The following is a 72,089-nucleotide window of genomic DNA, read 5'->3' as shown; positions in this document are numbered from 1 at the left end:
AAATAACGAGGTGAACTGCCATTGAGATGACAGGGAAAATGCCCAACTAAACAAATACCATGCAATTTACTAGAGGTTCTGACAAAATGCTAATTTTCCCCAAGGGGAAATGCTTAGGGACGTTTGCTAGTGTAGAGTGTAGAGCAAAGTGGAATACAGCCAGACAACGTAGTCAACATAGGCTCATTGGAAAAATGTGCCTTTACCTACATTTTAGCAAAACTCCAAAAACATACCTACACAATTCACTGCAGTTTCCAGCTGAAATTATTGAAATTATATGAATATATTATTATATTATGTATTCCTTTTCACACAATTTATGATTACAGGGACATATTATTGATTTATTTTGACATGGTTCCTTGCACAATACTATGTTATGGCCTCAAAACACTTTTACCATTATGCATGATTTGTAAACTAATACATTTTGACATTTGCATCACATAAGCTGCTCCATATGCTTTTCTGACATAGTACACTTGCTCTGTAGCTCACCTTGTACAGCATAGCACTTGCGCTCCTGTGAAAAAATGAGTCACAATAAAAGAGCTCAATCACTTGTAGAATCAAGTTAAAATGGCATGGTTGCTTCAGCAAATTTGTTTTATATAAAAAGGGGGTGAGGCCTTGATGAGTTGCATTAGAAACGTGTTGAAACTGGCAGATATGGTAAGGAGGTGTGACATTTCCGAAACATTCCTGAAGCAGTTGACCAATCGCAACACACTGGTCCAGCTGACCAATCAGAGCACATTTGAAAGGAGAGGCTTCATAGAGACAGGAACTAAACAGAGCGTTACTGTCAGACTGGGAAGAGAGGTGCTGCAACAATGCAAAATATGTGAAAAATAACGTTTTTTGAACATTCAAGCATGAAAACAAATTCTAGTTGACCCAAAGAACAAAATCATGAATTTATAAAGGGCATAATATGGCCTCTTTAAGCTTTTATAGGCACTTCATGTCCGAACTGCTCCACATACAACAACCAATGTAATAAAATCTGAAGACTCAAGAGGTGAACTAATTATTTTTGTTTCATGTAGAGAACACATATGTTGCACATGCGCAGTCAACACAAAAGGAACGAATCACTCTCTGAGACAACTCGTTATTCCCAAATCATATTAAAGAATCTTTTAAAATGAACGAATCATTCATGATCTACCCGTCACTGATGCTGGTAGGTCACATGACAATGTAGTATGCATGTAGTAAGTCGGATTACATTCATACTATACACATTCATGCTATATAGAAAGTACATCAATTGTGGCAAAGTAAGTACTTATTCAAAATAAGTAACCTCTCAGATCATGCTATTTTGGACGCAGCCACAGACTTACACTGCTGCAAATTTACTACTGCGGCCTCAGAGGGACAGTACTTCAGCCATCAATCTCAGCTCTGTCAGAAAGCTTTCAAAGAGAACTAAACCTGAATGAGTGCAAAAACATCCATCAATCAAACACAGAAAGCACAACCGTTATAAATCTAAGCATTCAAATGCAGACAGGTTATCAGACAGAGGCACAACAGCTACATAAACTCATCAGATATGATTAGTTCCACACATTATTCCCAGCAATTTACTTTGCGCCTGATTATTCAGGCTGAATGATGACTACATTAACTCTTACAAGGGAAATCCTATTTGTTTATATCATGGTTTATCTAATCTACTGACCAAAATTGATTTCGTTAAAACGATTTAGCAGTATGATCGCAGTGATAGACCCACACAAGAGCCTGACAAAACTAAATAAGATCTATATTATAAAATTACTCTATAATTTAACTTGTGCTTGACTGACATAACATTTTACCCCCAATAATCCACTTAATTTCCCGTTCACCTCTGTGAGAGCGCTGACAGAGACGTAAGGCACAGAAATACTGTGAATAACATTCATTATGGTGTAACCAAGGCCAGAGGAGACCATCAGAGAACTTTTGTCTTTGCGTCTGTCCCTCACTCTCTCAATAATTACAGCTAACGCTCATGCAGTGCAGAAGCCTTCCGGTGTGTGCACATCGCTAACGAGGCTGCTATCCATATGAATAGCAATTAGCACAAATTACCTTATCTCTGCTTTTAGAGGGGAACTTGTATTAAACACACACACACACACAGATGCATGTGCTTGAAGAGCAGAGAGAGGTAGCCTACATTAATCCATTCTCTGTTTAACGAATCACCTGTCGTGCGTGTGCGAAGCCTGTGTGTGAATGAGGATGAGTGTCATGGAAGCAACTTTGAAACTCTAGTTTGCCCAGCTACAAGCTATTGACAATTAAAAGCAGGTAAACTACCATCAATAAAAATGATTAAAATCACTAAAGATGTTCAGTGTGTTTAGTTTTCATGGACTTATAGTTTATCTTTATTCATCTCATGTGTTCCTTTGTTCAGTTCCTGCCTCTTCTTGTTTGTCATGGTTTCTGTTAGTAACGGTACACAGCTGATACACATGAACTCATAATTACCTCGTTTGTATTCACTACTTAAGTTTCTCCTTCACCTTCATTCAGTGTCCCGGTCACGTCCACGTTAAGTGTGTGTGTTGCATCCTGTTTGCCTGTCATTTGGACCATTGTCATTAAAGCTTTTTGTTGGAATCTCCCTCTGTTTACCTGCAACTACCTGTGACAAAGATAAGAATAAGCCAATTAAAATAATAATTATAAATTAATTAAATAATTTTAGTGCTACACAATATTTTGCTACAAAAAAGACTCGTTTCAAAAACCTGCTATCAAGTGTTTTGCAAGCTGAAATATACGATTTCTCTTAAATATCAAATATATTAAATATTATTTCACATTCTAATGTTTTTTTGTTTGTATTTTTATAAAAAATTTTCATAGCTAGCCATATACCTCTTTAAAATATTTCAGATGTGAAAAATTGTTCAACTGTAAAACAACTACAAAAATGATGACATCATCAAAAATACAATAATAATCTGTCCTTTGTCCATGACTTATTTACATTAATAGATAACTGCCAATATATTAATATAAGGAAGAGGAAGTGCCATCATTTGCCACTAATTTAACATGCAATTTTTTTATTCAGTATTATTATTATTGTCATTATTATTATTTTTTCCAGCGATTTTTATTTTCAGGATATAAACATGTTATTACACATTATTTATGAGAAATTAAAGACATTTTCTTCTGTTTAAAATCGTATTGAATTACCTGAAAAATCACCGAATGGAACTGAAAGAACGACTCAAATATGTCTGTGTATCTTATTGTTCGAACCAGTTCATTTAGTCACTACATGATACGAGAGAGATGACAGTTTAGGAGAGGATGTCTGATTATTGCTTTTGTTTGTCTGGTTGTAGAGCTGCATGTGCAGTATATTGTGACATAAAAACCAGCGACGTTGTGTTTTGTCATGCTAAATTGCTACTTGTACAAAAAAGTTGCTTGTTACTGGAAAAGTTACACTGTTTTAAAGCAGCTCAGCTACTGTCACACTACTGAAAAAACATTTACGTTAATAGCACTGCAGCTGTTAGTTAGTTACTCTGTAACTCTATTAATAATGCAAGACAAATTCATATGGGCTCAAGTTTTCCTTGGCCATCCATGCTGAAGGAGACAGACAGTAGAAACTTCTAGTCTTCTCCCTCTCTCTTTTTTTCTTTCAGCCACACAAAGGCAGGGAAAGCAAGCATTCCTCTCCACATCCACACTTTCTTCTTAGACATTCTTGTTAGCCAATATCTCCAGCAGTGGATTTACATGAATCAGTTGTAGTGTGTTATTCTATATTCCTTTCATTCACATTTTACACCTGCATATAATTCCTTCACCAGCTCCTTCATTAGAGCGAGAGAGAGAGAGAATGAGAGAGAGGCAGAGTTGTCATTATAGACACAGTGATGTGTGTCTCGAGTACTTGTGTGTGTGTGTGTGTGTGTGTGTGTGTGAAGTGGAGTTAATTCTCAGAGACAGGGCCAACAACTGTCTCTTTCATGTGCCAAGTCAATCCTATTAACACAAGCCTGCATCTCTCTGCCTTTCTCTCTCTTTTCTGTTCTTCTTTCTGCTTTCATTCTGAGTGAACGAGGTTAAACACATGCCTGATATTGTTATGCTACACACATTAGTGAACATTTACAAAACAAATGTACTGTTTTATTTTCATTCCTCTCTAAGTAAAATTTCACGGTCCACGCCCTGGAAAATGAACACACAATCACATTAGGAGGGACTGTCTGGTGTTGCAGAAACCCCATTTTACCATTGTATTATTTGAATTACCTTGGCCATGGCATATAAATATGGTAATCATTCAGTATCATGGTGTAGTATTATCATACAATATTGACAATCAATGAATGAATATAGAATTAATATCAGCCAATCAGAGTTTGATTGAGAATGCCTTTTACATTCTAATTCAAATGCACAATTTGAATTCAAGGAAGTAGAATTAAAATGGAATCAGAATCCATCCTGCTTTACAGAGCTCAAGCTTTTAAAGCAGCAGACGACAAAACTGCACGCGTGCTTATAATAAACAATGATATGGTATGTTGGAGTGGACGCTAATATTGTTATCATCTTAAGTTATCTTTACAGTTAACATTCTTAGTGTGAATGGGCCTTAAGTGTAGTTTTGAAATAATAATTATATATATATATATATATATATATATATTGCATATTACAATACCACCGCACAGCTATAGGCAATCTTCCACATGATTGTACGGAGCCCGGGAAGTCACCTGTGGGAAAAAAAAAAACAATCCGTGGCGACGGTTTTGCAATCCGTCCACTCAGTTTATAAACCGTACTCACGAATTCTCAAACTGTTCCCTCGGTTTAACAAATCGTGCTCACGGGTTAATAAAACAATATAAAATATGATTCGTTAACAACGGTCTCCTGGTGTTCTTCTAAAATGAGGGCGAGCCACAAATCCGTGAGTACAGTTTACAAACCCGTGGGAACGGATTGTGAAAGCGTGGGCACGGTTTATGAATTTGTGGGTACAGATTGCAAAAACTGAAGGCACGGTTTACAAATCTGAGAGCGCGGATTAGAAACTCGTGGGTACGGTTTATTAACCCGTGAACACGATTTGTTAAACCGAGGGAACAGTTTGAGAATTCGTGAGTACGGTTTATAAACTGAGCGGACGGATTGCAAAACCGTCACCACGGATTGTTTTTTTTTTTCCCACAGGTGACTTCCCGGGCTCTGTATGATTGAGCTACCTCTAAATGTAATTTTTTTTGTCAACATTTTTGCATATTTCTAATTTTGAAGTTAAAAGGAACAGTTTAAGAGGTTAAAACACTAACATTTTGCAAAAAAAAAAATTGGACTTGATAAGGACCACCCTAATATATATATATATATATGTATATACAGTGCCCTCCACAATTAATGGCACCCCTGGTAAATATGATCAAAACTGGCTGTAAAAAATAAATCTGCATCGTTTATCCTTTTGATCTTTCATTCAAAAAATTTGCAAAATTCTAACCTTTCATTTAAGTAAAATAATTGAATGTGGGGGGGAAATCACATTATGAAATAAATGTTTTTCTCCAAAACACGTTGGCCACAATTATTGGCACCCTTTTATTAAATACTTTTTGCAATCTCCTTTTGACAAGATACCAGCTCTGAGTCTTCTCCTATAATGCCTGATGAGTTTGGAGAACACCTGACAAGAGATCAGAGACCATATATATATACACACACACAAATAAAATATTTAATCATGTTAAAATTGTGATGCTATATGTGACCATTGACCACAAAACCAGTCACATGGGTACATTTTATGAAATTGAGATTTATACATCATATGAAAGCTGGATAAATAAGCTTTCAATTGATGTGTGGTGTGTTAGAATATGACAATATTTAGCCGATATACAACTATTTGAAATTCTGGAATCTGAGGGTGCAAAAAATCGAAACATTGAGAAAATCGCCTTTAAAGTTGTCCATTTATGTTCGCGATTGTGCTGCATTCACAAAAATACATGTTTTATATATTTACAGTAGGAAATTTACAAAATATCTTCATGGAACATGATCTTTACATAATATCCTAATGATTTTTGGCATAAAAGAAAAATCGATAATTTTGACCCATACAATGTATTGTTGGCTATTGCCACAAATATACCCGTGCGACTTATGACTGGTTTTGTGATCCAGGGTAATAAAAAACTAAAATCTGTTTGATGATGACAATATTAAATTGAGTTTATATAAACGTGTAATTTGTTGAGTAAATGTCAGGGTATATAATGTATTCATTAATGTTTTGTACAAACAGTCCACAGCCTGGTTCCAGTTCAACATTCTGTGAGATGTGGTCAATTCATGAAGGAGCCAATTCTTGAGTTCAGAATTTAGCTTAACCCTGAACCCACAAGGACAAGGACACACATCTACCTCTCTCTGGATTTATCTTCTACTGGCCTTTCTTTCCTCTGCTGCACATGGTCACCTGTTCTGCTCTAAAACCCTCGCAGCTCAGAAAGTCTTTCAGAAAGACTCCACCAACCCCTCAAACCCCGCTCAGGTTCTCTTACACCTGCTTTCTTGACATTATAAATTACCTGTACATTAATAATTATGCCAAAGTGTGTGTTATGTCAAAGTTATTCACTCTTGTGTGTTACATATAGGTATACTGTACTCCATCTCAGACTCTACCACAGCACTTTAGCATACCGAAAGCAGAGCATATTGATGTCATGGTGATTCTAGGGAAAAAAGAGATGGCAATAGAAAAAGAGAGGATCTGACCTCAAACAGTTCTCTTGCTTTGAAAAAAACATGCCGCTTTTGTTAAAATGATGTGCATCTCTCAGTCTCCCTCTCTCTATCAACTGTGGTCAACTAGGTTATTATACTTTAATGTAGGAATATGCCAGTACAGCACTACAGCACAATCTACTCTCTCAGATTTATCACTCATCCACACTTAACCTCCGCATCAGCCCCAGCAACAGCGCATAGAGACGAGCGCACACACACACACACACACATACACACACACAAACACAGCACTGCTGCTTCTATCTCCACAGAGTTAATCCAGAGATGGATGTCAGTTTCTCCAGAACAGAGACAGCTCTGCATCTCCGTTTAAATGTAATGCCGTGCATCTGGAAAATAATCTGTGCTTGTGCAGAAATACAGTGCTATGCATAAGTTTAGACACCCATGCTAAAGTTGACTAAAAAGAGGAATAAAAAAATCATCTTTTGGAAATTGAACTTAATGCCTTAATTAAAAAAAATAGGAAAAATCCAACCTTTAAGGACACCAATTTTCTTTGTGAATGAATAATGTATCGGAAATAAATAAATGTTCTTCCTTAAAATACAGGGTGCATAAGTCTGGACACCCCTATGTTAAATTCCCATAGAGGCAGGCAGATTTTTATTTTTAAAGGCCAGTTACTTCATGGATCCAGGATACTATGCATCCTGATAAAGTTCCCTTGGCCTTTGGAATTAAAATAGCCCCACATCATCACATAGCCTTCACCATACCTAGAGATTGGCATGGAGTAGATGCAAATCAAACCAGCTATTAGGCTAACTGAAATAAAACCATGCCAATCTCTAGGTATGGTGAAGGCTATGTGATGATGTGGGGCTATTTTAGTTCCAAAGGCCAAGGGAACTTTATCAGGATGCATAGTATCCTGGAACCATGAAGTAACTGGCCTTTAAAAATAAAAATCTGCATGCCTCTATGGGAATTTAACATAGGGGTGTCCAAACTTATGCACCCTGTATTTTAAGGAAGAACATTTATTTATTTACGATACATTATTCATTCACAAAGAAAATTGGTGTCCTTAAAGGTTGGATTTTTCCTAATTTTTTTAATTAAGGCATTAAGTTCAATTTCCAAAAGATGATTTTTTATTCCTCTTTTTAGTCAACTTTAGCATGGGTGTCTAAACTTATGCATAGCACTGTATATGCAAAAGTGATTATTTGGATATGAAGAACCATTCATTTTGCAATGGTACTAACACAGCTATGTATTGTGTGATACAGATACAGATATGCATTTTATCAGTTCAATCATATAATATGTAAGGTAACACTTTAAAATAAGGCAACATTTATTAATCTAGGTTAATGTTAACAAATTGAACATTATTGTAAAGTATGCTCTCTCTCTATATAACATACATAATACAATATGTCATATATCTGCTTTTTATAAATTGGAAACTATGATTGAAAAACTCATATCAGTTGACCCATAGTGCCAACCAACACACTTATATATGCACAATTATATATAATTTTTCCTAACTCTGAGGAAATACTGTCGCTGCTCTGTTCAGTAAGACCTTACAAAGTACTTGAGCGGGTGACACAGATTGTCAAATGAGACGATTATATACTTTTTTTTTGTGTGTTAATTAAGCTATTAATTCAAATCTCAGTAAGACCCATATTATCATTTCTGAGCTTTGAAATACATTTAACCTCTTTTCTCGGCTCTCTGAATATCATTTGCTTCTTCTGACCTTGTGTTTTCCTGCTTTGTGAATGGTCCATTATTAAAGCGGATGTCCCACTGTAATTTGTGTTTTTTTAAATATCATATAATTAGTTGCAAATGATCATTAATAACATTATGAAAAAAAAAAATCATTCCCAAGGTCAGCCTTACGGGTATGTGGGCTGATGGAAGGAATTAAAAAGCTCTTTACAGACACACGCACACACACACACACACACACACACACACACACACACACACACACACACACACACACACACACACACACACACACACACACACACACACACACACACACACACACACACACACACACACACACACACACACACACACTCAAATGATGTGAACAGTTAGTGCTGTGAACAGAGTAATTATGGCCCAGTAAATTGGTGTCCAGAGAGAAGGTTTGATCTCAAATAGTCCCTGATGGACAATTGTGAGGCGAGTGATGCTGTTATAGTGTTATATTGCACCTGACCTAGCGCATAAAGAATGTTTTGATGTTTAAAATGAAAAACTCTTTCAAAGTTTTGACACCGCTATTCTTGCTTTCAGAAGCGATTTCATTAAATGCTTTCTGAAAAAAAAAAACCCATTTTGGTAGACACTGCAAAAATATTTTTGGAAAATATTGAGCTTGTCTGAGTTTTGGTCATTTTAATATTTTATGTATTTTCTGAACATTCTGTAGCACTTTAAAGTTCCTAAATTACCAGCAGAAGAGTAAAATAGCCCAAATGCAATCCCGTAAAACACTTCTTGAAAGAATGTTCCACATTCAAAACAAGTTAAGCTCTATCAATACCATCTGTGGCATGCTGTCGATTACCATAGACAATACATTCCATTAATGCACATTCATTTATGAAAGTCTATGGGGGAAAGATGATTTAAAAGCAGACATGTGCAGCTGTTTTTTGGTAACGCACACATTCATTCTTCTGTAAAAAAAACTGTGCAAGCTGCAAAGTTGTCTAAATCATAGTTTTACTGCTCTTATAACCCCCTTTCTGATATCCTTAAGCATAGCATGCTAAAATAGCAGGGTTTACATAGATTTACATGACGGGCATGGAAGAATTGAGTTTGCGCCGGCAAGGTTATCACATATCTGCATGTTCACACATTCATCCATTCATCCTGCTGCATTGCCTATGCCCCATAGACACCTATTGTAAATGCATATACTCAAATATACTCAAATATTTGTTGTATTTAAATTATTTAACACAGAACATTCCTTTAAATAGGGTAAAACGCATTATATTTTAATGCTCTTGAATGTAAAGCTTGATTCTCCACAGGAGTGCTGGGAGAAATTGGAAGAAATGCCTCAGTTAGAACCTCAGGAAAAATATTACTACCATAAAGTGATTCATAGTCTTTCTCAAAGGATTTTTTTAATTGAATGTCATGGGCTTGTGTTAAAAAATGGCTTACTATTACTAATCTAACATTAAAGTTTAAAAACTGCCATTTAAAACCCAGAAATGCACGGGGTAAACCAAGAGGCAAGACAAAAACTTTAAAACTCCTAAGTGTATTTGTGGAGGCTAATTTTACTGTATACATCTGTCTGTTATATATAGTTATAATGTGAAGCTATGAAGTCCAGCATGGCAGTTAAGGCCCAAATGACAGAACACTTCATAAATATCTCATCACCTCATTCCTCTACCATCTGTACAGCTGAAATACAACACACTATTATGCTTACATGAGGCTACGTGTGTACACATACATAAACAGTTGGGCTCTCTCTCTATATCTTTGTCTTCATCTCTTTCCCTCTCTTTAAATTCCCTTCAGACTTGATTAAGACCCATTCTTCCAAAGCTTGTAAACTTGACTAGGATTCCAGTGCTTTGCATACGTTAAGCCCGGCTCTGCTAGCGTTGGTATGACTTAGCGCATTAGCTTTGAAGCTGCTCTTATTGCTGCAGTAATACTCCATCTAAGGCTTGTTAATTCTGTTCGCTTGCCCCAGTAGACTGACTGACAGATGCACTGATTAGCGTAGCTTGATAGAAGGGAGTTGGGAAGGATATGCATGCCGGGTGTGAGAGGGCAATATGGGATGCAACGCTTCCAATGTTCTTATGAGATTTACACATTTAATCACTCGCCTGATAACTCAAAGTTACAGGATTTGCGTGATGGCAAACAGCAGAATGGTTCGGGTCGTGATACACTGCGACCGTCAAAGACAGTACAGACTTACCCATGGGAAAAATAAGTAGCTACACTAATAGACTTTAAAAGAATATACATAAATGTAAATACTTAAAGGTAGGGTAGGAAATTTTCGGAGCGGCTAGCAATAGCAAGTTAGCTTTGAAAGTATAAGATCCCACCCTCCCTTCAGAGCGTCTCCGAAGCCACGTCTTCTTTAAAACACATGAATGCACACAGCAGAGTTTGCAAAGTGTCACAAGAGACGGCGTTAAACTACCTCATGTCTCAAAGCACATAACATTACAATAATAATGAACCTCAACAACTTTAAGAGCACTGACCTGTACCACCTGACTGCTGCAGATTCATTTTGGCGTTGATAGTGTTGCCATTGAAACAAATAATTTCGAGTCACGAATGTCACAGGCTTCCATCTCTTCTAAATTACAGTAGTAATGGTGTATACGCAGCATTAGCGCGTTGTTTTGGTTCAGGAAGAACTGTAAAAGGCGGCTGCTGTTTCGGTAGCGGTGCTTGGTGACTGACGTCTGTATTACTCACTGCATGAAACGTGCTAAAGACGCGTGCAGGGTGCACGGACGTATGAAAATACATATTTTGACAGACAGGTAGGACATCGTACCATTGCATTGTTATTTAAAATTAGATCATTTATTATTGTTTAAATATAATATTAAATGCAATTAGTTTCACTTTTTTGACCCACTTAGAACTTAAGGACATCTTTACATGCAATTTCTTAATTACTTCTAAATATGGTTAAAGTGTGTTGATTTGCATTTGTAAGTACACATTTGTTAGGATGACGTTGTAATTTAGTACATTTAAAATATAATAACTTTAAATATGATATTAAATAACAAGTACCGCCAACACCTCAAAATAAGTGTACTTTTTAAAGCATGACAAATGATTATTAACAAATTATGATTATTAAAAAAACCTAATGACATAATGATTTAAAATGTACTTTAAAGTAAAACTTTTAATTTGGCATTATTAAAAAAGTGCACTTTTTAAAAGTGTACTTTAGTGACTAAAAATAGCCATTAAAGTGTCTCACACTTAAGTGGCCTTTTATTTCAATAATATTATATTATAAACATTAAGATCTGAAGGTACACTACAAGTTCAGTACAATTAAGCACAGTTCATTCACAAGGGAAAGTCACAGCTCTCTTTTCACAAGGGAAAGTAACAACCTTGAATCTGATAAAGAAAGTTTGTGCTAAAGCACAAGTATTATGACTATGTGAGTGCTGCAACTTTTAACTGAATGTGAACAGATGAGTTTGCTGAGGAAACTTTTGAGGCAAAAAAAAAAAAAAAAAAAAAAAAAACACGGAGAAGGGAATTGCTGAGGATTGGCGGAGACCCTAATTAGTCTAAAACAGTTCTGTGAGACACCAGGGAATTAATGTGGGCTTGAGGAAGGTATATTTTGAGCACAAGCACAAGGTCCTGTCAAAAAACTAGATGACTCCACCTCTAAAAGGAGCTAATGGAGGTGTGGGAGGTGAAAAGAACGGACTGGCAGCAAACATTGTGAGATGTGTATACATAGAATGGGATGGCTGGCCTCTGTGTAACCTCAAATTACCTTACATGTACCCCTTCACAGGTGATTTAATGTTAGCATTGCATAGTCGTGTAATCTTCGCTATCAATACATCTATTATGTCTAAGGCAAGAAGTTAACGAGTAAAGTAGCGAGACTCCATTATGTCCTCTTAATACACAAACAGCTCACAGACACATTTGGTAATCAAAAGCTAGATTCCGTTTTGACATGCAGCCTAATTGCCTCCAAACTTGGCACACATGCCCCGCTCCACAGTTAGCTGCTCTGTTAGCGTCTGGCTAACAGTGTCTGGCCGTCAGAGCTTCCCTGCAGGGCTCACTGCTCCCACCCTTCAGCGACCGCTAGTCTTGCACAGATGCCGCATTAATAGTGAATTGACAGGCAGTCTTTGGATGTGCGTGGACCACTAATGAAGCCGCTCGCAGCCATTGTAAAACTTCCCACAAATGTGCCACATGCACAAGCTCGAATCAGCGTGATCCATCACAGCTGCTTCGACACGGAGGGAAAAGGTGTAAATTTGGCCTGCCGTTCATTTGCGTGACTGTGATCTCTTTGTTTCCTCCGGGACTCGGCACATGGTGGAAAGCCCCTCTTCTCCTCTTTAGACCGCACTCGAAGCCCAGGGCACCTAGCGTCTTCATATCACTACAGGAAATAACCCCTTCTGCTGTTTGGCATTTCAGCGCGAGTTCCCATTGGGCAAAGTCGGCAGAACAGACTGGAGGCTAAAGAGACAGAAAGCGAGAGAGAGACAAGAAAGGGGGCTCCTGGCGATGAAAGAGTGGAGTGAAGGAATGGGGAGAAGATCAAAGCAGACTCCTCCATTGTGCTTCTCTGCATAAAGCAATCTCTTTATGAGCAGCCAAGAGAGGGGACACGATGGCCAATAAACACACACACATACAGCACACGCGTCACATTCACAATATGGAGGAACAGAAAAGCCGTACATGCAACGAAACGAAACGAAACATTTTTGGAATACCATAAATGATCTGGTTATCCCAGAGGAATTGTTAAGGATTTTTATGCATTGATAATTCTTCATGAACTTGAAAACTTTTTTAGAAAATTTTGAAACTTATATATTTCTAAGTTACAGGTGTACACAAGCCTTGTACTTGTACTAAATAAATAGAAAATATAAAAACCATACAATATAATAAGATAAATAAATAAATACTTGTTATTATTAAAATAAATAAATATTATTAACTTTTAAATATAATTAAAAAACCTAACTGAAATAAAATACAATTTAAATATTAGAAGAAAGAATAATAGAAACTATATCTGGGCAACTATCTGAAATAAAATAAGGCCCCATTTACACGAAGGGAAGACGCACATATTTCCCTGTGGTTTGGCCTCTCATTTACACGAAAACCCCGAGATTTCTGATAACGCTGGTTATGTGTTGCCGTGTCAACTGGGAGAAACAGTGTTTTAGGTTCTCAAACGTCACATTATGCGCCACTTAACGTCATGTGAGCGCCCTAGGAATTCGCTCGTGTTATTCGTTGTTGTCGATTCTGAGGATTCTGATTGGCTTGCATGGCTTTATCCTTCTCCCTACACTACCGCCCATTTGTTTGGCATAGTTATGATGGCGTATTTATGCGGGTTGATGTAAATGACAACTTTTTTGAAAACGATGTTGTGAGCACGATGTTATTATTGAAAACGGAGGGGGGGAAATATTTGTTTCTCTAAATACCCGGCTATGTGTAAATGTGGCCTAAGTTAAAGGCCAATTGTCAGCATTATTTTGTGTCGTGTTCATTTCATTTCTGTTGGTTTCATGTGCTTCAGTTCAGTCTTGATCTCCTGCTAGTTAGTCTCCTTGGTTACTAATTACGTTCAGCTGTCTGTCATTAAGTTCCCTGTGCATTTATACCCCCTGTTTCATTCAGTTCATATGCGAGTAGTTTGTGTGATTGTTCTCGCTGCCTTCCTTCATGTATTATCTATGTGTTTATTAAAAAAAGTTAGCATTTAGTCTTCCTCCTAAGAACTACCACATCAGTTGTGACACCAATGCATTCAATAGTTGCCTACGAACCTTTGGAGCTTATCCCCTAAAAACGACAAATGCAGATAAACTAAAATTCAAAAATTAAAATGATGGAAAATATAAAAAGATCCTAATTCACAATATTAATCAATACTAGAATAGCACATAAATAATACAAAAATAACATTGTACAAAACTTAAATTTGAATATTGAAACCTTTATGAATCATCCTCAACCATACTTTCATCCAATCAAACCAACTAGCAACTCATCTCATTTGTAAACTGCTTTGGATGAATGCATCTGCTAAATTATTAAATGTAAATGTAATCCATTACATACTGAAGAAGTGCATGCAGCATCTTCAATCTCCTTCATGACCTCTCAGAAGATTTGGAATGGAGCGACTAACAAAGACAAATATTGCAGAGCCTTAGATCATCGCAATCAATCAAGTGAGAGCTTTTCAGGCCTTCTAAAGCTCTCACATAAGATGTTCTTTTAGTTGTCAAGTGGAGACACCTGCCTCACCACAATACAAGATGTTCAGTCATTAAAGCTAGTCTTTAATGTTGGTTACTCTTGAAATGTATGACAGGTTAACCTGTATGATGTAGAATTCAGAAATATGTCGGAAAAGTTTGAATGTCTCAGGATGGTGCGTCGCTTCAGTGCGTTCGCTGAACATTTCCCTGCACAAATTATACATTTTTGACATCAGTCTTGTTTACATAATCAGAATGAAACAACGGGAAAGTAGCATTTTCTGTCAAACATTTTCTCCCCTTTGTTGACTGATGAACACATGCAGCTTTTGTCTTTAGTGCATAATCACAGAAGTTCAACAAAATGTGTGTGTGTGTGTGTGTGTGTGTGTTTGTTCTGTAATTTCCAGACAACTCCTGCTAAGTTAAACAAAAGAAAACCAATAAGCAGTTTCACGCTGTAGAGAAAACTAAGATGTCTAGCACTTCTACAGGGAGTAGCATGCAACATTTGGTAACAAATTAACTGTTCATCAGCAAAACCATAGTAAGTAAGAGTTTAGCGAGAAACACCGGTCTCACTGAGAGTGCTTTTGCAAAGCGCTTCTAAATGTGAACTGTTTGAGTTAAAGATATAATTACCGCTGGAGCGCTGCTGATCTTTGCTGTGAGGAACTAGCGATGTGAGCAATTAGTGTTAAGATTTAAGTCACTATCTTCACAGTGCCAAATATAGCATCTGCACGCACGCACGCACACACACACACACACACACACACACACACACACACACACACACACACACACACACACACACACACACACACACACACACACTTTATTCTAGGAGCTAATTACTTTCTCATTATTTGGCTTCTTTTCTGATACATTTATTCTCTCTTTCCGAGTAACACTTTCTCACAAAAAAAGTACTGTGGTGGTACCATGGCACAGTGGTGGCATTAGACATTTGACCAAAACTGCCTTTGAAAGGGACAAAAAAGCTTCAGATATTTAAATTGTGGCAACAAATGAATACAAATATTATTAAAGGTAAATAACAAATGTAATATAAATATAATTTTCTTTATAATTTATAATTCTTTATAATCTATAATTTAACGCTTGTTCAATTGCATTGAAGCAATGACGAAGATTAAAAAAAACACAATAATGTGGCGATACTTGCCTAGGGTAACTAACCTCAGGGAAAAAAGGAAAGACCCGTCAAGCAACGAAGGAAACCAATTAGAAGTTTTAATACCAAGTGGCAAGCTGATACAGAGGACTCTGAAGATGAGAGCTCTGAGGATATCTGAGCATTTGTTCAAAAGAAAAGACATTGTTATTTTCCAACATCCTACCATTTTTAGCAGACCCTGGCTTATCCTGGGACCACAGGTTTGTTTTGCTCCACGTGGTGTTTTATGTTCTTTGTACTGTATTGATCTGTCCACATAAAATACATTTTTGGTGAAAAGGATGAGGATGAAGATGAAGAGGAAGGGAGGAGATGGCTGGATTGCAGGATATTGTTTGAATAAGAAATGAATGAGAAATCCAAATTTTATTATAAATAATATAGCTATGGCATAGTTAATCTGGTTTATTTATTTATTTATTTTTCATTTTGGCTACACTGTAAAAAGTGAACAGTTGGATCAACTTAAAAAAATTACTTCAATTGGTAACACCTAAAGAATTTAAGTTTTCTCAACTTAAATTATCACGTTGATAATTTAAGTTGAGAAAACTTAAATTCTTTAGGTGTTACCAATTGAAGTAATTTTTTAAGTTGATCCAACTGTTCACTTTTTACAGTGTAGTATAAGTTCTGAATTGCCAGTAACGTAAAAAAAAAAAAAAAATTAGTAGCCAAATTGGCCGGTGAGTGAAAAAGTTATTTTCAAACCCTGGTGTTACATAACCATTGACCAAAAAAAACATGGTACTTCTCAGTCTGTTTGATTGCTGTTTGACCCCTAAAAATATTAAGGAGAATGGTATTGCGCCACATGAATTTCCCAAAGTCCAATGTCGAAAACCTTAAGTTCATAAATGCAACACAAAATCAAATGAAAAAAATGGATCTGCAAAAAAAAAAAAGTTCTCCAAAAACTGTTTACTTTCAAATTTCCAGAGGCCACAAAAAGGTGCAATAAAGTGCAAAAAAACTCTATATAAAAAAGCATTTATGTCACTCACCAAGTGACAAATATCCCAAGTCAACCCTGTTGTGTTGATGTTCTCTCTCTCTGTATGTGTAGATGGTTGGCATGTCAGTGTTGTCAGTCTGATGCCCTCTTGGAGGAGAGTAAGTGGCAGCACACACACTCACCCTGGGCACTTGGGCTGATGGCATTTCAGTGCGGCCCATGGGGAGCACACATACTGTATACACACACTGGCACGACCCTTAAACGCTGGTCTGTGTGCTTGTGATAACCGTCACTGCCACCGCTCTTCTGCCCACTGTGCCAGCCATTTTCCATCTCACACTATGACAAAGCTAACACACATACACACACTCAGACATGCAAATACACAAGCAAACACATTCCCAGACTCACACAAACCCCAAGTCTGCAGGATCTTCACATCTCTCTTGCTCTCAAAGATTACAAAGCTAAAATCTTCCATATAAAGTAAGTGCAAAACTAAAAGTGTTTTTACAGTACCCTTTACAAATTTGGGGATGATAAGATAGAAGTATTTTATGCTCACCAAGGCTGCTGTTTTATGATCAAAAATACAATAAAAACACAAATATTGTGAAATATTGTTACAATTTAACAACTGTTTTCTATTTGAATATATTTCCAAATGTAATTCATTCCTGATGCAAAGCTGAATTTTCAGCATCATTACTCCAGTCTTCAGTGTCACATGATCCTTCACAAATCATTCAAATTTGCTGATTAGATGCTCAAGAAATATTTCTTCTTATTATCAATATTGTAAACAGTTGTTCTTCTTAATAATTGTGGAAATTACCATACTTTTAAATGACTCTTTAATTAATAAAAAGTTCAAAAGACAGTGTACATTAGCAATATTTTGCTAAAGTCAAAATTCTGAGAATAAAATGATAAAATATTAAGATTAAAGTTATAATATTATGAGAACGACATCACAAGGAAAGTAACAAAGTAAAGTGAAGTTGACCCCTGGTTGCCATTTCAGATTGCACAAAAAAGGCAATTTCCTGAATCTCTGTTTGGTTCTTTCTGAACGAATAAATTTAATTTCCTACAACATCCGCAGGGTCCGGTCACTCATGATAACTGGGTGCTAATGTGCCAAAAGACAAAGCATTTCTCTGTTGGTAAATCCTGTCCTAAAGTATAATTGAACTAAATCATATTCCTATATTGTGATAATTTGTTGTCCACATTTTTTTTCACACAATACTACATCTTTACGCTTTTTATTTAATGACTTTATTTTCAGAGTTTTTTTCTCAAAATCTTTTTTTTTTTTTTTACTTTAACAAGATATCGTAATGTCTTTCAATAGGAAACCATTGTAATAATAAAATAAAAATGTGTATTTGTCAAACAATTTAATTGGGGTCTTTAAGATTTTAGATATTGAAATGTTATAGCTACATGTCCATAAATTAATTTAGTTGTCAAATCACGGTTATTCTACAAAACTATGTCACCATTATTTTTTGTATTTTTATTTATTTTTCCCTGGAAAGTTGTGAAATGATTAGAGCGATCAGAAATGACTACTGAACACATCTGACTAAGAAAGTACATATCACAGTAGTTAGCCACATGGGGTCAGATCAACATAACTCCCATTTAACATTACTGTGCGCACACACACACACACACCTCTTTTCTGTGATAGATTCCCCTGATGCTAAAATGTCTATAAATACAGCATGGAGATCCCTGGTGGTTTGAAGCCATTTCAGCAGGAAATAGGAAAACAGCAGAGACGCTCAAGATGAACTTTATTAAAATTCATAAACTGTGAATAACAGCTGCCTCACCCATCAGGGAGCACTGCCTGATATTTTTGGGCCCTTTGGGACACCATACCTGCTCTGTCTCATCACACTCAGTTAAAGAGTGAAATGAGAAACATAAGAAAAGAACAAACAGCACAATTGTAATGGAGACCGTGCGCATAGACAAGCGCTTCTCAGTCATGTCAATCTCTCTGAATGTATTCAGAAAGTGATGAGTTATGGTGTGGGGAGTCAACCTCCAGCAGAGAGCGGGCCGGACAATCTGATTGGAGGAGATCCGCATGTGGCCTACCGTCTGCATTTTCCCAGTTTAAATGCAGCTTGTCCCAGCTTGTGTGTAAATTTAATCTCGCCTCAGCAGGACATAAAACTGTAGAATCAGAAATGTGCAACACCAGAAGTGTTTAGATAAAATACACTCTCTGACCAACACTTAGGTTTTTTTTAGACCTGTTGATTGTTAGCTTTTTTCCAAAACAAGGATTAAACTGTTTCAATGTTGCAATATCTTCTTGGTTCGGTTCACTTTTACAAGGCAGCATTTAAATGGATCGAAATTTGTTAAAGTCCCCCTGTGGTGAAAATCAATCTTTTAATGTTGTTTATATGTCTATATGATGTTTTTAATATGCTTTAAGATAAACCATGTGCAAATTCATAAGTTTCATTTCTCCTTGAAACTGCAGTGAACCAAAGTCTCAAAAACGCGGTTTGAAATCACTGATGTTCAGGGCCGGAGTGGGGCCACTTTTCAGCCCGGGAGTTTCAGGCCCAAGACCGGCCCACTTTTTCCATGGTGGAATTCCAGATTAGCACTTTTTCCAAATTGGATAAATGAAGCAACAGTTCAGCTCTTACTATTGTGTAGTTTGTATTAATACCATGGTTCAACAAATAATGTAAAGGTTAAATAATAATTCACTTATAAGAAGTTTATAAGTTTATAAGACTTTATAAGAAGCAACTGCGACTTTATTTCACGCAATTCTGACTTTATAACACGCAATTGCGACTTTATTTCACGCAATTCTGACTTTATATCTCGCAATTCTGACTTTATATCTCGCAATTCTGAGAAATAAAGTCAGAATTGCGAGATGTAAACTCACAATTGTAAGATAAAAAGTCGCAATTATCTTTTAAAATGTTTTATTCTGTGGCGGAAACAAGCTTCCATACCTCCTGGCCTCTTCCTTCCATCCTCCCTGACGCGTACCGTTACGGTAGGGCCGGCCCAGCTATCGGTAGGCAGTGCCGCGGTAGCCTACCTGAGAAAACGTTTTGGAAAAGACAGGCTATGGACCCAACCAACTATATAGGAGGGGAGGGGAGAACTCCCTCACATGGTACAACCCATGCAGAGGCTGCGCGCTGCGGTGTCAGAATGCGGAACGTGTGTAGCCTAATGTAACTAACGTGACAAATGTGAAAAGAAAAAAAAAATCGACTGGCCCACCGGGAATTCTCCCAATTACCCACCCTGGGCCTGCTGGTGTTTCTGACATCACAAACTACCTTGTAACCAATCACGTCAACGTGTGATCGTAAACGAGTGGATCTCTGAGCTGGTGTGAGTGGAGGCGGGGATAATTTGCATATTCATAGAACTGCGTATACTAAATGAGGCAAGGGTGTAGAGTTACATTCAAGCTATTTAAGGCATGAAGAATTTTTTTTCAAGGAAAAAACTTTTAAATATGTCATTTTGGTGATCAAAGGTACATTTTTAGGGATTAAATGATTGACTGCAGGGGGACTTTAATACAAGTCATGTGCAAGTAAATGGTCCTCTCATTTGTCTGACAAACTTATCTTTTTCATCTCCCGAACTCCTAGTCTTGCAAAGAGAATCTCAAACTTATGTATTGTTGACATATATCTTTTGTTGACTAAGTCTTTTAGCCTTCGCACGGCACTGTTCCACGGAGCAATTAAAGCCCATCTCTTCGAGACACTCACTAAGCACCTTGTAAACTTTGGTATCTTCATGTGTTTTGGACAGTTGTTTTTATGTTCATCTGACCAAATTTCAACTAGGTATTTCACTTTGTTTGCTCCAGGTTAAAATACGATTCATTTTGAGAGGAATTAACAAAACAAACACTTTTAACGCAATATGCGTAATTATTCATCAAACATTGTGATATGGATTGGTTTGTTGGTCCAGAGTGCAGTTTCAAGCAGGCCGAGACCACCTTGTTGCAGGCAATCTTGGATCATTTTTGGTGAGGATTCAAGCGCAATTGCCTTTTTCAGCTTATTTTTTTGAACAATGAAAAACAAAATAATGTGACAAAATATGAGACAGAATAAATTCAGAAATCTGTCTTTTTGACTAAAGCAGATCTAGAAAATGATTCATGATGTGGTAGGAGGAATATGAAGGTTTATAACACTAAAGTAAGCATCCATGCAATAGCTCTTGTGGATTTATGGCCTGACATATGCATTCATGCCCATTTAAATGCAAAATAGTTGGATTTCCTCTGAGGAACCACAAAGTAATCATCTTAATGTTTAAAAAGAATTAAAAATAAATAACAAAATACCAATATTCATGGCACTAAGACACTGTCTATTAATCACATCAACAGACTCCAAATGTGTCTGAGCGTCTATCATTAAAGCAGACAAATTATGTTATGTATTTAGATGATAAATCACTAAAGTTTTATTACAAACAAAAAACAATATATTAACATCACAGATTTTAGAGTAGGTCAATAATTTATACCTTGTCAGAACAAGTTATTATTAATATTATATTAATCTACTTACATGTATAATAACAACAAGTTTTAAAGTTTATGAGCAACAATCTATTAAAATCAACAAATGTCCATGAATTTGCTAACATTAGAAAGAAATGTCAAAATATTAGTGTCCAGAGAAGAGATTTATTTTCCAGGCTATGCTTAGAAAAACTAGCCTTGGGCTTCGGTTATTATTTGTGATTTACAGTTTACAGTATATTTACAAATGATTTGTTCACTAATGATCCAAAAAGCAATTATTAAAAGTCGAACAACAGTTAGTAAGAAATTTAACAAAATATGCTTTTTATTGTTATAGTTATTTTCAAGCAATTTGTGTCAGGAATGGCATCCGGCGTAAAACAAAAACCTGTGCCAAATCGTGTGTGTGAAGCGGACCCTACAAATGAGCGGGAATAACGCTAAGAAAGAGAGAGATAGAGTTATTTTCAAGCAATTAATTTTTTTTTAAACACAAATATTTTAGTATTGGTTATTTGCCACATATGCAAAGTAAAAGATATTTCATAATTGAAAAGAAAAACCCATCAAATTCAGGTTCAGGAGACTTTTTCTCTATTTCAGATGTCCACCACATGCCACTGGTGCCTGATGTACCTCTATGATGTCCAGCTCCAAATAAAACATCCATCCAAACCGTTTAAACTTGCAGGGGTAAGTGATCAGGGGTAAGTGATCATCCCATTTCTTTTCATATAAATTGGTAATTAGTGGAGCCACTCAGACACAAAATTTAGCAATATGATTTGGCTGTCTGTCCACAAACCTTTAGCAGTGTGTTTCATCTCTGCCCCACGTTTTAATAAAATCAATAACCTCGTCTGGCCCATGTGTGGCCCCCAGGCGTAAAATTGCAGCACATCATCAGTAAAACTGTCTACCAGCAGTGCTGTAAAACCTATAATGATTCTGCTATTACAGAGGTACGTTGAATAATAAAATGCTTTAAATTCACATCACCAGAGCTTCCTGCAGTGCATAACGATCACAGCAGGAAAAACCACCACCGTGTTTGAAATCACTGGGTTGTCGGCAAGGAAGGAACAAGAGAATGAGGCTCCCAAAGGAGATTTATAGAATTCGTTTAAAATAATTAGCGGCTAATAAACAGGAGAATTGATTTAGCGCTCTTTCAATTAAATATTTCTATGAAAAAGATAAGAGGGGCATTCTTCATACTGCTGTTGTGGGCAAATGGACTTTTCTATTTCTTCTATATTTCCACTGTTGATAATAAAAACAGTCCACGGGCTTAATGATAATTGTGAAAATTGTTAAAGATTTGTTCAAAGCCAAGCTTTGTCCACTTTCTCTTTCTTCTGTTATCTTTACCTTGTTATGAATGATTAAAGCACACGGTAAAGCATGTGTGGTGAAATTTGTTTTCATTGTGATGGAGTTACTGTTTCTTAAATGGATTTGCGATCCATTATAGAATTAATTAGAGGCCACATAGTTGAAGTACTCCCATCAGGAACCTAAACATCACAGATGTTGAGCAAGACATGTCCCCTCCAATATTCAGAATAATGGTCAATGTGTGTTTTTTCAATGAATCAATTATCAATTAGTAGATCTAAATCTTTTACAGTTGGTTCAATCCAGTACTGACTCTATTTATTTCCATAAAACACATTCTTACATGATACATCAATGCACATTGCACATTATTCACAAAATTCAGTCAGTGCATCAGTTTTGCTGTTGTGAACAAACTATTAAAAATTATCTGTAATTGAAATAAATCTGAAATAAAACAAAATATAAATATTAGCTGAAAAACCTAAAACTAAATGTTGCTGTTATGTAGTGGCAAGGAAGAGGAGAGGTGAGGATCCAAATGCAGTGTAAAAAAACAAAGACAACGACCGACAATAGACAACTGGGTATACAGGGGTGTGTGTGTGTGTGTGACTGTGTATATATATATATATATTTTTTTTACAAATACACAAGATAACAACAGGCTGACAAGGAACAGGTGAGAGAAATTAATCACCACGGCAACAAACAAGGCTGCAACTAAACACAGGAAGTGAAAAACTGGACCAATGGGAACAAATACACTTCAACATAAGAGTCCTTCAACACAAAACAGGGAAACAAGACATGAATTGTGACAGATGCCTTGGTAATTAACTGTAGCTGAAGTTCTAAAATTGCTAAAACTAAAATTAAAATAAATGAAAACTACTATTTAGCTTTTAAAAGAACAAAATAAAAAAAGACAAAGGCACATAAAATGACAAAACTTAACTTAAAAGGAAAACTGAAATTTAAAAATAAAGCTAATTCAAAATATCAATTAATAGTATGTAAATAATATTTTACACTGCTGTGCATTAGTGGTGGGGATTTTTGCAGTGACTTTCTCTGCAGGTTACATTGTTACACCAGTAGGTGGCGACAGGTGTTTGTGAAAGAGTGAGTCATTGAACCATTCAGTCAACAGATTCGTTAATAAACTAATTCATTCAGGAATGAAACAAGTGACTGTCTATGGCCCTGTCCCAAATGGCACACTTCATATACACTTTCGGTCTTGTGGACTTGCAATGGCTGCTGCGTGCGCGTGTCCATCACATTTAGTCATTTTAGGTTTCAGAAGGGTGCACCTTTGCGGTCGATATGCACCCTTGATGCGCACTTTTGTCGAGCCCGCAATGATGCGAGCTCCGCAGCAGACTTCTTCCCGACAGTCAAATCGACATTACGTCACTAAAGTGCGGACTCGTATGAAGACTGCGAGTGCTTAGAGTGCCATTTGGGACAGGGCCTATGGCTGTATCTGAAATCACATACTTCCCATATAGTTGTAGAAAAACAGTATGTGACAAATAGAAGTATGTCTGAATTCACAGTACTCATGAAAGAGTAGGCAAAAAGTACCTGGATGACCTACTTCTTCCGGCGAGATTCTAAAGTGTGCATACGATGGACACTTTACTATCCCATAAGGCAATGGAAGATAGGATTTATGATTGGCAGTGAATTGATGTAACTGCTGGTAGGTCACATGATAATGTTTAGATTACTTTCATACCTCACACATTCATACTATATGTTTGTTTGGACCTGTTTTCACCAGTAGAGCAGAAAACTGTCAACATTGTGTCTGAAATGCACATTACTCAGTATTAACTTTTTGTTTATTGAACTATTCTGCCAAGCTATATCACTGCATTCATATCAGCACTCTTGCTCCTGATGATATTATACATGTGAATGTAACGTTGAGGCTCTAATTACTTTGTTACTTGAGAACCTGCAAGAGGCCAAAAATGTAAAGTCGAAAATCATAGTGCAGAACATTCTAGCCCTGGGTTTCAGCACATCAAATTAACTATTCGGAGGAGACAAAAACTGCCAGAATTACAGTGGAATTTTTATTCTCGGCTACCGGTAATTTCATCATCCTAGCGATTAGTGTGAGGTCACGGTGTATCTCAGAACTTTACAAAGTATGTTAGGACCATTTCTGTCTGCTCATGTACCTCCTGTGAGACCTGAAAAGCAGAGCTCTTGACTGCTTAACTCAATGAAAAAGTAAAATGTGCTCCAGTGAGAGGTCGATTTGAATGTCTACTCCTTTCAGTACACTCTCTCTTATATTAGTCAGAAGGCGAAAGGCAAAAAAAAAAAAACATGACTCTTTTTAAACCACCTTTAATCATACTGGGGACTCTCCCTGAGGATTGAAACTGTTTCAAATGGAACTTGAGTGAAAATATGTCCATGTGGCTTTGGGTTAAATGGCTCTGTGCAATTTTAATCAAGGGTAATAACACATGAGCATTGGAAATGCTCCTCTGGTACTGAAGCTCTATAGTAATCATGTAAAAACTGTTCTTTATGTGTCAGTGTGGTCCTGGGCTTGTGCTGTGAGAATCAGGGCTCTCTGATGAAGGGCCACTGTTCAGTTCACTTCTGCTGTTGAAGTGTTCAAGTGTAATGTGAGGCATTAAGTGCAGAGAATTCAATGGTAGTGTGCAAGAAATGTAGAGGTGAGAGTGGAAGTTCTCTGAAGTATCGGAAAAAAAACTGTAGGCTCAGATAATGCTAGACACCTTTTAAGTGGACACAGAACTTCACATGTTTTTTTAAGCACTATTTTGCAAGTGTAAAAAGAGTACCATAAACATCAAGAAAGTATCAGAAAACATCAGAAAGCAAAAACACTTAATACTCTATGGCTGTCACAGAGTCAACAACATTGACAGCACCAGACCTCTACACTTCACCCACTGGTTCCCAGTCACCAGAGGACCAATCACCGTCACCTGTCACCAATCTTCACTGATCATCACCTAACACTATATAACTCTTCCCACTGCAGCTCACCATTGTCTGGTCTCGTTGTTCCCTCAGAGAACAATTACCTGACTCCTTACCTGCACGATACCTACCAGAATGATTTGTCTTCAGTCATCTGCCTCGATCTCCATTTCTGAACCTGCAACAGTTAAGACCATTATTCATCCAGATGTCCATCCTGAACACTATATTCATCAGTTACTCACCTGCTTCCATTGTTGTGATCACATACTTGTGCAAATAAACCTGTTGATTACTTTACCTGTGTAAATCCTTCTGTTTCATGACAATAGCCTAAAGTCATTTTTTATCCTCTTGTGAAAGCCTTTTGTAAAGGATTTTTCATATGCACTAACCATCAGCCCACTTTATTATTTAGTTGTATTTAATTTTAAATCGGCCAATACTGTAGAGCGTAATTGGATTGAGTATTTGTCACGTTTGTGTGCAGTTAGTGTCACCTTCATGGACTTTTAGTTTGTTTGTCTTCAGTCACATGTTTCCTTTGTTCTATTTTCCCGTCACTCATCAGTCACCCATGGACTCATCATCTAATCATCCACCACAGCTGCTCATAATTTAGTTAGTTATCTCTGTGTATTTAGTTTCTGTTTTCAGTCTTCAGTGTTGGTCGTTGTTTGTGGATGGTTGTGTTAGCAGTACACACTGTTACATCAGTTCGTCTTTAGTTCTATTAAACCGTTGATAATTTGATCCTGTCTTCAGTCCTTTATCTTCATCTTGTGACAGTATTAGAAAAACAGTACATTAAATTTAATAAGTATTACATTGTTACAGTCCTTTTTTTGTCATGCTAGTGTATTAAATTTAGAGTGCTGACTTAATGTAATTTATTCATTAGGCTACTGCCATTAAAAAACACCTGACCATATTGTTCTAGTGACTTCCACATTCTGCAACCTACAAATACTATATTTACAAAGGTTGACAATTGGACATGTTAAATGGGTGGTATAATGCCCTTTTCACAAGATGTAAAAAAAGTATTTGTCCCCAGAGTGTGAAAGTGAAGTTTTAGCTCAAAATACCCCACAGATCTTTCTAAATAGCATGTTAAAATTGTCAATTTTTGAGGGTGAGCAAAAAACGCACCGTTTTGTGTCTGTTCCTTTAAATGCAAATGAGCTGCTGCTCCCAGCACAGAGGGCGGAGCTTCAACAGCTTGCACTCACACAGACGTGCACTGAAAATTTTAAAAACTTTTAACCTTTTATGTTTAAACCGGATACAGACAATGATGGAGAGACTCAAGAAAAGGTGACAACATGTAGAACCCTGAAAAAAATTATTTGTTGAATTTAAAGGGCACATATTATGCCCCTTTTCACAAGATGTAAAATAAGTCTCTGATGTCCCCAGAGTGTGTATGTTAAGTTTTAGCTCAAAATACTCAACAGATAATTTTTTACAGCATGTTTCAAATGTCATTTTTTGGGGCTCAGAAAACCGCGCTGTTTTAGTGTGTATCCCTTTAAATGCAAATTAACTGCTGCTTCCGGCCCAGGGGGCGGAGCCTCACGAGCTCGCGCTAAGAGCCAGGACAATCTCATCTGATTATATCAAAACAGAAACTCTCAGTAGTGGTGTTCATTTCGACTCGGAGTCGGACAATAATGCCCACAGAGCCAGAGAATATATGCTGTATGGAGATAGAACAGGAATAGTTTAGTTTAATTACGGTTATTTGTCATCTGCTTTTATCCACTATTAATACAAGCCTGCTGTAGCAGACCCCGTCCGAATGATGACCAAAATATACTGATGAGTTCAATTAAGTTTATTGTACCTCACACAAAAGATGAAGCCTTAGTTTTACTCCAGAAAATCACTGTATAAGAGCCGAATAAACAGTATATAAGTGTGCATTAAAGTCTTATCCATAAACTCTCTCTCTCCCTTTCATTATCATGGAACATACACAGCGAAATACACAAAACACTCGTTAGAACTAACAGTAAACAAATATATACACACCTTTTCAGTGGGTGCTTAATCAACTGATAAACTGTATATCCACGACTGGATGAGCTGTCATAAAGTGCGCGCTCTCACTTTCATTTCTGCCGTGGTCAGTAACGTTAGGCCTGTCGCTCCAGAGACTGTAAGCTGGATCACGAACAGTACAGATCCATCCTCGAGTAACAACGAGAGTAAATGAAGACTGCTAAGTTCATTCTTACATCCAACAACAAAACACCTCAATCGCTTAGGAGACATTCTTGTCTACAGTTGCTCCAGCGTGGAAACAATGGCGGACTGTGTCCAGTTCACTCAGGACAGGTCTATGCTCAAACTGCAGTGTCAATCAACAGTCGTGGGAGGGGCCTGTGCAAAGTGACGTCACATTGCCCCGAATCTGAGAACAGCTCGTTCAGAAACAGTGCTTATGATTTATGGGGATTTAAAAAAAAAGCACTTGGTGGATTTTTATCATTATAGGGTGGTTGTGTATACACACTGCCAACACACATTTATGTTCAAACACCATGTAAAAGTGAATTTTGCATTATAGGTGCCCTTTAATAAAACATTTTATCGTAAGTGGTTGTACACAATTGATTTTAGCTACATTTAAACAAATGCATTAAGTTGAACTAAAATTGATTAAGTTCAACTTAATGCATTTGTTTAAACGTAGCTAAAATCAATTGTGTGCAACCACTTACAATAAAATGTATTAAATTCAACGAATCATTTTTTTCAGTGAATGCAACAGGATGTTTCTGAATGGTTAGTTGATGAATTTATGTATAAAGTCATTGATTAGCATATTCTGTCTTGATAATCTATAAATCGTGTTCCGGGGGCGGGGTTTATGTACATTTTTAGGTTGGTGATGTCACTTACCCAGGAGGAATGTTGTGTACCAGCCGTTTGTTGTAGTCCTTAAAAAGCGATTTATTTAAAAGCAAATATCTCCCTTTGCTTTGAACTTTGAGCATTGTAACTTTGCAGATGTTGTTTATGCTCAAACAGCAATATTACACACTAACTAAAGTTAAAAAAGTGAAATTATAATCAACCACCCCTTTAATATGTACATTTGTCTATTCACGCACGTCTAGAAGAATTTGAAACACATATCACGTAGTTCTGAATCAATCAGTCAAAAGCAGTCTGCTATTGCTTTCATGAAACTTGCTTTAAGGGTTAATAGAACAAAATCTTGCCTTTTTTTGCCTTTTAGGGACTGCATTAATTTTAGTCACTTTTTTCAGTATATTATAAAGGTGACATGTGACTACTCTGGAAAGCAAAATATACTACCGTTCAAAGTTTGAGGGTCAGTAAGAATTTTTTCAAGAATGCATTCAATTTAAAAAAAAAAATGTAACACGGTTTCCAAAGAAATATCAAGCAGCACAACTGTTTCCAACTGTGATAAGACACATTATTTGAGCACCAAAAAGAATATTAGAATGATATCTAAAAATCATGTGACACTGAAGTTTTGAGTACATACTACTGAAAATTCAGCTTTAGCATGAAATGAATAAACAACATTTTTAAATATATTAAAATAGATTACATTTATGTTAAATTGTTGTAATATCTCACAAGTATTTTTCATTTCCAGAGCTGTCAATTACCGCCTGAGGGCACTTTGTGAATCATTCATCTACACAAATAAATTAAATTATGGAATTTATTTATTATTTTTTTTTGATGAATAAAGACTCAAGAATACAAAAAGCATGTACAATTTGGAATGTTATTATCAAATGTAATTATACGTGCAAATCAGTGACCCTGAAACCTCAGCTGAGTAAATAACAGTCACATATTCACTGTGAGTACATTATTTGGCTGTTGCAGGAATCTTGTGGCTGTTTAAGATTCTGTTTGCTGATCTTGTACTAACCACTTCCACCCCCAAACCCTCCAAAACGCTCTCTCTTTGTCCTTCACTAATACATATGCTGCAAAGGCAGGCAATCTCTCTCTCGCACACACATATTCCATTAATATTCAGTCTTGTCTCCCACAGAGCATCCAAACAAATGTTTGTGTCACACACACAGAGCAGAAGAAATATGAAATATTAAATATGTACTTATAAACAGTGTGACTCAGAAAGCTTTTTCACTGACAATCCATCATAAGCACTATTTGACAGCCCATTCTCTTTCTCTTTTCAGTTATGGACAAAAGTTTGCAAAGCCTATCATTTTTGACCTTGCGGTTCTGAACCTGTACGGTACTTGTTTAAGGGCCACTGAGGTCAGCATGTTTGCTAGGCACAAAATGATATACCTCTCAACACATTAGCTGACAAAGTGTTTTATGTCTAGGAAAATTAGAAAGGTGATAATGACATGAGCACATTTACAGAAGTTCTAAAGTCTTTAAAAGTGTTACTGTGTAAGATTTTTTTTTTTTTTTTTTTTTGAAAAAGCAAGAAAAGCTATTTAACAATGAGGTTTGATGAGGTTTCAAAAATACCTGAAGAATTAAAAACATAAAACAAAAATAAATTAAGGATGAATTATTTTAAAGTCCCCCTGTGGTGAAAATCAAGTTTTTAATGTTGTTTATATGCAAATGTGGTGTTTTTAATATGCTTTAAAACAAACCATGTGTAAATTCATAAGTCATCACCATTGCTGAGTATTTTCTCCTTAAAACTGCAGTGAACCAAAGACAGTCTCAAAAACGTGGTTTGAAATCGCTGGTGTTCACAAAATTACCTTGTAACCAATCACGTCAACGTGTGATCGTAAACGAGTGGATTTCTGAGCTTGTGTGAGTGAGTGGAGGCGGGGCTAATTTGCATATTCATAGAACCGCATATACTAAATGAGGCAAGGGTGTAGAGTTACATTCAAGCTATTTTAAGGCATGAAGATTTTTTTTTTTTCACGGAAAAAACACTTAAATATGTAATTTTGGTGAACAAAGATGAATTTTAAGGGATAAAATGATTGACTACAGGGGTTAAATGAATTTAAACAATGTTTTGCTATTTTCTTCGTTACATGTATTTCGTTTGTATGTGCATGTTTGGCCTTCTTAACTTAATTTACTTCTGTATTTTGGATTTAAGAAAATACTGTATGAGGTTATAGGAAAAAAAGCACAAACATGAAGCTGTTCTGCTCCCTGTGCAGGTTTAGAGGGAATACTGTATTCATCAGAGATGTTTGTGAGTGTGTTGAGATTGAGTGTTTAAGTGCTACTCAAGCCTCTTTAGGCCATGTTCAGACTGCTAGCAAAATTCTGATTTTTTTTTTTTTTTTTATGGGTTTTTGAAAGTCTGGGCAGCAAATATTTTTTTACTACGGCAGCTAAAAGAGCATACTTTAGAAATATTAAAACATTGATTTTGCTTGAAGATTTGCTCCTCAAAAATCGTATTACAACATCAGTTATACAGTAGGTATGCACACATAACAGAGTTTGCTTTTGCAACACAACGTAGCGAAAGCTACCTCACACTTCTAACCTAAAAGTTGGTGTGATTTTCCTCCTCTCTTCTCTTTATAGTTAAACCTCTTCCCCTGGCTTCTCTCTCTCTCTCTCTCTCCATTGGATCTGAAGGAGCTTTTTTGAGAACCATTTAATAAATCAGAAACCTACTTTACACTTTTCAATTTCCAAATGCATCCCCAACCCTCACCTCTCACCGCCCCACAATAATTATTCCCATAAGAGAGCAGAGAGTGGGGCACAGTGACGGTAAAGGGCCATAACTCGAAGGCCGCACATTAAAATTGTCAGTTAGCAAATGAATACTCATTATATTCTGCATAAAAGCATCACTTCCATTCATCATATTTCTTAAAGAGGCTTTTCCTTACTTCATTATACAGTTCCAGTTTGCATAAAAATTGTGTGTACACTGTAAAAAAATATCAGTAATTTAATGGCAAAACCTGTAAACACTTGTGGTGCAAAGTAGATCATTTAGATCAATTAAATTATTGTGATTGGTATCATAAAGTTTACATAAAAAAGAAGACAATATATACATTTTTAAAACCAACTGGTATTGAAACAGCTTACTACTTCTGGTTAGAATAAAACAATAATAGTAAAACTCAAAAGCAGGCCTAAAATGATACAGTATGCAGTAAGAAGTACACTAGTATTCCATTGCAAACACATCCTATCCATCTATGCAACGTCTTACATGATGCATTTCTGGTTAAAACTGGAAAGCATTAATTACCATTTGACATATAAATTGGCACTGATTGCATACTGATTGACACTGGTTGATAGAGATTTTAAGGCAGAGGAATATCACATATTGCAACCAAAATGTTGCATCAGCGTATACATATTATGCCGTATCAATTTGTTAACGCCAGTGTCAAAAAACACATGGGTTGATTACTGTCCAGCAGGAGGTTCCAAAAAAGTTTCAGCGTCAACTGTTCATGTTACTGAAATATTGGGGATGTTCTGTGGATTACATTGGGGATTTAACAATCTATTGCGAAAAACTTGCCTCTCCTTTTTGCTAAACAACAAAAATATACCTATACATACAATTCACTGCAGTTTCCAGCTGAAATGAACCTTAGTGGCAGTAAAACACCAACCAGCTTTTCTTCCTTTTCTCACAAATCATGATTACATAAGCAGATTATTGATTAATAAAAGCCTTATTTCCGCACGGTTCCTTGCACAATACTATGTTATGACTCTAGTATTTTCTGATGTAGTAAACTTGTTCGGTAGCTCACCTGCTAGCCTACATTATTGCACTTGCGATGCAAAGCACTTGGGTCCTGTGAAACACAAGTCATTATAAAAGACTTTAAAAATAGCATGGTTGCTATTTGCAGATGCGCTTTAATTTCACATTTGCTTAACTAGTTTAGGGTATAGGGTTTAGTGTAGGTGCACATTATTTTTCAACGGCCCTTTTATTGCCACTCACCGGACATTTCATTTCCCAAAAGCTGTGATATGTTCAACAACCGACATAATAAAACAAACATTGTCAAATTTACGTTCATCTGTTTTTTAAATAAGAATGATCATAGTGCCACTTACTGGACATTCCACTTTGAAAGTGTTGCGAAACATGCAATAAGTAATACAATTTTACAGATATGTTGCCAGATATGTGAGCCTGGGTTGTGATTTAAGCATGGAATCATTTTTCCATTCCTTTGCAACTAAGTCTGAAGATATCAGCCTTATTGAAAACTGCAGTAACATATGAAAATAATGCATACATTTCACCAAATGTATAATGTTTCTTACACCTGCTTTGCTTTTAACAGGGAGAATATTTTTCTAAGTTCAACTGTAGAGAACAATGGCAAACAATATAATGAGATACCAATCCTGTACACCATATCACTAACAAATGAGGATTTTGGCCAAATCTGTGATGCCCTGCAGCAATGTGAGTCATTTTTTTTGTATGCCATCAAGGACCAATGACAACGACGTTTTTAATGAGTCAGGCTTTTATAGAGATGTTGAAATACCAAGCTAAAATGTGAGACAGAGAATGACAGTTATTATGTAACTGTCCTTAGATTTTGATCTATGGGAGGATTCTGTGACAGAATAAACCCTGACACTATATGTCAAGATGCTTTTGAGATTGTGAACCTTTTAGGTCTATGTTCTGTTCTGTATCTTTATCTGCATACTTTACAATTTTGATGGTCAAATGGCCAGAAGACAATGTAAAACTTACAGCCGATGAGGGAATTGTTAAGGGATCTCTTAATTGAGAGTTTGCATGTGTAACAAAAAGCTCCTGGTGCACCTATCAGTGTCTCCCAGGGCAAAAGGGATCAGCCAATCACAAGGGCAAGTGGGGAACGCTCGGAGACACCTGCACCTGATTAGAGACAATTAACAGAGAGTACAAAAGGAGCGTTGTGTCAGAGAGATGAGTTTACACTCCACTTTCCATTAATGACTTTCCGCTTTCCGTGCCAGAAATAAGCTCTCTGCTGCCAAGCACTCCTCATTTCTCCTGCTTGCCCTTAACCCAGATTTCAGAGAAGCACTAATCAACTACTTCTTGGATTATCACCTCTAGTCCCAATTCACGGATGTCCATCGTCAGAGCTCTGGGTCATGTCCCATCACTGACTGCTTGTATACACCACAAAAGTTTGCAGCTTTGCCCAACCCAACTTCCAGTCTTAGTTTAAAATGAAACCTTAAAATAGACATGTAAAGTATACATTTTAAAAACATTGAATTCATTTTAAGAATAAAATAGTATTGAAATAATGCTGCTAATATTGGACAAAACATATTAACCTAGTCATAGTCTATAATATTTAAGTGAACAAAGGAGTGAATTGTAAATAAAAGCAGATTATGCCATTTTTTAAGAAGTACTTGAATGTCTTGATTTTGAAATGAGACCTTTTATAGGAAGTTGTGGTAACACTTTATTTTACGGTGTCCTTGATACAGAGTAATTACTTAATTAGGTACTTAGTAATAGACGTTGTAATAACTGGTAACAAAATGTACTTAACATGTAACTAAGTTATGGAACAGCCTATACTTACAGATTGTAATTACACACATGTAATAGGCAGCTACTGTTACACATGTGTAACAAGCCGAGTCTGTTACATATGTGTTACGGACTTGTACACTGTAATTATGTAAGAAAGTACTTAGTATAACACAATGTAACAACAAGTACTTAAATATGTTAGGCTACTAAGGTCTGCAGTTACACATGGTAAATGTGTATGTTCTGTAGCATTACTTGTATGTAACATAAAATAAAGTGTATCAAGATTGTACTTAAGTGCACTTCCTGTGTATCTACATATGTTACCCATCTTAATTAACCCACTTAAATACATGCATTAGCTTCCTAATTACATTGCAATTACAAAATATTACACAGGTATAAGCTACGTAAAATAAAGTGTATCAAGAATGTACTTAAGTGTACTTTGTGTATACATACCTTATCCACCTCTGCCTTACTTTGATTTAACTCACTAGTTCACAGCTTAAATGCATGCAGTAGCTTCTTAATTACATTGCAACTACACAGGTATAAGCTACGTAAAATAAAATGCATCAAGAATGTACTTAAGTGTACTTTGTGTATACATACCTTATCCATCTCTGCCTTAGTTTGATTTTACTCACTAGTTCACAGCTTAAATGCATGCAGTAGTTTCCTAATTACATTGTAATTACATAATATTACACAGGGATGAGCTACGTAAAATAAAGTGTATCAAGAATGTACTTAAGTGTACTTTGTGTATACATACCTTATCCATCTCTGCCTTAGTTTGATTTAACTTACTAGTTCACAGCTTAAATGCATGCAGTAGCTTCTTAATTACATTGCAATTACATTGCAATTACACAGGTATAAGCTACGTAAAATAAAGTGCATCAAGAATGTACTTAAGTGTACTTTGTGTATACATACCTTATCCATCTCTGCCTTAGTTTGATTTTACTCACTAGTTCACAGCTTAAATGCATGCAGTAGTTTCCTAATTACATTGTAATTACATAATATTACACAGGGATGAGCTACGTAAAATAAAGTGTATCAAGAATGTACTTAAGTGTACTTTGTGTATACATACCTTATCCATCTCTGCCTTAGTTTGATTTAACTTACTAGTTCACAGCTTAAATGCATGCAGTAGTTTCCTAATTACATAATATTACACAGGTATAAGCTACGTAAAATAAAGTGTATCAAGAATGTACTTAAGTGTACTTTGTGTATACATACCTTATCCATCTCTGCCTTAGTTTGATTTAACTCACTAGTTCACAGCTTAAATGCATGCAGTAGTTTCCTAATTACATTGTAATTACATAATATTACACAGGTATAAGCTACGTAAAATAAAGTGTATCAAGAATGTACTTAAGTGTACTTCATGTGTACCTATAAACCTTATCCAACTCGGCTTGTTACACATGTGTAACAGTAGCTGTCTATTACATGTGTGTAATTACAATCTGTAAGTACAGGCTGTTCCATAACTTAGTTACATGTTAAGTACATTTTGTTACATGTTATTACAACTTCTATTACTAAGTACCTAATTAAGTAATTACTCTGTATCAAGGGCACCGTAAAATAAAGTGTTAATTTACTTTTTTTTTTTTGAGTGTGTCATAATTTACTCAAATAAGATCATTTGAATAATGTCCAAGCTTCTCATTTCAATAGAAGCTAGTTCTGTCATGACAGATCCCAGAGTGTTTGGCATGGTAATGGGTACGACAACGTTGATATATTTGGTCTTGGCAGAATAGATCTGCTGCAAGTACGGGACTTGCTGCTGCCAATACAAACATGACACGCTGCTGTGAGCAAGTAAGACATGTTGCTGCTGTACAATATAGCGTACATGAATTACCCATAGCAGATCTATACAGTCAGGTGGAGCTGGGGAAGGTGGAGGGTTTCTGAAAGTGCGCTGCACTGCTAAGACAAATGCTGACCAAGTATTTGAAGGTTGAGCTCATTAGTTACTGATACACCAGGAACCAATCAGCTGTGCCCTATAGAGAATAATGTTATTGCAAGCAGGTTAATGACCTATTAGCCTGTGGCATCTTGAGTTTCACGACAGAACTTTGTATTTGTACTGTAGTACTCAAACCCCATTCATGTTTTTGCACATTGAAAAAAAAGTTGAACATTTTAAGTTTAAGTACACCTTTTTTGCTATTGTGTAAGACTGAAAATCATACAGGTTTCAAACACAAGTCAATAAATAATGATTATTGATGTTTAGATTTAAGTGAACTAACTGCAGGCTACCATCATCAGATCATCACAGTTAGGGGCACTGGATCAAAATTCATGACATACAAAGTCAAAATACTAGGCTGACTGCTGTGAGAGTAGGATTGCATTGTGTTGCTTGTTAAAAGATTTCGTTTTAGAAGTAGTTGCAACTGCTTCAATAAATGGGACTTATACTTGAGTTCATTCAAAGGTATACAAATAATACTTTCTTCCAACTGATAAACTGGTTTGTTGGTGCACCATTTGTTAACTGGTAAGCAATTAATTACACTTTGAGCGGACTTTCAGGTTTTTTTCTTCTTCAGAAGTTACTTTTTTTTTTTTTTTTACAAATTCAATGACTGGCTAAAATAATAATTATATGAGTTGATAATTTTTGCTTTTAAAATGATTTCATTTTCATAGAATAATTGTGAAAAATAAAATGCAATTATTGGTTTGTTGATACATTTAAATAAAAAAATGCATACTTAAGCTTAAGCAATTTTAACTAACTGAAAATTACATTGAGAAAGTATTTTTTTTCATGTTCAGTAGTTAAGAAAGGCAAAATGGTCTGTTATTAGTCTATTATAACATATGTCTGCCATTCAGTGGTCATTTGATAATGAAATGAAAAAGGTGAGAGCTGAATCTTTCACAGAGATTTCTGAATGTAGTGTTTTTTTGAAACACCATCAAGGATTTAATGTACTGTAATTCGCAGTAATTAAACAGTTTTGCAGTCAAAGTGGTTTTCTCAGTTGTGTTGATATTCCTATCGGTTACACTTTATAATAACTGCACGCTATTAAGTTAAGCATTAGTAAACATTTAATTCGTCATTTATAAAGCATTAATAGACATTAATAAGCAGTTTATAAATACAGTAATAAATGCTTTGTTCTTGATTTATAAGCATATCTATAATGTGTTTAATAATTGTATTTTCATACTTTATTAATGATCAATTTATCATTTCTAAATGAAGTATTGCATTATTTACAAACTAGGTGTTGTCATTGATTAATAAGATCACTTAGAAAGTGTAAGTAAATGTAGTATAAACTGCTTATTAATGTCTATTAATGCTTTATAAATGATGATTTAACTGTTTAGTAATGCTTAACTAATGATTCATAGCATGCAGTTAGTATAAAGTGTTACCATTAATAACACACTTTAAAATAATTGTACTTTAGTATATTTTCTAAAAATATATTTTAGAAAAAAATACTTGAAGTGAAAATTCAGTTTATTTTTTAAAAGTGTATTTATTTGCACTTTATTAAAATATATATTTTAGGTATATTTTAACTGTGTGCTGGAAATGATCATTGTAACAATGCATTGAAAGTATACTTTCAAAATACACTATAGTATACAATAGTATTTTAATGCCAAAAATAATTTAAAATATAAATAAATACACTTATGGTATATTGCTTGTATGTTTTGAAGACACTCGTAATGAATTTGTAATGTACTTGTAACACAAATAAAGTACACTTTAATATCACTAATCAAGCATGTAATTAGTTCCTACACAGGCATATACTTAAAGTATATTAAGTATACTTGAAGTTGGTCCAATTTAGTACACAAAAGTACACTAAATACACTTAAAGTTATGCTTTACTACAATTTAAATACTACTAAAATATACTTAGTACAAAATTAGTTGTTTCAAAATAGCACACTTCAAGTAAACTAATCATTAACACACTTGAAGTATACTGATAATTTGTCAGGCTGCAAGTATACTTAGCATATTTATTTTTTCACCAGGGAATGAGACTCCTCCGAGCACATGTACTTTAAAAAAATTATGTACTCTAATTGTCTGAGCAGAGCCAAAGCAGTTAGTAATAACAGATGCATCAAATCTCTACGTCTACATTAATCCGGATACATTTGAACACACTGATGCGCCCAGGTCGCACTCACTCACCTTATAAACTGCTTTTATGTTTTGCTGCAGGACAACAATTGTGAGTAGAATTTCTGTCATATTTGCAGGACTGCAATATGAAGAGTGTACAAAGGAACATTTATTTTACAACAGTGTGAAAGTGAATAGCACATAACAGTCACAATAGCAGTATAAATATACATATCTATAGGTTCAATATGCGCCACGACTAAACATGCGTCATCGTTTTCAAATATCTACGTTTTCACAGTCCACACTGCAACGTGAATACGACGTTTTCAAATCCACTTGGGAAAGTGTTTTTGCAGGACAAAAACACTGTCTTAGTGTGGATGGAAGGCCAAAACGGAGAGAAAACGATGCATTTTCAAATGAAAAGTATTAGTGTGGACATGGTCTGATTCTGCAGTTTAAACAGGCTTCCATTAAATATACAGATTGAAAGGTGAACATGAAAACAGTCCATAAATGCCAAATGGACTCATTTACAGTAAACGTGCCGCAAATGTGCTCACATTATGAGACATATTTAATGCCACGGGTATATTTAAATCAAACACACGCAATCACAATCACTCATAAATGACAAATGTAGTTATCGTAGGCTATAACTATTCTACACAGTCTCTTCCCTCATGCTGGGTTTGAAATATGAATGAGAATATTCTCTGAAAGTGAAGTATATTTAAATAGAGGAAGTCAAGCTCTGCTGAGGTGATAGATGGGAATAAATGAAAAAGTGCGAGGTGACTGTAGCTCCTTCATTTCAGATCACAGTATGCTCTATAACATCAATAGAAATAGGCCTAATACCATTTTAAAAGTGTCTGTTTCAGGAAACCCCAGGGAGAAGTGGAGGAAGAGTGAAAGAGAAGAATCATGAAAAATAGGGACAGACATTGGAAGTGACTGACGGGTAAAGAAAGGGAGTGTGAAAGAGTGAATGAATATTGCCTGTGTTTGCGTGTGATGTGTCTACACCCCTGTCAGAGAGTCAAACGTGCAAGATTCATTTTTAGGGTGTGGAAAGAACCATTAAAGTGCAGGAATACAGTGAATTGGATATCTCGATTTGGACCCGCCTCTTTGGAATTCTCATTGGTCTCGTATGTCAGCTAGTGCAAGTCATGATAAAAGAGAAGTAGCGACAGATCTTTTCTTCCGTATTGTAACTTGCATCCATGTGTAGCCAAACGGATTATCAATATAGTTTTTATTTTTATTTAAATAATTTATTAGTAAATGTTGAAATTAACAGTAAGATTAAAGGCCCATTCTCACCAAGGACAATAACGATAATGATAAAAGATATAGTTCAAAAAAATGTTTCAAACATAAAAGAATAGCAGAGTTCGCACCACAACTATAACAAGAACAGCACAGAGAAACAATATAGTTGGAATCACATTCAGAATGATTTTTTTCTCGCTGATGAACGATAACAAACAATGACAGCCAATCAGAATCCATCCTGCTTTAAAGAGCTTGAGCATTTAAAGCGGCAGACGACAGAACTGCAGTGCACACTTATAATAAACAGAACGATATTGTGCACTGGTGTGGATGCTAATATAATTATCGTTATACCTTAATAGATACTTGAGAAGCACTGGTCACTGTTAGTTCATGTTAACTAATGTTAATAAATTGTACCTTATTTGTGAAGCGCTACCTATATAGGTTTAAAAATTAGTTGATTCAACATAATTCAGCTTTTTGTCACATAAGAGCATCACTTTCCCAAACTCTTGTGACGCTCCATCCCCAATGAAATCAATGTATTTGCAGTGTTCTCTGACGCAGCACAAATTCTGTAGGTGCCCAAGAGATCTGGAAAAAAGTGTGCTTGTGTGAAAAAAAAAAGAGCAAAATAGGTTTAAAGGCATCCATCATAATTTCCTGAGATAATTGATGGGTGGGTGTGGTAGGTACTGCATGTCTCACTCTGGCAAAAAATGTAGAAAATGTACCCAGAATGCCTGTGGACCTTATCACATACACTCTCTCAACTTCACAGGCACACAGGGTAGCCAACACAAGGGAATAAATTAGAGCAAGAGCAGCCTCCCAGCCCAATATGTGGAAGGATGTGTGTGTGTGTGTGTGTGTTTGTGTGTGTGTGTGTGTGTGTAGCCCAATGAAATCCCCAGGCTGAAGAGATTTAAAATGGCTGCTAATTAAGAGAGCCATCAAAGGTAAGTTCTTGCACCTTAGTGTGGCTAATGAGAGCGTTAGTCCCGTTACAAGGAGTAAACACGTTTCAGAAACAGAGACAGGGAGGCAGAGAAAAAGAAATGGGTAGGAAGGAAGGTAGAAAGGTTAAAGCTATTGTGAGATCCAGTTGGTATTCCGAGCATCGCAGGGCTTTGACCTTAACCACAAGTTGGTTTTTTTAGAGCTAAAGAGGTTGAAGGGTATAAGAATGGTCTTGCTTGGTTCAAACATTTTCCCTTTCGCAGCTACACTATTAGTGTTGCTGTTTTTATCTCTACTACTCGTACTCTTCACTAGGTAGAGTAGGGGGTGTTTTGGAGTGGGACAGAGTTCTCATGTGTATGTGGGAGCAAATCTTAACATTTGGATGGTTTTGGAGTGAGCACCCTAATAGAAATGTACTGCAAATTTATAATGAACACTAGAGATTTATCCTTTCTCATAGAAATGTGAGAGGTGCCTGCCTACGCAACGGTCAACATTGTTATGCTAGGTTATTTAAGAAGCTTTTAACAATGAGTGGCATTTCTAGTTGGTTTGATTAAAGGTGCTCTAAGCGATGTCACACGTTTTTTAGGCCAAAACATTTTTTGACACATCCACTATCCGCTAGCTGCCTGTCCCCTTGAACACACTGTAAAAAACGCGGTCTCTGTAGACAGCCCAGGTTTCACAAACGGCAACAAAAACAAACTGGCCCAGCCTGGACCACGAAACATAACAAACAGTGTTCCAGCCAATAACCGACAGGAATGATTTGGGGGTGGGGGGTGGGGGTTGGGGGGTTAGTGCACCTGAAGGGGGGTGTGGGGAGTGGAGGAGAGAGAAGCATGAAGAGGGAAGTTAGCTAGAGGAGAGATGTCCTAACAACGACTAACGCTAAAATGGTATATTCTTGAGAATTTTGATATGGCCAACACACGACCAAAGAGACAACATTTCGATGAACAAATAACAAAGAAAAGAACAAAGAAGTCCTGAATTTACATCAGAAAAGCGTTCAAAAGGTGGCGAGAACTCCGCCGGCAGAAGGGCTTCCAATCTGACATTCACGTGGCTCTGTTTTTGCTGGACAGGTGGGTTTGTTTTTTCTAAATGGTTCATGACTGTCAGGAAGCACGGAAGGGAAGGGGAGGGGATGGGATGAGGAGGAGGGAGGGTTGAGCTAGCCTCCGTTTTGTTTGACAATACTTCGAACGTCAACAAGAAGTGACGTCACCCAGCATCGCTTAGAGCACCTTTAATATAAATGTATGTACAGTAAATATACAGATTGTGTGTGTGTGTGAGAGAGGGAGGGACAATCCATGGCTATGTGTGCATTACACCATTTCAAATCACGGCATTGAGGCAAAAAGCCACCCAACGCAAAGCACATTAAAATTGTGTAATGCACACATAGCCATGGGTTATCCTGCTTATGTCATGGTCACTCATTTACAAGTTAAAGCAGCTATTGATGTTACGAGCGCAAATTTTGATTGGAAGGATTAAAATGACATTAACAATTATTTTCGTCAGTTACGACCATTTTTCCATCGTTAAACTAGAAAAGGGAGATTCGGACACGCCCTAAGTGTACTTGCGCCGTGCGCTTTAGACCACGTGCTTAGGTCGTCAAAATAGGCCCCTTAATGTGTGTGTGTGTAATAATATGTGTACTCAAACACACACAACTTGGTATCTTTGTGGGGACTCTCCATAGACATATTGGTTTTTATACTGTACAAACTTGTCACAGTTCTGTCACCCTTGTTCTGGGTTTTCTCTTGGTTTGTGACAGAGCTGTGACACTCCCGGTTTGTCATGTGTTTGTGTTGTTTGGTCTGTTGTGAGCACATGGCTGTCATGTTATTTCCTTGTGCCATGTGCTCTCCTGTCTATTGTCTAGCCCCTCCCATCTTGTTATCCGATTATTGGTTAATTTGTCCCACCTGTCCTTCTCGTTACCCTCCTTTGTTTGTTCCCCTATTTAGCCTCCCTGTGTTTGTAGTCCTGTGCTGGTTCGTTTGTCCTAGTTGCTTGTTCCTGGTGTTTCCTTCCCGTTTTGCAATCTGAGTTTTTGAGTTTGTACCTTGTCTGCCGGTTAATAAATTTCCTCTGCATTTGAATCCTCGTCTCACATTCATCCATTCCGTGACAGAGAAATAACATGACAGCCATGTGCTCACAACAGACCAAACAACACAAACACATGACAAACCGAAATCACCGCGGCGAAAATAAACCAGCCGCATTTCAAAGTCGTTCCCGAAATGACCGCCAGGTGGCGCAAAGGGACATTGTGCAAAACAGCAGCAATTGCCGTATTTTAAAATGTAAGTGGGTTAAATATAAAACCCTAAGCCTAATAGGCATATTTTTCATATATATAAATAGGCCTATTAGGCTACAACAGAATAGAACCAAAGATAGAATCAATTTTAGAACTGAAAAAATAGAATCAAAAGTTAAAAATAGAGACGATATTAGGAGCAATGACGCTGAATATTTTTACTATTCTATTGAGGAATTAGATAAACGAAGAGCTCTCGTGAGCGATACAATTGCATAGTAATTTATAGTGATTTCAAAAGCAGTCCTTAAAAAAAAAAATACATGGAGTAGTGTGGCATAATTTTTGAGAGATTACGCGGAACGCGTTTTAGTTAAGATCCTGGTTTCAATGCCCTTAATGTATATAGGCTACTGCTTTAAAAAATGTCACAACGCGTTTTGAGATTGTTTTGAATTAAACATTGAAGTTTAAAATGTAGTGTTTTGGCACACCAGGCCGAGTGGCGTTACGCATTGTTCAAAAATCAGGTTTTATTCTGGCATGTTGAATTGGCGTTAGATTTTTTTTTAGATTTATTAGATTTAGATTTTAGATTTCGTTAGATTTATTTTTCTCATAACAGCTAAAATAACTTAATATATGCCTTGTATATATATACCTACTCAATATAGGCAATAGGCATATAATAGCCTATATAATAAATTAGCAAAACTTGGCCACTAAATATTTAATTTTCAATTATTTTAATTATCACAATTAAAGTTTTAATTTTATTAAATTGAACAAGCGCAACAATCAGCATTTAATCAAATATTCTAAAAGATGTATTATTAATAATAATGTTATTTCAACATAATATTTCGTTTTTTCGACATAATATGTGTGCGTGCAACAAGCAAGATGTGCATTTGTAAATCCGGTGATGCGTGCTTGATTTTTATCAATAAACTAGTGTTTTCTGACAGTGTCGACTGCAAAGATGAAGTTGACGATCGCCATATTTGTAGTGAACGCACCTAGAGAGAAATGCACATAAAGACATAATCAGAGAGTAGCCTTTTTCTTTTCGTTTTGAATTATTTCGTTTGAAGACATTTCAAGCTTTGTGTATTTGATGTATTTATCATGTCTGTGTGAGGCATACGCTGAGTTTCGTTAAGTTAGGAGGATGAGATGCGCTCCAGCTGACGTGCAATGCAAGTGACCGCGCGGGCGCCTCCATGATTAGTGTCTGTTATATTTGCTTCTCTTACTTCTTAAATCCAGGAAATTGGTTGATAAAAAATTGATTAAAATTAAGATACAATTTATAGAAAACGAAATTCACATTAAAGAAAGGTTTTCTACTAAACAAAACTTAATGAAGTGGTCAAAATCATGTCTGACCCACTCCATATCATCTCTCGATATAATGCATCCTATCTTACTCGTGCTGTTCACTTTTCATATTCAACATAGATGGAAAAAAATAACATTATAATATTTTAACAAATATGATACTAAATGAGATTATTTAATGGCTACAACAGTATAGTAGGCCTATAGACTCTATTTGTACAAATTGCTGCACATTAATTTAATTTAATGAAACCTTGTAACGAATTCACACTGTAGGGTAGACTGTGTACAGTTGAGACACCTTAAATAACTTGCGTTCCAGCAAGCACAAGTTGTGATTTTTGCTGTGCACTTGCATATTAGTGTCAGCTGGGAAGGAAATATAGAGACCAGACCTCTTGGAACTTTAATTGAATACATAGCGTTGGTAAAGCATACTGAAATTACATCCCTACAAATTTATTAGGCCCTACTGAAAATAAATGTATCGAATTTAAGCAAAGTAGCCTAAATGTTAAGACTGTAAGCCCTTTGCTTTTTTACGTAGCCTATAAACACACACACACACACACACACACACACACACACACACACACACACACACACACACACACACACACACACACACACACACGCACACACACACGCACACACACACACACACACATATACAGTGCTATGCATAAGTTTATACACCCATACTAAAGTTGACTAAAAAGAGGAATAAAAAAATCATCTTTTGGAAACTGAACTTAATGCCTTAATTAAAAAAATTAGGAAAAATCCAACCTTTAAGGACACCAATTTTCTTTGTGAATGAATAATGTATCGTAAATAAATAAATGTTCTTCCTTAAAATACAGGGTGCATAAGTTTGGACACCCCTATGTTAAATTCCCATAGAGGCAGGCAGATTTTTATTTTTAAGTATTTTTTTTTATTTTTTTTTTTAGGATACTATGCATCCTGATAAAGTTCCCTTGGCCTTTGGAATTAAAATAGCCCCACATCATCACATAGCCGTCACCATACCTAGAGATTGGCATGGTTTTATTTCAGTTAGCCTAATAGCTAGTTTGATTTGCATTGAGAGATGATCTTATGGAAAGTACCCCATGCCAATCTCTAGGTATGGTGAAGGCTATGTGATGATGTGGGGCTATTTTAATTCCAAAGGCCAAGGGAACTTTATCAGGATGCGTAGTATCCTAAAAAGAAAAAAAAAAAAATACTTAAAAATAAAAATCTGCCTGCCTCTATGGGAATTTAACATAGGGGTGTCCAAACTTATGCACCCTGTATTTTAAGGAAGAACATTTATTTATTTACGATACATTATTCATTCACAAAGAAAATTGGTGTCCTTAAAGGTTGGATTTTTCCTAATTTTTTTAATTAAGGCATTAAGTTCAATTTCCAAAAGATGATTTTTTATTCCTCTTTTTAGTCAACTTTAGCATGGGTGTCTAAACTTATGCATAGCACTGTATATACACCATCAACTATACATTCCAAATACTTTTATTTTTTCACACTTATTCATTAAGCAGAACAAAGTTTTAATGACCAATCCCACTGCGCTCTGACAATCCATCACTGTTCCACAGATCTCATTGCGCATTTAAAACTTCACTCAGTTCTTAACACCCTTTGTGTTTTAGTGATGAATGTGTAAAAGTACTGGACTGGTGTTGATTTGAATTACAATGATACTGCCTTTTGTTTTGTTTTTTTTGTTTGTTTTTTCCATCGAGCACCCTTCTTTATCATCCCATCTGACCATAAAATAATTACATTCACTGACCCTATAAATATCATTCAACAGCTCACATACTCTCACACACAGGCAGCACAGCTTTCATTTTATCAGGCTGTAAGTCTCTGTCAGTATAGTGACTGAACTGATAGCAGATGAGGTGAGTAAACACTGAATGCATAATAGTACAGGTATTTAGTACAATTTCAAAGCATTCAGAGTTCAGAATGTTCTGAACAAGATGTTCTCATCAGGACGAGGAAAAGGACAGTATTGTATGAAAATGAGCCTCAATTATCTATGATAAAAATGAGCTTGAACGCACATTTACCGGTGTTTTTTTGCATAAGAACGGCCTGTTAAATCAGCCTGTTAAATCGCGAACTTCTGACAGTTTATTACCGACCGATACTCTTGAACCACGTTAAATCTTTAATGCGACGCATCTTCTAGATGGCTTCACAGAGCAGAAAGCAAGAGACACAGTTATCCATCCCTGAACAAAAACAAAGTGCTTTTCGCTATTCACATTTCACAGATGCATTTACAAGCACTTCAGAGCAAATACAGTGAATAATTCAAGTAAGCCATTCTCGTATTGCAATACAGGGAGATCACTTTGTCTGGGCTTATGGGCCTTCACATAGCATATGCTGCTAAATGAACCTTTTCTACTGATGATATTAAAAGAAATCCTTTTGTAGTACTGAAGTCGTCTTTATCGTTAAATTTAATTCAATCCCATTAGCTATTTTGAATAGTATACTGAGTTACATAATATGCTGAAGTGAATGATAATCTAGCGGTTACACTATAAAAAACTACTTTGATATAACCTAATGCATTTATGTTAATTCAGTCAAATTAATAGATAATTACATTTATGTTTTACTGGCTTTTATTCAACTTGCCATGCGACTGATCACTCAACACTAGAGAAATATGCACAATATAGAGAGAATAAAACAGGTTGTTCATGGTCACACATGCACTTTATCCATTCTTATAAAAGGCAGAATTTTCATGTAGCCTACAGTATAAAGCAAAAGATTAGTAGTAATACTATAAAGAAAATATGTTTTCAGAATTAAATAAATGCCTTTTATACCATGGTCTGTGTGAATACTCGATTCTGATTGGCTGCAGGGTGTCCATTAAAAAGTGATAATGTACACCTAGGAAAGGCGTCCCGTCAATTTGCCTGATGACAGTTCTAAATGATTGCGCTGGCTCAAACTCACTGATCAACTGCTGCGGTCGGGTCGCTGTGGCCACGTTGCTTGGCAACGCCTGTATACGGGAGATATTAAATAGTGCGCTCGACTTAATAAATAAAAACCCTCACGATTTTTACTCTAAAACACATTAAAGTATTATTAATTGATTAAATATTTCTTTCTTTCGTAAGTGACCATGGTAAAAGCGGGTTAATGCCCTTCGAGGTGTCCATTGTCAGGTATTAATGGACTTCGGTGCGCGTCGGACGGTTCACGCCTCGCCGTCGTCCATTAATACCTGATAATGGACACCTCGTCGGGCATTAACCCTTACTTAAATCACAATACATCTGAGTCGCAATTTTTCATCAAATTGTAAAAAAAAGTGCTCTGCCTCTGAATGGCTTGTTCTAACTGTTGCTGGTCTTCGTCAACAACAGGCGCTTTTGCACCACCTGCTGGTGAGGTCGACTAACAGCAGATGGAGAGTATGCTCGGCAATCTACTGCTTTTCCTGCAGTTAATGTTGTCAATGTTTCCTGCAAAGTCAATGTTGAATTTACTGTCAAATTTGAACCACTGAATTGTAACTGTCTGTCATTTTTTTTCAACCCGCATCCTGAATGACAAAAATAAGAATTGTTCAAAACAAAATTTCTTTTTACTTGAAAAACTATTACAAAAGTAAAATGAGTTTTGATCGACCATCACACATTCACACAGTTCCTTTATATAAACCCAGCGTATTTCAACATTATCCCATTTTTAGGCTTGCTGTCAAACATTTTTTTCAATGTATTTTCATTAGAATTTATGTTGCTGTGGTAAATCAACAATTTAAATTTCTGCAAATAGTCATTATTGATTAATTAGCTCTAAATAAATTGTGTAGGTTACATCACCATTTACATTTACTGCCTGTTAAAACTAGCTATTAATGGCTGAAAAAGATCCCAATTTCTTAATTGTTTAATCTCTTTCACCGCTTCACTTAATATGTTTCACTTTTATGAACCAAAAACCCTCAAGCAAAATTATGTACTTATCTACAGCATAAAAAGCAACATTCTAATAAAAGAGTTATGTACATTCATTCTCAGATTCCCTTCTAATTATTCTGAGCACACACACATGCACAAACACACTCTTGCAGAAAGAATACCAAATCCATTAATAGCCAATAAAGTGCAGGCCTAACCAATAAGAGGAATGTGAATTTGGCCCTGAAATTCCCTGTTGCTAGGCGACAGAGACACTACAATAGTGAGAGCACTAGTTTCTGGAATTCACACGCTGCTCCAGAACTGTTAATACACAGTATGATCTACCCACAATCAAACCGCTATGCACTAGAGCAGGGGTGGCGAACGTCGGTCCTGGAGAGCCACAGTCCTGCAGAGTTTTGCTCCAATCCGGATAAAATCAAACCTGTCTGTAGCTTTCTAGTAACCCTTCCAAAGCCACTGGAACGCAAACCTGCAACCTTTAACCAAAAAAGCGTTGCGGCTAATGCTAATGCTGCGGCTGTGTCGGTAACGTACACAGGGAAGGAGGCCAGAGACCGTTTTTTGTGAATGGATGTCAATGGAGAAGAGGCTTCACTAAACTGAATATACCACTTTTGTGAGGAAATAACGTATTAATGAATCGTCTGCCTGTCTGCTAATCTTCAACATGTTTTACGGTAACAATACTTTTGTTGGGAACGATATTGTAGATTTTACTATGATAAAAAGGTTATTTTATAAGAGAAGGCAGAGAAGGGAATGTCGCGACAGGTAAGACTCATATATGGTATTACCATAGTATTTAATAGAAATATTGAGTGGTATTGTATATTAGTAAAAAGTAGAAAAATACAGAAGTTTTTTATTCTTTGGCTTTCAGGATTGACCAGATATGATAAGACTTGAATTATAATGACTATTATAACTGCATGTTTGAATATGATGCTTGCTGATATTATGCATTTTAATGAATAAAGCTCAACTAGCATTTAAAGAGAATGGGTTAACGCACCTAAATCCCAAAACACACCCATCATTATGAGAATTGGGACAACCCTTTTAGACCATGCACCTGCGCGCCGACCATTTTTCCCGTCGTTAAACTAGCAAAAGTGGATTCGGACACGCCCTAAGTGAACTTGCGCCATGCGCTTTAGACCATGTGCTTATATCATTAAAATAGGGCCCTAAGTTTGATACTTGCATGTCTCGCCCATTTAAATTAAACTGTCCTGATGCAATTTGTTGAAGCTCCAGTTGATCTTTGCTGATGTTGTCTTGATGAGAGAAAGAACCAGTGGGAGTCAGAGGATCTTTGGTGAATGGAAAGACAAGGCCGCAGCCTGGCACAAGCTGGCACAAGCCTGGCACAAGCATCATCTTCACATCAGGATTTCAGAAATGAACTAAGAGAGTAAGAGACTAAGAGCGTGATCTTGTGATCAGTGATTTTATAGCGTGAAGATGTCACACCCTCTGGAGGGTTGTGAGCCAATAAGAATTGTTCCTTTTGGAGGGAATTTCTTTACGACCTTTTGTTCAAGCAGGCCTTTGAACATGTAATTCGATTGGGTTGTTTAACAAAAGAATCTTCAAGATTCTTATAATACTAATGCGTCACAAAGTTAGCAAAATGTAATGTAAATTAAATGGGGGATGAAGATTGGAGTTTATAGAGACTAAACATGCTGCACATGATTTTGGTTAACCATAGTATGCAAGTCTGAAACATTAATCCAAAAGAGCTGAATGAATACATAGGCCAAACACATAAAAGGAAAATCCTGAGATGGGAAAGTTAGATACATGTTTATAGATTTCTCAAGTGGTTATATATAGAATGTACAGGATTAAAAGGGTTTATTTCTCCTCCTCAGCAAAAATTAAGCGAGAGTCACAACTCTCTGCAAATTCCTTTTGGGGTCATAAAAAGTCTTATCAGTCTTAATGTGTCCTGTAACAGGACACCGGGTTCTGTCAGTGTGTTAGCTTCATTTGGGATGTTAGTTTTGGGGGAAGTTTCATAGGCCTATGTTGGGAGAGTGAGCTAATTACCTTCTCCCATCCCCAGCTCCTCCTCTCGTCAGTCAGGATTTGGCATTCTGATTCCCCTTGAATCAGAATAAATTCTCGAATTATGTTGTACTTTAAAATCTCGAATGAATGATATCTGCAATACATTCACGTTGGTTCTGTTCTGTTTACCCTAAGGTTGTATTGCTGCTCTCTCTGCTCTTATCCATGCTAGGCTGCATGGATGCGCAGGGAGTTCTTACCCAGAACAGAACCATACCGCCAATCCTAATGCTAATTGTCAATCGTATTTGACGATAGTGGTCCTGACAGAAATAAATATTGTGTTGTTGTTTAATTAAAATAAAACATAGTGTTCTTTCCATCGCTGGTTAGACTTGTATAAGTAATGATTTATGACTGTTGTGTGCCTAATGGTGATGATATAATGCTTTTAACAAATGAAGGTGAAAAATACATATAATTTTAATGAATTAAATATGTATTAAATTACAATTAGGTTTTTAGTATAATATTAAATGTAGTTGTATGCGCCCTGCAGTGATTAGTATGTTGCAGCTAATAGAGATTTTTTTCCGCAGGAAAGCACATTCCACAAACAAAACATTGCAGTCCTACTGTACGTTTACTAGCGATATAACAGCAAATATAGAACATTTATTCACAAGACCAACACGCAAATCCACAAGAAACTGGTTAACGTAAACTGTAGCTGACTGCCATAATACTTTGAATGGCGGCCAGTCACTGACGTCACTGCCATTACACTATAGGCTGAGGTGCCTCACGTAATCCAAGTTAGCCGTTACGCTTTCTCCAATGGTAAGAGATACAGACTCTCTTATCTCCCCAATATAAGACAATCTCTGACCCTTCAGACCTTGATTAGCTTGTTCAGGTGTGTTTGATTAAGGTTGAAGCAAAACTTTGCAGGACTGTGGCTCTCCAGGACCGGCGTTCGCCACCCCTGCTCTAGTGAACAAACTGACAAGCCTTTCTGAGTAGACAGGCTCAATATAATGGCCACTTAATGGTAAAGGCCAAATGGTTGTAAATGAGGATCACTTTAAGTAAGATGCTGATAAACTAGAACAAAGAGCTAGTGGGTAAAATGTAATTTTGAACAGGCACATGTGAGGATACTTCTTAAAGGTGTTAAAATATAATTTTGCTATTGCAAAACAGTCTTCAATCTCCAAACATCCTCCATCTCCACCCACATCAATGACCTTCATTCTCACAAAAGGCCGAGAGCATTATGTCACTTGAAAACCACTTAACACTCTTTAGATATATATATATTTTTTTTTCTGTATAGATGTTGATTCAGAAAGCACAACAGGACAATTTCAGGACTGTGAGTGGAACAAACAAACATTACAAAATAGAAAGAATTTAAAGAATTTTCTTTGCAGGGTCACTTGCTCTTCAGGACTCTGGGAAATGTTCTGCCTAATTAAGTTGACACCCTGATGCCTGTGAGTTTTCAGATAGCACATATTTCATCATGTACAGCCTTAGAAATGAATAAACTGCCAGTCGTGGCATAGTGGTTAGTGAACAGGTTTCGTCACACTGGTGTTCGTGTGCAGGCATTCACAAAAAAGCATTTTCTTTGGAAAATTATCCATGTCCTTGGTAACGTGTATACAGTGTTGTGCCAGTTCATACTTAAAAAGAACTAGCTCAAAGTTCAGTTCACACAGATGATAATGAACTAGTTCACGTTCATAGTTCATTTTTTTTTTTAAATGAACTAAGTTCACATATCTAAGAATGAACTAGTTCACGTTCATTTGTTAAATTCTTTTTAAGATAGGTCACTATCTTACTCAATAGAACCTCTTTACCAGTGCTTAATTTGTAAAGTGGGAGGTCCCGGCGACTCAAAAGGGGGTTGGAGGTAACGGAACAAAAAAAAAAAAAAAAAAAAAATTACACTGCCTACGTAGCTTCTCTGCAGGGACAGCATGCTGAGTGGGTGCTAGATCATTGACGGGGAGCTGCGCAAAACTTGGTCACTAAATATTTAATATTCAGTTATGTTAATGATCACAATTAAAGTTTTAATTTTATTAAATTGAACAAGCGCAACATTCAGCATTCAATCAAATAGGCCTATTCTAAAAGATGTAGGCTATTATTAATAATAATGTTATTTCAACACAATATCTCGTTATTTCGAAATAATATGTGTGCGTGCATCTGTAAATCCGGTGACGCGTGTATTGATTTTTATTAATAAACAAGTGTTTTCTCTAAAAGTGTCGACTCGGCTGCAAAGATGAAGTTGACGATCGCCATCTCCGTGTGAACGTGCTTATAGAGAGAAATGCACATAAATAAGCCTAATGGATTACATAATCAGAGAGTAGCCTTTTTCTTTTTTCGTTTTGAATTATTTCGTTTAAAGACATTTCAAGCTTTGTGTATTTGATGTATTTGTCATGTCTGTGTGAAGCATACACTGAGTTTCGTTAAGTTAGGATGTGCTCTAGTTCACGTGCAATGCAAGTGAGCGCGCGGGCGCCTCCGTTATATTTGTATCGTCGGCCTATTCATTAAATACAGGCAATTGGTTGATGAAAAATTGATTAAAATTAAGATACAATTTATACAAAACGAAATTCACTTTAAAGAAAGGCTTTCTATAACAACTTCAACTTCAACGGTCAAAAGCATGTCTGACCCGCTCCATGTCTCATATTGCGCATCCTATCTTACTCGGTCGTGCTGTTCACTTTTCATAAATCAACATAAATGGAAAAAAAATAACATTATAATATTTTAACAAATATGAAACGCGCTTTTTTAATGGCTACAACAGTATAGTAGGCCTACATAGCCTACTCTTTGTACAAATTTCTGCACATTAATTTAATTCTGAATTTTGCACACACAAGTTGAAAGGCATTTGTTCAAATCAAGTTCACGGATAATTGTGCATTTATTAGCCTAATCATTATGATACTAAAATCCTAACAAATAGGCTATGCTATGTACAAAAAATCAGATGAGCCCATAATATTTACGGTTAAGCATTTTCCTCCCATAGAAAACCATTAGGCTATAAGAACGCTTAATGTGGCTTAATGCAGATTAGAATGTCCCCTTATTATGTCGAAATAACGAGATATCGATACTAGGCTTTGTCCACCGTGGTCTCCTTTTTGATCAGCGGAAACGATTTTTGCTTGTTTGGGATCTGACTGTGAAGCGTATTTGAAAAAATTAAGCAAACTTTCCTGTCTTTTTGACATTTTTCCCCTGAGTGAAACGATCGAGGCTAACAGCAATCTCAACTCGTACAACAAGCGCGCAAGTCATGTGTCACAAACATTGAACACTACACATACAGTCATTTTTATTTTTATTTATTTTATTTAGGCAATTCATTTTAGTGACACAGGAGGTGCCGGATCCAATTTCGGAGGTGACGGAACATGTTCCGGCTCAAATTAAGCCCTGGTAAAACCTGACTTTTCAAATGAGCGTGAACGTGAACTGCGCGTGCTGCTCATTCCTGCCAGAGTGAGCGCCGCTCTCGTTCACGTTCATTGTATGAAAAGTGATTCGTTCAGTTCAGCGTTCGGCGAAAATATGAACGCGTTCAGTGAACGTCGTTCATTGAACGCGTTCATGCACAACACTGCGTGTATATATATTTATTAAAAATGTTGGCTAATTAGTCTATGCTTTCAGCTACCAGTATGAATGCTGTACTCTTAGCTCGGTTTAAATCCAATCCACATTATTCTACACTTAAAAAAAAAAAAAAATGCAGATTATATATGGCCCATCATATGAGCACTGTGGGCAATCTATCTTGCATTATTTTCCTATCTTATGTTGAACTTTCTATCAATGTCAATTAAAACCGCACAAGTGCATGAGTATTCAGTTAAAATGCGTTGATTTTTTCTTTTTGTCACTGTGGGATTTGTCCACTTTAACCTTACACACCATGAATTTGTTGCCAGTGGTTACCGGGTCATGAGTGAGTAAAAAAATTGCTACTTAGGAAGTTGAACAGATTATTCATCACCACAGATCTTGTCTATGACTAATACAAAATAAATAAATAACCAGCTGTCACAGTGTTTTAGGCATTAAAAAAGCCAGGGTTGGCTAATATGAAGAACTTAAAGGATTACTTTAAAGATAAATAAAGCTCTGTCATCATTTAGCCCAATCACCTTCATGTTGTTCCAAACCTGGTTTAAAAACATACATTTCTCGATTTTAATCGATTAACTTTTGCAAGAACCAAGTCTTTCATCCCAAGAATCAGTCTTTTAATCTATGCAGTTTTCAGTTGATGAATGAACAAAACATTGTTGTGTCTCCCATTCATTAAATCACAATAAGCTTTTTTGCTGTTACTTTTGATATGAAACAAAGTTTCAGCTTTCAAATTCTGCCAATTTTATTACGAAATTCAAACAATAACGTTTTGATGCTCTTTAGTATGGCGCGACAATTCGCTGTAACGCCTCAGTTCAAGCAAACTTAGCGAAGCGCATTTAAACCGATCATCAATTCCTCTTTACTATTAGTTACAGTATGAAATAAACATGAATGAACATCAGAAGGTATGTTGAAAGATACAGTACAACAGTATGACGTCAATAAAACAGCTTGTAAACAAAATGTCACATTTACCTCAGAAAATCCATCCAGTGTCCATAAAGTGAATGAACATAAAAATGAACTCTAGAGAGGACCATTTTGCTAAATATATGCACTATTGCATAGTTTTGTATTTTTATTTAACCCGTTCTTCAATATTTATTGTATGTTTGAACAAATCGTTCATGTTTTCTGACAGCCACCATTTAAATGTTTATATTTAAAAAAAACTGTGTGTATTTTAACCCTGGTCTATAGTTTACAGCATTAGTTGAGTTTTTTTTTTTTCCTTGAGAAAATTTGCCATGTACTGTACCTGATACATACCCCAATTAATTGAAATCGAAATCAGAATTGAATTGCAAGCTTGTGAACTGAAATCGAATCATGAAATTTTTGTCAATATCTTACCAACAAATCTTACCAACTCCACACTTTTGAACGATAGACGATAGTAGATAGTAGACAGAAAAGTAGCTCATTGGGGTTTGGAAAAGAGCAACAATTTAGACTTTCATTTAGACTGAGAAGAGAACAGGTTCACTCTCTCACACACACAAGCTCTTGAATTTGTCTGTGGAGCATCAATCACCCCTGCTTGCTCTATCTGTGACCAAGTCCCGTGTCCAGATTGATGTGCTGAAATGCATCAACTGTACCTCCACTCTTCACACCTTTCCATCTCAATCTGTCTCTCCATTTCACTTCCTCCTATCCTCGTCTTCTTGTTGTGTAACTTTTCTTGCACCGCAATAATTTCATTAGGCATTTGTCTCCTTATTTTCATCCGTTTAATGAATAAAACTTTAGTTGAAATTCAAACTGTTCCCATTTTAATAAACAACACAGTAAAACTCAAAAACACTGCATTCCACCCTTCTTATTTGACTCTCACAAGTGCAATATTTACGAAAGTAAAAATATTTTTTTCAACACCCTACAGCATGTTCTCATTACCCATAATACACTGTGCCTTCAGAAGGCTAGGAAGCCCCCACCCCTTCCATTGCTAGTCAAGCCGCCACTCAAATCAACAGCAGATCGTAGACGTGATTATGGTTCGAAGCCTAATCCATGTTTTAGCACTGCTGTTATCGCCCTCCACAGAGAGCTTCTCGTGAGATCACATCTCAACAAACAAGCTCGCATTCATTAAGCCCAATATGCAACACCACAATAACATAAAAAAAAAACACCAAAGAGGAACAACGATTTCTCGAACTGCCAAAAACACATCATCCCTAACAGAATCGCAATCTTCGCCTCCGCATTCTTGTTAATCCTAAAAAACAACACATAGCTTAAGATGTTAATCACAGGTTTAATCAGGCCGAGGGTGTGACGGAGGGACAGAATCAAACCGAGGTGAAATGTAGAGATGAGGGGAAAGAAAGATGAAATAACGAAATGGTGCATATGATGGTTCTGAGAAGCATTTTTAATAGGCCAGTTTTTCTGTGCGAGAGCGCCGCTGTTTTGATACTCAGACACTCATAAATCACAGTGACCCAAAACAATGACTGATCTTCCTGAATCTCTCACGGCAGCGTTTGGCTTTCTTAACCTGTGTCTGCTGCTAACTTTGGCAAATGGAACGAAAGGAGTGAAAGATAGAGGAAAAAGAGAAAGCAGGGCCGTCGATTTCAAGTGCGGCGAGATGCGTCTGAAATAGAAGCGTGTTATTATTCCGGAACAACACTGAGTTTGGCTGTTTTTGTACGACCTCTCCTCCATCACTGTTCACTCCGTCACCTTCTCCAAAAAAGGCAAAAAAACACCCAGAGGAACACTGTATTCCTCAGAGGTTGGTTCTTCAAAGCTCATGAGATGTTTCATTTTAGGGTAAAGTGTGTAATTTATAAATCAAAATTCCAACAATAATGATTGCTTTCAAACTAATTTCCCTAAACAAACAAACAAACTTGCCCTGTCCAAAATTAATGCCATTGGTTGAGCCACTGTTGCTGTGCAAAACAAATGACAAAATTGTTGGCATATTAAAAGTTTAGAGATTTAAAAATATGTGAACAGATCTCAGAATATTTATTCTTGAAGTACTGGATGAAAAATGTTCGAGTTCACACTGAAAACTGGCTTTTTTGTCTTCTCATTTGTGATTTTTCACAAACGTTTTAGAAAGGGTATGTTGTGTACTATATAGCAAACCTCAACTGCTTGATTGTTACAGTATATCATCAACATTTTTAAAGGAGAACTCCGGTCAATTTTAACATTGAGCTCATTTTTTTGTAAATTTGGAGTGCTGTCAATACAGAGAACAACGACAAAAATCGGTGTTGCCTACACCGTGTTATCCTCTTTTTAAAATTTGCACCCTGTTGACTTCAATGGGGCAATATTTAAACCTGCTTTTAGCCTCTTAACTATATTATCGCCCATCAATATATTCAAAGTTGTATGTATATATATATTATACATATGTATATATATATTATATTATATATATATATATACGCCCAGCTCTAATCTGCTAAAAGCAATTATAAGTCATGAAGATATTAAAGGGTTACTTCACCCAAAAATGAAAATTCTGTCTACTCTCTCTGTAATTACTCACTGTCATGTCATTCCAAACCCGTAAGACTTTAGTTCATCTTCAGAACACAAATGAAGATCTTTTTGATGAAATCATCCATATGAATTGAGTGGATTTTCTGAAGAGGCTCGACCGCTTTATATGATGAACAGATTAAATTTAGAATTTTACTCACATATATAAATTGATCAGCAAACATAAATAGAAGCTCAACCAAACTTGACGCGCAAGAACAAACCTCTTGCGGAAACTCAAACCTGCTGCGTAACAAGAGAATGTAACCTCATTGGTTCATTGTTCAAATTTCATTTTTGGGTGAACTATCCCTTTAAGATATTATTAAACATCAACATCATGATTTTCGGTAAAGCTGCTTTGAAACAATGTGTATTGTGAAAAGAACTATACAAATTATACAATTGAATTTTGCTGGGTTTACAAATGACAAATGCTGGGTTTAAAAAAAAAAAGAAGTTAATTTCTTTCAATGTTTGAAGAAAATTACCTCTAAAATCTATATTCGAAAAAAAAAAAGTGCAGATGCAAGCCAGACAGATTATAATGTAAATATTGCTCTGGCTGTGTTTATGTACAATTTATAGATTTGCAGAGTCTATTTAAACCCAGTTCTGTGATGTTGACGTAAACTGTCTTTTGTCTTAACGTCAATCCTTTTTCCAACTGTTTCTCTTCGTTTGGTCTTTGATAAGGCTCTCTCAGCCAGTTGTCTTTAGTTTTCTCTCATCCCTCTGTTTTTTGAACTTCCACATCTTTTTCTGCCTTCTTTTAAACATGAAAGCTGCCTTTCCCTTCCCACCTGCCAGTCGCTCATACATTCTGACTGAACATCCATTTTTTTCTTTTTGTTTCTTCACTGTTTTATATGCAGGTCTCTCTTCTCACCTCCTCTCTTCACCTCTACCTCATTCACCTCCTTCACTTCACTTCATTCCACATTTTCTTTTTTCTCTTTCATTCTAGCTCTATGATAGGTTTACCCACCTTAAAATTCTCTGTCCATGCACATTGTGCACTCACTCAAGCAGAGCCACAGTACAGTACAAGGAGATCATAACAATAACAGTAGGGTTGATGTAGGATCAAGTATAATTAATGCAATATTTTTTTTATTTTTTTTTTACAATGAAAAATGACCTGCTTGAAAGGAAAGCACAAAAGAAGATTTTTCAAGAATGTTGGTAATTAAAACGTTTTTATTTTATTTTAAATATCTTCTTTTATGTTACGGAAAAGATCAACATGAAGGAGAGTAAATGATGAGAATTTTTGGGGGGTGAACAATCCCTTTTATTTCCATTCCTTGAACACCATATTTAGGTAAATTCATTAAATTTGGTATATACCAAATTTGGTAAATTCATATAAATGCACCAACTTGAACATGCCAAGGTTAATACATAAACCAGAATTTATTATAGTTATTTTAGTTTTGTTTTTTAAAATAAGTGTTCATTAATTTTACGTTTATTTCATTACATCAATTGGAGCACTTTGGTTTATCTAAATAATTGAAGTAAGTTATCTTAAAAAATCAAATATAAGACAACTGAGATGAAAGATCTGAAGATCTAACACTGAAGAACAGGAAAAAAGAACTAAAGAACAAACATACTACAGGCCCGTTCACACCAAGAGCGATAACCATAAAGACAACTATATTAGCGTCCACACCAATGCATGATAACATTCTGCTTATTATAAGTGCGTGCTGAAGTTATGTCATCTGGTGCTTTAAGTGTTCAAACTCTTTGAAGTCAGGTGAATTCTGATTGGCTCTTATATATTTTTTTTTATTGTTCACCAGTTTAAAAAAATTCTGAAAGTGATTATAACAGTATTATTCCTCTGTGTTGTTATTATTATTGTTGTGTTGTAGACTTCCCTATTCTCATATAATTAGAGTGATTATTAAAGGTTAATAGTTAGTTATCATCCTTTGAGTGAATCGGCCTCAACTTTAATAAGATAAATATACAAAGATATAGGAAAATATATAAACTCAAAATTCTAAGAAAACAAGTCAATTTTTTTACTCATAATTGGACTTTGGACTTCAGAATTGGAGAAAAGAAGTCAGAATTGCAAGAAAAAGTTAGAATTGCAAGAAAAAAATATCTTGCAATTTATATCTTGCAATTCTGACTTTTTTTCTCACAATTGCGAGTTTATATCCTGCAGTTCTGACTTTTATATCTCGCAATTGGTCTGCTAAATCAGATATATGTACAATATATGTGTACAATAACATTATGTCCAGCAATTTATTTAAATAGTTCATTGGGTTTAATTTGTCATTTAATGAGATGTAATATATGTTGTTAGTGCCGAGAATTTTCATGTGAATAAATTCATTGATAAACATTTTTCATTAGAAGTTTGGCACATGTTGAGTTCCTAAAGGCACATTAAAGTGACCCAAACTCAGAACAGATGCAGAGATGGAATTTGTGTGGAGCCGCATTTACTGCAAAAAGAGCCGCTCTGAGACGCTGCAAAGCACTGGCGGATAACAAGCTGCTCTTTGCAATTTCATAATCACACTGTACCATATCATGATTTTAATTTTATTTGTATTAATCGTGCAGATCTAGTTTAAATGGTACTGGGTTTATACAAGTGAACTAGACATCTTGTAAATTGGATTGTTTTCTTTCCAATAATATTTTACACATTTCAAGCATGTGCCATACACTCTGCTACCAATACAACAACACGCAGAACACCCTCCGTTGTGCACGGGCCAGCACTACTCACATTTTCTCTGTCTAGTTTAATATTTATTATTACCAACAGTTGGCTAATGCGAGAAACCACAGTGGGTAATATAATTCACTCAGCACCAAATAGCTCACACAGTAAATTCACAGATATAAACGCTAACCATCCCGCTCTCTCTCTCTCTGAGTTATAATGAGGGTCACATTCAGCATTGAAATGTTGTAGAACTTTGCAGATAAGAGTCTGGAGTTGTATTGCTGCATTTGAGATACTAGTGATCTGTTTGATCTAAAGCGAGCCTGTAATGTGAAATGAGCGTCTATCTATCCACACAACTGAATGTGCCACATGAATGAATAAAGCATATCCACCTATTAACACATACACACACACACTATTCTATCCCCTTACATTAACCCTACCCATAAACCCACCCATCACAGACAACGTTCTACATTGTTACATTTTCAAAAAACATCACTTAGTGTGATTTATAAGCTGTTTTCCTCATGGGGACCAACAAATGTCCCCAAAAGGACAAGGATTTCGATTATATTGGCATCTTTGTCCCCATAATGTAGGGTTTACCAGGCCACCCACCCACGCACACACCCACACCCACCCACGCCCACAAAAACACACAGGCCTTGCTCACTGCAGAGATAAGGAAAGAGGGATATCTGAAAAAGAAAAGAATAAATCGCATGCAAGCACGCTTTATAGCTGCTTTGGAGCATATTGTTTATTCATACACAATAGGAAGTTCAGATAAAATGTGACCTCACTGTATACACATCAATAGATAGCCAAAGAGGAAAGAGCATGACCCAAAGGCTGTTAAAGTCATGAATGTTCTCATGGGAAAGAAAGATCACTTTCTTTATCTTAGACAATGAGATTAAATGTAGAACAAAAGGAGACATTTTAGCACCACAAAATGACATGCTTTTAGCAACAAGCAATTTATCTCTTCACACCAAGACAGCTATGTGACACAAGTATGTATTTGATGTTTAACATACAGTACAGTTGTGGAGTGGGATTCTGAAGATAAGATTGAGTAATCTAAAATGTGTTTCCTCAATGAGTTTCAGAATCGAGGTTTCAAACACACCAAGATCCCAAAGTCAGACGTTTTATCATGATCTCAAAAATGTTGAATTATTTTACCCACATTCATTTTATAGCTCTAAACTCTTACTGCATGTCTCCTAATTTTAGGAGAACCATCTGAAACTGAATTGAGCCATAATTGAGAGGCCTACTGAGCTATAAAAGAGTAACTTTGCCACTCTGCTGGTGACTTTCCTAAAGCAACATGTCCTCATTCCATTTGGTTAAAGCATCATCTCTTTAGAGTTATATTTAGTTTGAGGTGGTTCGGAGTATCCTTTATGTTTGTGTAAGTACCGGCTGCTTTTCTGATAAAAGTGTTATTGAACTTTAGCCCAGTGTAGTAGATTAGATTAAATCTCTCCCTAATTATCTCAATGATTACACTCAACAGCCAACATAGCTTTATATTTCAGCACCTTGTCTGTGGATTAGAGAGTATCTGGATATAACAGATAAACAAAAAGATTGCAAAGATGACATTGTACTAAAACAACTTATTCATGCCCACCCACTTCAGGTCCTGCCTGAGGGTCGTCACATAAGAGAACATCCACGTGCCTTTGCCTTACTTTACTTTCAATTAATTCAATTATACTTTTAATAAGGATCTGTCAATTGAACACGTTAATTACAAGTAATTATAAAACAAATAGCACTTTTTTAGAACAAATAATATATTTTGACTTCTAAAGCCACTTTTTTTCCGGTGGGGCGGGGGTGGGGGTGGGTTGGGTCAAGTTTGTCTGGCAGAATAATGCAATGTCCTTGAATTATCTGGGGCCTTTTTCAGCAAATACTCAAATATGCAATTTTCATAGACTAGTTTGATCAATTTAGGATTGTGTGCCATTCAGAATTGAATTTAGATATCTAGATAGCTATGATGCAAAATTGCAATTCAATTCAATTCAATTTGAATATAAGGAAGTAGAATAAAAATGAAATGAAATGCAAAGAAATTTAAATTAAATTTTAATAATAATAAAAAAGCATCAGGACAAACACAATGTTGGCTTGACAAAACCTAGTTTGAAATTTCTGGAAAAAATGGAAAAGACAGAGACATAAGCCCTATTCGCACGGGATTAGTATTACCTAGGGACCTCCAGTAATTTGTAATAATCACAGAGGTCGTCTGTGATTTTTATCCCGTGCGAATCTGCCATGTCTGTAAAAATGTCTGTAAAAATTCCCCCGAAAATTACCTACCGTATTTCGGCCAACACAGGGGTCCTCTGATAATACCAGTCCCGTGCGAATCCCCATGTCTGTGATTTGGGCTGTTTTTTTGTGAGCCTATCGTTTCCTAAAGAACGTAATAACCATTATGGGCCGTTTAACAGTCCATTTTACATCTGTATTAAAACTATAACAATAAAATCGCTCGATATGCCCTACTCCAATCCGATTATAGTTTTTCTCCAATAAAAAACTATGAAGTGCTGCAAAAGAGAAAACAAACTACAGTAAAGACGTGACCCGGAAGCTCAACTCGGACCGTTGTCATGGAAACGTCAAATTAAGCATTTTGGCGCAACATGGAAGCTCTTTTGGAAAGTTTGGATGCTTTTTGTGGTAGTGTAACTTAGTAGTCTGTATCGTGGAGCATTTCTTTGTCTCACACGGCCTCTAAAGACGTCCATCCTGTAAGTATCTCAAGAAATCAAAGTGTGAAAGAGTAAAAATGATATAAAATGAAGTAAACCAAATAAAATGAATAGAAAAACAAGCCTATCGCGACGTTTCAATATTTATAATACCTTCTTCAGGCAGGCTTGTTGTAAATATGGACAAAGAATAAAAGAAAAAGAAGATATATTATATATTTATACAATAATATGATATTCTATAATATATATAATATATTTCTCTAATAAATTGGTTTTAAATAAGTTCTTTTTTTGAATTGCAATACTGCAGCGCGATCTTCGTCTCAGCACGTTCAGCTAGTGAAGTGTGAATGGGTGGGCGCGCGCTGTAAAGTCCGTAAACTCGAGGGAATTACGAACATTTATTTGCCCGTGTGAATGAGCCACCATAAACACAGACGTCAGGGGGTAATTTCTTAATTACAGAGGTCCAGGGGTAATACTAATCCCGTGCGAATAGGGCTATAGAGACATACTGTAAATAGACACACAAAGACATAGACGGACAGACAGACAGAGACATAGATACATACTGTAGATAGATACACAGAGACATAGACGGACAGACAGACAGACACATAGAGACATACTGTAGACACACAGAGACATAGACGGACAGACAGATAGAAAGACATTGAGACACGGTTTATAACGTATCGCTTATAACGGTATCACTTTCAAAACTTGTTTTCAAAAACTTGTACTCTGAAATCTACTTTGTGTTCTCTGGCCACCAAAACACTGTTGTCGTGTAAATGAACAGCCAGAACGCATTTAAAAGGTTTCTGTATTCAGTTGAAAACGGTGTCGTGTAAGCAGCCCCTAAGTTAATAACTAATGATTTTTACAATGAAAATGAATCAATTAAAACTTACTGGGTAATGGCTTTCTTCTAGAGCTGCTCTACAGCCAAAACAATCTTTGTTGCATTCATTTCCTTTTATCACTGTAAAGTTAAAAAGTGCTATATAAATGAAGGTGACTTGACAGAGAAATATAAACAGACAGACAATGACAGACAGACAGATAGATTCCTGATGTAAGTCAACTTGAGTCAACAGAAAATAACTCAGCACATTAACACCATAGGAATAAAAACCTCTTGTTAATGTGTCCCGTTATAAAGAGAGAAATTCAAATGTTTCAATGCTCTTCTCTGTTGTGTTCTTACCAGTCTAACAGCATCTCTGTGTGTTTGTTACAGCTCCTCTTTCTGAGAGGCTGAATTCATGGGTCCGACCCCCAGATGGCTGTACCATGCTGAGCCTATAATTATTAATGCTCTGGTTGACGTGGGGCTTGTGTTGCGCTGTTAATACACCTTGTAAGAACACATACACCACATGTGGTTCAGTACATCATACCAATAAACATCCAATTATATTCAATCACCCCTGAGAGACTTTCACACACACAATGGCTATAAACAACAAAATACGTCATGAACAACACAAGAACATCCCGTCTGCGGGTGTCTGCTTGTGTTCAACAATGATTGTCAGTTTTTCCCGGTAGGCGAGTAATCAAATAAACAGACTCTTAACAACAACATGGAGAACTCACAAAAACTCTCACTCTCTCTCTACGTCTACCTTACATGTATTTAACAACTCTCAATAGAGAGAGAGAGAGAGAGAGAGAGAGAGAGAGAGAGAGAGAGAGAGAGACACAGACCATCAGCAATGTTTTCTCTTTCTCTCTTGCTGTCTAAACAGATACTGCATGTTCACTGATAATTAGAGAGAGATAAATAATGTTATGTTAGACAGGTTCTGAGTGTGTGTTTGTGTGTGTGTGTGTGTGTGTGTGTGTGTGTGTGTGTGTGTGTGTGTGTGTATGCATTTGTCTCTTTGGCTCTATGCTAATTTGTCTTTATGGTCTGGACGGCAGAGATAACAGCAGTCTGGCCTGTTTAAAAGTATTAACTGACCTGAGCGCTGAGAACAGACAGAACGCATCCTTTCACTCGTTCAAATGAACTGCGGCATTACTGCGCGACTGGACCTGTCAGGTTGAGTGTTTTCCTCCATGATATCAGAACAATTGTATTACCCTGTATTACTTTTTACCTAATTCCTCCCCAAAAATATTAAAAATGAATTTTAATATAGGAATTAAAAACATGCTCATCATAGAAGAGGTGTAGGCCTATTCAAGTGATTATAGTATGTACACTACCAGTCAAAAGTTTAGGGTCAGTAAGATTTCTTTTTAAATGTTTTTTTAAAAGAGTTCTCTTATGCTCACTGAGGCAGCATTTATTTGATAAAAATATAGTAAAACAATAAAATAGTGAAATATTATTACAATTTGAAATAATCGTCTTCTATTTTAATATATTTTGAAATTAAATGTATTCATGTGATGCAAATACTAATTTCATGCTCAAGAATTTTTCCCTATTATTAATGTTGAAAACAGTTGTGCTGCTTTATATATATATATATATATTTTTTTTCTTTTTTTTTGTGTGTGTGTGTGTGGAGACCCTTTAATTAATAGAAAGTTCAAAATATATATTTTTTTTCCAAATAAGATTATAGATTTCTTTAGTCACTTTTGATAAATTGAATGGATAATTTATTTATATATATATATATATATATATATAAAAAAAAAATTACTGACCCCAAACTTTTGAACATTAGTTTATGAATTACATTTAATATATTTTTGTCTAAGTAGATAGACAAAAATTGCTCCGTTCATCAACAAAATCGCATGATGTCATTGACCCATGACAAAAAAACATCAAATAAAATGGCATTAACTGTTACTTTTACATGCAAACCCACATGTTTGCAAACAATTTCACAAAAATATTTTTTTTAGGTTTGAAATTATGAAACAAAAATACACTTCAAAATGAAGTCAAAAAGTAAATATATATTATGTAGAGGCCAAACATTCATGAAACATAACGTGATGAACCACAATCTTTTTGAACTGGATGAGAACGGACTTCATACATCCACTAAAAATAACCTTGGGTCCAGTTGGTTAAAACTAATTCCATATATGCCACTTAGTCTCATATTCGTTAACTAATGCAATGAAATTCACATGGCCAAGTGTACAAAAACTTTTGATACCACTGTACGTCAAATAGAGCATCTATGTCTTTTAAAAAACCTCCGTGCTATTCCAGGGCCGTGAGCATCTACAAGTGTGAAAAGAGTTTCTCTATCAACAAACCCCTCAAGGACACAAATCTCTGGGTATTATAAAAAAAAAAATCTTAATCAACATGAATAACCTGTTAAACACTTGTATCTGTGTATTTCTAAAGGCACTGTTCATGCCTAAAGGCACATTTTATATTTCCTGAGAGCATATGCTGTTGATGTCTGTCCTGCACTACCATACTAAGGCGAAACGCAGTAACATTGTCAAGTTTAAATTTTGACAGAAATTGCATTTCTTGGGTCTCAAATGTCCTGTGATAGATGGGTTGGCTTGAATTTAAATGCAAACATAATTAAGCAAATGTTTTATATTTCGTCAAAGGCTTTACAGTGAATTTCGTCTAGCAAAATCGTGGCGAAAATGCGTGCACCTGTAGTTATTGCCCCACAACAAACCCATCACATTACCCATCCTGTTATTACATGAAAGCACTATCTACCTTCTCTCTGTCTTTCTCTTACAAGACTGATGGTTCATCGAGGCAATAAGCCACTTGAGGCCATGCATTATAGTGATTTTATCAAGCTTAAGGGGTGTTGTTAAAAATCCATTTAAAACCATTATAATGCAGACACTCAAGGGCTTATGGCTTTTAAAACATGGTGGTAAGAACAATATGCTCAAATGCAGTTCAATAAATAATTGCATATATTATAATAAGAAAGAATAATTCTTTTTTAGTATGATAGCGCGTTTCTAACATGACTCATCAAATCAGATTTTACAATAAGAACTTGTCCCATCCATTTTATGAACTAAATCCGGAATCCTCTAACATATTTAAAATGTTTAAAATTATCCCATAATTTATTCACCCTCAAGCCATATGACTTTCTTTTTTCATTCAAACACAATCAGAGTTATATAAAAATATCCTGGCTCTTCCAAGCTTTATAATGGGAGTGCATTTTTTTTTCTTTTCAGTTTATGCCAGTAGTTCAATCTTTTTGTGTTCATACAAATATTTATACGTTAATAAGTTTGTATTTTCCCATCATCAGTGCATTGCACAGTATATACTTGTGTAAAATAAGGGAGAGAAGCGCAGGCAGAAAGTGAGATACAGACGGAGATAAGGAAAGATAAACGATGCTGTACCACTGTTCAGCGGTTGCTTTTTTGGAGATGGAAAGTTGTAGTGTTTTGTTGTGTAATGTGCTGTGTGATAGACTGGGGTAGGCTTTTACACAGAGGAGCATTATGGGACAGCTCTCCCCTGGAGTCAAAGACCCAATCTAATACCCCGCTGAACTCTGACCATTCTCCACACGAGACCTCAGGGACCTTCAGCAAAGAGATATGAAGTGAGACACATTTACACAAAGTGTTCTATTTATCTCCGCTCACTCTCTCTCACTCTCACTCTCACTCTCTCTCTCTCTCTCTCTCTCTCTCTCTCTCTCTCTCTCTCTCTCTCTCTCTCTCTCTCTCTCTCTTTTCTTCAGCTGCAAAATGCCAAATGGGACATGCTTAACACACCCACACCCTTTCTCATTCTCTTTCTACCTCCTTTCCTCTGCGCATTGGCAGACAGCTGCAAGAACTTTAACTCTAACTAACAGTTTTATTTCCATGTGGATTATAACACACAGAGGCCAAATGGAGCTCCAGATATTCCACTGTTTGGCAAACATTAGCGAGAGGGAGAGAGTTTCAGAGAGAGAGAACAGCCGATAGAAGCAGCAAGGTCATGTGTAGAGCAATTCTCCATCATATCCAATAAGCTTATCTCGGAATATAACTGCAGCCCAGAGCTTCACAGACCTCCACCGTCTATTTAACTGTTAAAACAGGCCGTTATTTACCCATCAAAGTCTTGGAACCAGGCCTGAAATATGGATTTTAATATGAATATGCCAGCCATCTAAGGTATACACCACATAATCATACTCTCACCGTGAGATCTCAGCTCACAGCGGTTTGGAGTCGGTTCCTGGATTCAGTGTGATGTAAATTTTGCTTTTGTTTGCACATGAATGGCATATGTAAATAATTTGCTAATTTGCACACCCCTACAGGCTTGATTCACATAGAATATGCATAAGATAGTGATGTGGGGGGAAATGTTTATGGATTTACTGGGAATTCTGCCATGTTTAAATCCAAAACATTCATTTTTATGTTTTTTTTTCTTTTTTTTTTCTACATTGTCTGTAGTCAAACGGAATGAAAATGTTCTGTCAAAACTAAGACTATGTTTGTGTCAGTTGGAGGTGACGATGTGACATTTACTTGCTGATGTGTAATATTGGTTATCGGCAGGTGTCTGTCAACCGGTCAGATAATCAATGAGACAAGATAATCAACTGAGCACAGTTAACCTTGGCAATACACTACTGTCAGAGAAAGACAATGTCCATTTGTGCAGCGTGGGACTGACAAACACCAATCACACATGCACCGACATCAGAAAAATAAGCCAATGAGAACAAAGCTAGTATGGATTTTCAACATGTGCAGTAGATGCAAGTTCACAGCAGTATCTACACTACACACATTCCTTTTCTTAAAAGTACTGTATATTCTGAACAAAACAAGTTACACTCTCAGAAAAAAAGGTACAAAAGCTGTCACTGTGGCAGTACCTTTTCAAAAGGTACACCTTTGTACCTAAAGAGTGCATTTAAGTCCCTCAGAGGTACATATTGGTACCAAACGTGTACATATTGGTACCAAACGTGTACATATTAGTACCTAAATGGTACATATTAGAACCCCTTTGAAGGGTACTGTCCCAGTGACAGCTTTTGTACCTTTTTTTCTGAGTGTATATAGTCTTTTTTTGCGATAAACAGCTGGACGTACATTTTTTCAGCTTAGTTTTGAAACGAGATAAATTAACTATTTTAAACAAGATAAACATTTAAGGGATAATGTAGTCTTATTACACAGCTTTTCACCAAATAAATAATTACGTGGACACAAAACACTGATAATAAGTTTAACTTTTATTCATTGTATCATAGTCCTTTACAATGTATAGAACTAATAAATGGTGCTAATAATTAATCCATCTGATTTCATTTTTAATACAGTTGATAACTTAAACACAAAATAGCATCTGCTGTGATTGTATGAATCGATAGAGCAAGAATGAGACGATGAAAGAACATTATACAGCATTGGTCATCATGAATTTTCATTGATTTATATATGTGTTATAATATAAGAGTAAATTACATTTTTGACAGTTAAGGTACATCATATTTTGCATTGCTTGGGTAAAATTTCGTGGGTGAAATCCATGCGAGAGAATGTGAGGGCGAAATATTTCCCCTTACAGATTTCGCAGTAGTTGTTAAAGTTGGTCACACATGAAGTTGTAGCATTTAATTACTTTTCCCTTGAAAAAGTAAAGACGAAATGTTTCTTAATGTTAATGTTTCAGTTTATTTTAATTACAGTTACTTCTGATGTAATTGCATTAAATACTGTATTATATAACAATTCTATATAAAAAACAAAAGTGTTAATTTATGCAATTTTTTATTATTTATTTGAAAGAATTAAAAGAGCAGTTTCATGTCTATCCTTGCATTGTTCAACTGTCTGAGGTTAATATAGGATTAAAACAGTAATTAATAATGCAATACGTTTTAGAGAGAGTAATTACAGCAGTAATCTAATTACCTTGTTGAAGGTGTAATTAGTAGCTTGTAATTAATTACTTTTTAAGAGTAACTTACCCAACACTGACACACTATTGAAAAAAGAAAATGGATGTTTTTTTTTTGTTGCTTGCAAAATTTTGCCAAATTTTGTGACTGCACTATTACTTGTCTATTTTTATTTTTTTTGATGAAAATTTACAATCAATCAATCAATCAATCAATGAGTTAGCAGATATTAAGCAGGTAGTCTACTAATACTCTAACGAGAGTTAGTAGTCACAAAGTTAGGCCACTTATAGTCAACAGAATGTAAGTTGGAGGACCATCACAATAAAGAATTAGCAGATATTAAAGCGGTGCTATGCAGTTTTGGCAATTTCTTCACTGTTTTCTCGCTTTTTGCTCGTGGGTTTCTCTATAGAGCTCCCCCTACAGCTTCGGAATAGATATGACAACACTGTCGTCAAAACTCATTGGCGACTCTCCCCCCTCCCATCTTCTCCCTCTGGTCATGTGCATTTGTTTTCAAAGAAGCTGGCGAACGCACGGAGCCATGTCCACTGAGGTATGTATGATACACAGAAGGCTAGCGTATAAATGTTTAGATAGTGTATGTGTGCAGTGCCGTAAAGCAATTCGTTACATCGCGAGACCTGATTTCACGCGATACTTCCTGACGCTGAGGACGGCGGCTGGAGGTGGTTTTCCCGCTCACAGGCGCTAGGGGGTGCGAGAAGACCACCATTGAGAATATAACCATTCCAATGACTCCGAAGCTGTTCAGTTATGGTAAATTAAGCTAAAAAATAGTTCCCCTTTAAGCAGATAGTCAACTAATACTCTAATGAGAGTTAGTTGACATGTAGAGAGAGAGAAAAATGGGATAGAAAGTTAGGCTACTTATAGTCAACAGAATGTTCAAAAGGGTCCATCAAAATAAAGTGCAGAGAAGACTGTCTGGTTCTGATGCAAGGTCTCATTTCTTTTCATTTCCTTTATATGTGAGTGTATAAGTGAGTGTTTCTTCTTTTCCTATCCATTACTTGTCACATTCAACATCATCCCATTTCTCTCTCTTTTGCAGTGGCAGAGGTTGAGAGCAGTTATTGCAGGGCAGACAATAAAGGTTATTGTTAAGATTTAAAGCACTAACCCCGTGGCAGCACTTCAATACGGCAACCTTTTTCTCCTCTCTCCTACAATACATGTGTGCTGCCTCTTTCAGCTCCCTCCTTTATCTTACCCTCTTGTCTCATTCCTCGTTGACCTTCCGTACATTAGCATATAGATAATGTATGGAGAGCTCATAAAGTTACACGTCAGCCTTTCTGAGCTGGAGGAGAGAGCACCAGCTCTGTTGTCGACCCATAAGAGGATGTGTAGGATATGCGTAGGCATCTTTTCCTCACTTCAACTTGTTTTGTTGTTTTTTATTTCTCTAAATTGCATCTAAATTTAGTCCATTGTTTTATGAGCTGCATGGCCTGCTTTATGTAATTGATTTGGTAAGTCAACAAGTTCTGTGAATAAACATTTCTTAATAAAAAAGAAGACTCTATATTGAGTATGTTTCGTAGACATTTTCCGTCCAGAGAAATTCATCTTCTAGATGAACTAATGAGCACATCTGAGTTTTGTTGTGTCATCTAGGCGTCAACCTATTATTTAGAGTCATCAATCATGAATTACTTTGGTAGGCATTCACAAAGGAATACAATCTGTATTTTAACGGTCACTGTATATTCTTCAACCAGAACTATATTGGCAATTGTTGGTAACAGCTGAAAACAGATGCACTGTACACAGAGTACGAAAAAAACATCTTCGGCACATAGTACATTAGTTATGAATGATACTAGTCTGTGTCTAAGCCTCTGCAGACTGCAGGATTTGCAACAGAGAAGGAAGATTTCTCTTTGCCTCTAACTTTGGGAGATAGGCATAATGATGATTGAATATAGTGGAAAGAACAGGAGAGGGAGAGTGAGAAAGAGTGAAATGAAGCTTGAGCATCATTTCTTGTTCTCACAACTTCTCAGGCACTGGTGCGAATCTTCACAATAACAACCTTTTTCCTTCTCTGTCTTTAATTTGCTCGTATTCCTCTCTGGCTCCTTGTATATTTCCTTTCCTCCTCTCTATCTCTCTAGACGTGTTCCAAAACCTAGTCAGCTTTCCTACAT

Source organism: Squalius cephalus, assembly GCF_949319135.1.
Source record: "Squalius cephalus genome assembly, chromosome: 2".
Lineage (NCBI taxonomy): Eukaryota > Metazoa > Chordata > Actinopteri > Cypriniformes > Leuciscidae > Squalius > Squalius cephalus.
This window is presented reverse-complemented; position numbering follows the sequence as displayed.